Raw genomic sequence first — 72,089 nt, 5'->3', positions numbered from 1 at the left:
CTCCCTCTCTCTCAGAAATAAGTAAAAAATTAAATAAAATAAAGTATTGGTTGCCTACATGCGTTACAGAATTATGCCTCTTTTACTCTAGGACAAAGTTGTCCATTTTTCATTACATATACCTTGTAGATATTGTCTTTCTTTTTTATTTTATAACTATCGCCTTAGCCCTAGTTCCTCTGATGATGCACTTACTGCATCATCATGCCAGTTTCCCTAACAAATTCTCCTTCAAAATCCATTCGCCCATCTGAAAAGCAAGAACTTCAGATTTTCTTTGCAAAACATTGCAATTAATTTATTTCAATTACTCTGAAATAAAATTGAAATACCAAAATTTGAGCAGTCTTTCTAAGTCCTTAATGGTAACCTTAATGATAAAGCTTAATTCTTTATTTAAAAAGTAATGTTCCTATGTCTCCAGTGCCTCCCAATGTCCTCAAATTTGTGAAAAGTCATTTCAGGAAAAGCAGACTATCCCTCAGATTATATGAAGCTTTTTGTATATCCCCCAATGTACCTGCTTCTTTATGCAGACCATTGCTTTTTTTTCTGAAGATCTTTTCCTCCTTGTTTTCACTTTCCTGTGCATCCTTCAAAATTGAATTTATGTCACTTCATGATGGAAATCTTTCCTAACTTCCAGATATCATGCTACATACGTTTTTCTTATTCTCCAGGTAGTGGTAATTAGCAATTTTCCTTCTTCCAGGAACACGAGGGCTGAGTTTTTTTATGGCCATTTTTTCAGAGCCTGGATACCATGGTACAAAACATTTATTTAATATTCAGTAAGTGTTGAAAGAAATGATAATATATGAGATATTCAGAGTAAGCTACAAGTACCTAGCCAATAGTGCTCTCTAAACTTTTTGACTAGTGCTGTATTTTTCCAGATTCCATTTCAACTCATTTCATTTTAACAGTGCTCATTTCATTTAACAGTTTCTCTGAATTCCTTAGCTTCTTTCAATGCTGGTTTTGTTTGCTTCTGTAATCATGTAAACACATCTCCATTCATTAAAATGATTTAATTCTTCCATATCTTAAATAAACCCAACTAAATTGGCCAATAAAATCATGATAACCAAATCTTAGCACTGAGTATAACAAATTTTTCATACTGGTATATTAATTATTTTATTTGTGTTTGATTAAAATCTACATTTTTCTCAGGATGTAGGGTTAGAAAACTATATTATAGAACCTACAGGGAAAACACCTTAAAGGAGCATAGATGTCTGTTTTAATAATATATTCCAAGCCTTCGTTATTTTAGTGTTTTTATTGTTTATAGTACTAAAAGCAGCAAAGGATGCTTTCATTATTATGTTTTTGGGTTAACCCTATTCTGTGTCAAACTAAACCTAGAACCACATGAGAACCAGAAGAGATTCTTGGTATAACTCTTAGCTGTTTGCTCCTATCTCCTAACCTAATATAGATGAGAAGCTTAATCTTCCCTCATTTCTAAGTGTTATACTTACAGCCAAATAGTGAGAGGTCTTTATTTGAGGTAGCAACTGCCAGCATTTTCTGAGGATCACAATAAGAGAAAACATTTTAGTTTAATTTAGTTTAGTTTAGTTTAGTTTAGTTAAGTTTATTTATTTTGAGAAAGAGAGAGTATGAGATGGGGAGGAGCAGTGGGAGAAAGAGAGTGAGAGAGAGAATCCCAGGCAGGTTCCTTAATGTTAACACAGAGCCCTACATGGGGCTCAATCTCACAAACTCTGAGATCATTAATTGAACAAAAATTAAGAGTCAAATGCTCAATCTACTGAGCCACTCAGGAACCCCAAGAAAATATTTATTTTAAACAACAAAAACTAACATCTTTTTACTCTTACTTTGATTACAAGGATTGACCATTCAATAGTATTAGTGTAATTGTGTTATCCAACAAAGTCACAAATAGTCTAATTTGTCAATTAATGATTGTTCTTTTACTGACTTTAGCATTGTCTTATTTGTACAAGGTGAATTAAGTATGAAAACGTGAAGGAGTGGGTGAAAGGATTAAAGGACACAATGTAATGCCACTAATACAAGGTTTAGCACTGAGTTTCAATAATACCAAAGCCATCTATTAAAATTGTTATTTATTTTACTAACAGCTAATAGTAAGTGTTATCACAATGATACAAGAGCATTACAAATGTTTTTCCAAACTTTAATAAAAATATGTTAACCATACTTTTATGGGGAGTTCATATTGTTTCTCATTGATTTCAGTCTTAAAATATGATCACCATAATAGTGAAACATTATAAGTTCAGTATAGCATTTTCCTTAGCAAAATTCTAAGATTCATGACAAGATTCATGATTCACTGGCAAAATGAAATTCATTAAAACTTTTTAAAATTAAAATGTAGTGTTCAATTAAGAAAAGTGATTTAGGAAAACCATCATTGTATAGCCCAGATAAATGATGAGATTACTTTTTTTAAACTGGTAAATATTAAGGCATGAATTTTGACTCATATATAACAACACAAAACTAATCATGAAAATATTCAATCTAGGTTTGGTTATGGTTTTGAGCATCTAACATTCACAACCAGACTCTGCATTGTCAGCACAGAGCTCAATGTGGGGCTTGAACCCATGAACCATGAAATCATGACCTGAGCCAAAATCAAGAATTAACTGCTTAAATGACTGAGGTGCCCAGGTCCCCCATATTTTACTTTTTTATCATGATTTCAGGCATGCTTCCTTATTTGACTAGAATATATGGAAATCTTATTCTTTTTCAAAATAGTGACTGGAATTGAGAGTACAAAAACTAGATTTTTAATGCATTAAGTTGATATAAAAATACACTTTCTACATCAACATACTCATCTAACTATTGAAAAGCATGAACTGAAACTATAATTAAGCTTTAAGACTCTATGTTTTCTCTGATAGCAATTTATAGAAATAATTCAGTCTATCAAGCAATGTATGATTTATGACTAAGAAGTCAGCCATTTAGAAAAGATCTAGTAACTACCAATGAGAATTTTAAAAATATATATTTATGCTAATCCACAAATAATTGAAGCTGAAGGAAATGAATTAAAACGTTATTTTTGGAAACACTAATATGTGGTATGGAAGATGTGTTACACCCTGTTTTCATGGCGCTGGCTTCTTTTGTTAGATATTCACTCATTTACAATTCAGATATCCTTAGGGACAAGTATTCTTTTTTTTTTTCAGCATTAAAAGTTCTAACTATAATTCTTTAAAAAAAATTAGCAATGAAATATCCTGATAGGACTATAGTGCTGCAATGCTGGATTTTCCTACAAAATAATTTTTCTTTATATTAAATCATGTGATTTCTTTCATTATATTGCCAATATATTTTAGGAAATAATGTTACATAGAATAAATCAGTCAAATACTATGTTTGAAACAGTTCAAATAAATTACATCCCATTAAATAGTGTTTATTTCTTAACTAGAAATAGATGAACACATATATTTTTTAATTTTGTCTCCACATATCAATTTTAGAAAAACCTACTTTGTGGAGTAGAGATTACTAAGATAAATAAAAATAATTAATGGAAAAATAAAATTTGGAGATTACAAAAATCATCCCAAATCAAAACTAATATAAGGATTTATTAGCACATATTCATTGACTGTTCTAAATTAATTAAAGAGTAGTTGTTTTTAAGTGACACTATCTACTTGAATCCTTTCAATAACCCATACAGATGGCCATAAATGTTGACATTTTGCATTCATGGAAAGCTAAGATTCAGAGTATTGGTATCTTGACCAATACTTACCAATACTTAACACAAAACTAGTAAGCAGTAAATCAAAGATTTGAGATTGAATCACATGACTCCAATTTTGGTGTACATTTTTGTTAGATTCTGTCACCCGCTGGACCTCAAGACTTGACCTTTACTGCCCACGTGCTTGTACTCATAACCCTTGTCTTACATTTTTCCTTAAGCTCTTCTTTCCAGCATTATCTCTTGACTCAGGCAAATAAAACCCCAAATCACCCCTCAGGTGATGGCGACTGCCCCGACTAGAACCTTTTGCTAGCCCAGGGCACTCAGACCATTTGAGCTAAACCCCTGAGTTGAGCCTATGCAGGTGGACTGTGGAGCGATGCCCGGAATGACCGCCATTACATTTACCTTATTATAATACTAAAATCTCTGCTGAAGAAAGAGCCTCAACCTCATTTACATAACATACAGCATATGCATAGGCATATTTCATTAAGGAGCAGGTGTGACCTCATGCTGTCTCTACATACGATAACAGGACTTCCCTAAGTATTCATCCTAACCCTAAACAAAAGGTACCCATTCCCATTCTACTGGGAAGTCATGGCTGTGGAATCCAGCCCAAGTTCTCTCCTTATTTGCTACAAATAAAGTTTTCTCTGTGCAGCAACTCACCTGGTGCAGTTCTTGAGTCACCAAGGAGGGAGCTAATGCTGGTTCAGTTACATTTCTAGCTCTATATTTCTCATCTATTTGTTTCTGTTGATATTTTGACTGTGATGCTCTTTCTGGGATGGTGTTATACACGATGCAATCAAACAGGAAAGTGCACCATTTAACACAGGTACAGTCGAGAAGAAACTAGGATAAGATAATCACAAATGAACCACCAAGGAAGAAAGCCAATGTGAATGGTTTTAAAAGCATTTTGCCATTTCATTTACTTGAAATTGTAAATTTAAGCAAACAGTGTTCTCCTATCTGAAGGCTAAAACATGTGAGAAACATACTGTTCATGTATATTTGGATAAAAACCTCATATTCTACCATTCCTCCAGAAATCTACAAGATATGTTTATACAAATAGTTGTGAAAGGTCTTGCTTTAGTGGACTAAAGTTGTCCCACAAAGCTTGCTTTTCTTGGGCCCAGAACCAGAAAATCTGATTGCACTTGAGTTCTTTATCTTCAAACAGATTCGAAGGTTCACAGATATAAGAAAGGCATCTCAGGGGTTTGAGAGCATGCTGAAATAATTTGCATGCATATGAGTTCTTCATATTTTTCTTACACTGAATTAGAAACCATCCCTGGTGGAGATACCACAAAGCAGTATAGTAAGTCCTATTGAGCAGCTCATATTTGCACTGCTCTACTCTTTTCAATCTCTCACCCACCCTGTGAACAATGAAATGAGAGAACTAGAACCTCAGACACAAAACAAAATGCCATTTACTGAAGTAAGAACAGAACTTTCCCTACCAAGATCTTGTTCAGAAGTGCACTAATGGAGTCTAGAAAATGCCACAAATATGAAGTAGAAAAGGGGTAAGGCATCCCGAGCCAGATAGCATGGCTTCATGTCTGACATTTCTTCAGACTCTGTCCTCCATTTTTTTAATGTTTACCTATTTTTGAGAGAGAGACACACAGAGCACGAGCAGGGGAGGAAAAGAGAGAGGGAGACACAGAAGACACAGACTCCAGGCTCTGAGCTGTCAGCCTGGATCTTGACACGGGGCTCGAAATCATGAACCGTGAGATCATGACTTGAGCCAAAGTCTGATGCTTAACCGGCTGAGCCACCCAAAGGCCCCTCTGTCCTCCATTTCTATTAATACCCACTGGAGCCTTGTAATTCTGCTTCCTTATCTCTGACCTCACTGGAAATTTGCTATTTCTCCCTAGATTGTTGGTCATGAGCCTTACCTTGGCTTCACTTCAGCTTTCACCAATGTACCATTAGTAAGGCATCACCATTAGTATTTCTTCTTCCTTTACCAGGGAGATTTCCATGAAGTGCTTCTAGATAATCCAACAATTCTTATTGCTGAAGTCCATCTGCCATGTTATCCAACTTTTATACTAAATCACATATTTTTCATTGTGTTTGAATAACACATTTCTCTGTGCATTATCAATGACCCATTTCGACTGATTTATGTTCAATAATCAAACATGATTTTCCATTTACTTCTGAAAATACATTCTGGGGCGGACAAACTCATCTCCAGAAAGTAGATTCCTTTCAAATTCACAGAGTGAGGTCCTATTTTGCCATTGGTCTAAGAAACTTATAGTATTCTACTTTTCGCAATCATAAATGCCATAGTTGTCTCATTAACAACCTTATAGAGTGAAGTCATTTCAACCTCAAAGTTGTATGCCTGAAAATACAATGTGGTTGAAGATAAACCCTGGTAGAAGAAAAGAAGAAAATGGTGTTTAGAAAACAAAATAACCATTCACTATAACATAAGGACTTATTTTAAATGATATTGATGGTCCACACATGTGTTTACAACCAGTCTTCCAAAACCCAACTAAAATGATTGTTAAAGCATGCATGCATCATCAACCAATGAGGCCAAAGAGAACAGGGAGAATAAAACATCTCTAATATTTTGGAAGGTAAAAGCGGGTGCAGTTGATATAAACCAACAGAAAGCACTGATATAATGCTGACAGTGTGGGAAGTCAAGAAGCAAGCTGGTTGGTAAAGAGATCACCCACAGTGTCAGTTCGAATCCCCAAGACACAGTATTTCCCCCCCAAAAATGGCAGGTGGAACTCCAGAAAAAGCAGCGAGTCCTGTCTTTCTCCAAGATCTTCTTTCTCTTCCAATGTGCCTGGCTAATTCCCCCTCCTATAATCCCAGCAGAGAATTAAAAGTTTCACTTCTGGGAGAAGTTGAAACCCACTCCCTCTAAACTCTGCAACAGCATGCTCATTGCCAGTGGTGGCATCGGAGCTGGTAGAAGATTAAGTAAAGAGTCTATATCCTAAGCAGTGAGATTCCCATTCTCAAATTTTCACTTGGCTCTATTAAATTTTGGCGACTAGTTTTATAACCTTCATCCAGGAAATCGGAGAATTTCTCTCCACTAAAATTAGCAAACCCAAGAGAAGAAGCTCAGAAGCTCTAAAAGTTGGGATTTCCCACACACAAAAAAAGTGCAATCCAACCTGATCAGACTGCAGCACAGCTCAACAGACGTTTAGCACCTATATAACTCATACAAGATAATGTAAAGAGAGGAGGAAAATGAAATAATCATACATTTTAATTTTCCATGCATATTTAAAGCATGTATTTGAAAATTACATTTGGTGAAATTGATGAGTTTACTATTTTGAATGAGTATGTGTGGTTTTTATTTCCATGAGCTTATATCATTTTCTTACCACTTTCATTTTTCCGTGGTCATTGTTATTTCAAACTGGTATTAAATCTTTTTGGGTCCAGATGGCTATTAGTATCATCAAAAAAGTTCACTGTAATTAGAGTAGTATAATATGGCATATATTTTAACAAGTCACACAAAAGTAATATTCTCAAAACTGCAAGATAACTATTAGTAAATTCAATAATTAGGTTCTTTTGATAAAGGTCAAGAATTTAATATAACAGCTTATTACTAAATACAAATCTTCTATTAATTTTTACTTTTCCTTTAAGAAATTTGTTACTTTCATGCTCTATTCAACATCATGTCCCCTTCCCTAAAAGAAGAAAAAGACAAAGGAAATATAATATAAACCCAAAGGAGTAAAGATATTGACTTTTGTTATTCTTTGACTGACATCCTTGACTGGATATTTCTAGAGGTATCACTGTCTTTGTTGGGTTCCTATTCCAAATATTTACATATAAAATTTTATTCCAAATAATGAATCTTTTGTTCTTTCCTTCTCTTGTTGTGTATGAACAAAATACATCTTTTTGCATGTTGTTTTGGAAGATCTCTAAAGTGTTTGGTAGTACATTTGTGACTTGATTCTCAGTCTTATTTCCTTTGTAAGTGGTATGCAACTGAGAACATTTAATATTCTCTCATAGATGAGTTTTTTATAAAGGAGAAAAAATATCTCCACTTTTGAAGTGTATACTCCAATGAACACATAAATGACAATTAAGTACTTTTCAGTGAAAGGGTATTCTACACAAAGTAGAGAAGCTAAATTTCTTCCTCTTTGGTGACAATTTTTTTTTTCTCAGACAGAAAGCTTACATTTCCAAATTGTTATCCAACCACCATTATACTTTCCTATTCACCTACCACAATTTCCCCACACCTCACCAGACTTTGCTCATCCCAGCAATCAAAATTTGTCTTTACTTTTCACATGGTCACTAATTTAAATATTCAGTGATGAACACTCAGAAAATAATTATAGACTCTTGCCATAAAAAATAATTATCATTGGGGCAACTGGGAGTTGCAACAGGAGTCATAAAGCATCGGACTCCTGGTGTCAGCAGGTCATGATCTCCCAAGTTCACAAGTTCCAGCCCTGAAGAGGGCTCTGTGCTGACAGTGTGGAGACTGTTTGGTATTCTCTTTCTCCATCTCTCTGTCAGTCCCCTGCTCATGCTGGCTCTCTCTCTCAAAATAAATAATAAAATAAAACTTAAAAAAATTATCACCAATAAATCTCACAACATATTTTTATAAATATTTAATGTAGCATTTTCTATTTAATTTAAACAACATATCTTTGATTCTAGAAATACAGTTCTTTCAAATTTAATAGATAATTGCCCACTGTTTTATTCCATAGAAGAATTCCCCAGGATCAAGCTTGGCCCAACAAAGAGATTTTTCTAGGAAAAAAGAATACCAGCACATAGTTTAGCAGTTATATTTAACAGGACTCACATGATGATTTGAAAACTTCAGGAGTCACAAATATGGAACTGACTTTTCCCTCATGAAATATTTACTGAATTCTAGGTGGTAGATGAAGCTGGGTACTGAACAGAAGCTGAACGGAAGTGTGAAACTCCCACAGTTTCATGGCACTTACAAGAAAATATCCCATTACAGGAAATGAGCCTAACACAACACAAGCCAGCCTCTTCCTCAGAGCATTTCCAGGATTATGATGCAATTCAGGTTAAAAGTAAAAAAGCCATGGGGCGCCTAGATAGCTAAGTCAGTTGGGCATCTGACTTCAGCTCAGGTCATGATCTCATAGTTTGAACCTTGTGTTGGGCTCTGTGCTGACAGCTCAGGGCCTGGAGCCTGCTTTGGACTCTGTGTCTCCCACCCTCTCTGTCCCTCACCCACTCTGTCTCTCTCTATCAAAAATAAATAAAACATTTTTAAAAAGGCGAGGTTCCGATTCTGTGTTTCCTCCCGCTCTCTCTGTCCCTCCCCTGCTCATGGCCTCTCTGTCACTCAGAACAGAATAAACGTTAAAACAAATTTAAAATAAATAAATAAATAAACAAACAAACAAACAAATAAATACACACATCAACAAAAATTTTAATAAGTGAAAAACTAAAAGCCAAACTCAACCCCTCTGAAGGGTACGTGTGAATCCTCTAAACTGTAGCCTTTCAGGGCAGGAAGCATGGAAGCTCAACTGGTCTCAAACCAAGCCCAGGAGATACAGAGCTTTTTCTCCCCATGCATCCCTGATTGAATGTCACCTATGACTAGAACAAGTTGGGTTCTTCATATATTTTATGTTTATTTATTTATTTATTTATTTCATAAGAGGTGACTGCTGAGGTACATTGTCCATATAGATAAGTGAATTGGAATTTAAAATTATTTTATGATAATGCCACACAATTCTTTGATCCCCTTGACTTGAAAATTTTGAACAGGAATCTGATAATAAATATTTTTTATGACCAGCTATCACTTTTTTTACATTCTTCTTCCATCTATTGAAAGATAAAAAAAAGAATTGGAAGCCACTAAGTTGCTAAGTGTGCAGTACCTGGTCATTCGAGTCATTCATTCTGAACACATATAACAATAGTTTGAATTGTGGTTCGGTAGGTATGCCAGAGGCTTATCGACCCAGGCAATGCATTAACAGTAAGATCCAGACTATATGATAGGTATGTCATTCTTTTCTAAAGGATGGGGGGAATAAGCTTGTGAAAGTTTACACTATCTCAGAGGGAAGTTCTCAAGAATAAAAATTTTAGGTAATAGTGCAGTGGAATTTTTTTTTAATTTTTTAAATGTTTTATTTATTTCTAGGAGAGAGAGAGAGAGCGTGAGCAGGGGAGGGTCAGAGAGAGAGGGAGTCACAGACTGAAACAGGCTCCAGGCTCTGAGCTGGCCGTCAGCACAGAGCCCGACGCGGGGCTCGAACCCACGAAACGCAAGATCATGACCTAAGCGAAAGTCAGACGCTTAACCGACTAAGCCACCCAGGCACCTCTGCAGTGGAATTTTAAAATCTGCAAATTGGGTCCTTAAAACTATACATGTCCCAATGATCTTGTAAAATCTCTCTGAATTCCTAGATGGAATCTGTATAGCATTTTGACATCACTGATGAAGGGTACAAACATTTGCAAGATGAGCAGACAAAGAACCTGAGAAAGAAGAGAAAGATAGAAGGGCAATTAACAAAGCACAGTCACAATGTAAAAGTGACAAAGAAGTAAAGTAAGACAGGATGCAAAAAGTCTCTTCCAGTGCCTCTACCTGATATGGCTCCACTGGCCCCTTGGTGCCTATTTCGGACCCCCATTCTATTCTCACCTTTGCTCACTCTGTTCCAGCCCTTGTTCCAAGAAAATAATCAGGTTCATTTCATATGTTCTTTGCACATGTTCAGGGTCTTTGCATATGTCCATCTCCCTGCCAGGAGTGAGATTCTTGTCCTATTCACCTCATTCATCCATTCTGTGGCCAATTTGTGATCATATTTTAGCCTTAATATCACACCCTTAAGATAATTCTCCAAATTCATATATGTCCTCTTTTATCTTCACTCAAGCGCCTATGTTCTCCTTCCATTTTGGAACTTATCAGAAATCATAATTCATGTTTTTATTAGTCTAACTGTCTCTATTCATTGCTAAATTTTAAAAGCTCATTGAAATAGATATGCATGTGAACCCTGTGCACTGATATATTGCTAACAATCACTGATAAATATATATAAAGTATCTTATATATAAAATCATACATATGTATAATATATATATTCATATAAGAGGAATTTTAACTAGTAGTAATTTTTAAAAGGAATATGTGTATGCTCACTGTCCAGCCTTTAAGCCTAAGTAATAGAACATTAATAAATTCTTTAAACTGCATAAGTAGGAAATCAAAAATGTGTTTGTAAAATGGATGACAGTTGAGTCCAATTCAAATCCTGATGGGGCAACAATGAATGAGAGAAAAGGAATCATCCTGGTGATGTTTGTTATACTTGCTACCAGTGCTAGTTAACAAAGAATAAAGTGGCAAAGACATGAAATTATTTATTGAGAATAGGCAGCCATTAGATGTTAATTCAACTCAGCAGATTCCTTCTATTCTGGACAGTCAGCAACTTGTCTTTATTAGATTCAATACATTCTCTTGATATGGGTTGGTCTTTCCAGCACCACTGTCCAAGTGCTTATAGAATGCTTGACCTACTGACATGGGTCCCACATAATATCATCACTTCAGTTCAAGGGACCCATTTAATTTAAAAGGTAATGTGACAATGGTATATGATCATGAGAATTCTCCTACTTATCAGGTACCTCAGTCACCAGAAGTAGCTGAACTAACAGAATGCTGTAACGACTTTTATATCTGCTATAGACTCATCTAAGGCATCATTTTAAGGACAGCACCCTTTGGGATCATGGAATGTCCTTCAGAATAAAACATATGCAATGGTATGCATATGAGTGGTCTATAATGCTCACTCTATAATAGTCTAGAATAATCTTGTCACATCTATGATAATGATGACTGACTGCTCCCATCAACACTTCTTTTGACCTACTTGTAAAATTGGAACTTCCTGATTCTGCAAACTTAAACCACTAAATTACAGTACTTGATTCTCAGGGGGAAATCTTTATGCCAGGAAATCATTGTAAAATTTCCACTGGACTTCAAGTTTCAACCACAAGACACTTGAGCTCCTCAAGTCAGTAGACTATAAGACAAATGAAGGAGCCACTGTATAGGCTGAAATAATCATTCCTAATAAGCATGAGAAGCTAGGGTTGCTGCTTCATTATTAGGAAAGAGAAGTGTTTTTTGGAAACGAAAGAGATTCATTGAGTCATCTTTGGAGTTCTTAGTCTAATAATAATAAATGTATTGTCTTACTAATTCTGAGACATCTTGCTTTCCAATATGAGAATCTAGAGCAGTGCTTTGGGCCTGAAAGACTACCTGTCTGCATGATTTTATTTCCTGTGGAGACTATCTTCCTCCAGGGCAAGGAACTAGAGTTACTTTTTATTTATTTATTTTTCTGATCAATGTCATAAGCCTCCAAGAAAAGAAACTGGATGCAATGCAATTAAATTCTGGCAGGTGCCCTAAGTATGAAGAATTCTATGGTAAGTATTATTTTTGAGGAATTTAATGCCTAATACCTGTTATATTTCTGAAAAATGGCCTTAGGAAAAAAAAATCCAGGACAAGAAAATATTCACTCACAAAAGTTTTGGCTACAAAACTTTTTAAAAATTTTTTTAAATATTTATTTATTTATTTTGAGAGAGAGAGAAAGAGAGAGACTCCCAAGTAGGCTCCCCTATCAGTGCAGATTCCCACACAAGGCTCCATCTCACCAACTGTCAGGTGATGACCTGAGCCAAAATCAAGAGTTGGATGCTTAATCAACTGAACAACCCAGGTGCCTTAGAACTCTATTCTCTTGTACATCAAAATATATATTCATCCATCCATCCATCCGTACATATATCTGTATGCCTAGGTGATGATACATTTAAAATATTTATCAACCTGTTGACTTTCCATTCCTTCTATCTTCTTGGTTGCTAGATTATAGGAAGTTCTAAATGTACTGAGGGATGGGTCAAATGATAAGATTAGCAAGAAATAACTAAGAGGATGAAAGATAGTTTGATTTCAATATTTTGACAATTATAATGGCTGCATCAGTGCAAAAAAACTGAATGGTGATCCTTCATCTATTCAGTCAGTAAACACTTTTTCTACTACTTCTGTGTGCTAGGTTCCTGACCACTCTTAGCATTCTTGCTTTGTGGTGTTGACAATAGAATAAATAATCCCATTACAGAGTCAGAAGTTTTAATAAACTTGAATAAATAAAGTATCCAAAGAAAATAGAGAAAATTTACCAATTGAAAGATATTGGAATTTTTCAATGATTAAAAATAAATCCATATAGTCATTTTCTGAAACTTTTTAAAAAGATTTATAAATCTCCCATCACTAAGGCATTAACATTTCAAACTTAGGGGCACCTTTTCCTAGAAGACAATACCCAACATGAGCACCTCCTTTCTGATTTCACTTCCTTCTCAAGTCAGCCTAAATGTCAGAAATGTAACTTCCATTACTCCTTCACCATTAAAAAATTTTCCTGGTGCTCTGTTGGCTCATTATTTCTGCCTTATTAAACTCAGACCACTTGACTTCTAACTGTCACATGGATGTTGAGTGCAGTGGGACTATTAAAACTGTGTGAATCAGTAGCATTAAAACCCTTTTCTCCATGTTCAACACAGGAATTATTTTCTGTGATAATTTAGCTCTCTCTCCCATATCACTTCAAAGGTCACCTAAACTGCCATTTGTTTTCTCATACCTCTTACAAACTTCCTAATTCATTCCAACCTCATGAAGAAAGATAATCTATCTATTGGGTTAGAACAGTAGTCATTGCCTTTCTATATCACATGCCCTGATATTGTCATCTATTTTAGTCTTGTTAGTTATTATGGTTAATTTTATGTGTTGAATTAGCTGAGCCACAGTACCCAAATATTTGGTCAAACATTATTCAAGATACTTCTATGAAGGTGTTTTTTAAATGGCATTAACATTTAAATTGGTGGACTTTACAGTAGACTTGTCTCCATAATGTTAGAGGGCCTCAAGCAATCAATTTAAGGTTGAATAGAACAAATGACTGACCTATTATAAGCACTAAGGATTCTACCAGCAGATTACCTTCAGACTTGAAGCACATGGCCTCTTCCTTGGGTGGAAATTAACATTTAAATGTGTAAACTTTGAGTAAAGCTGATTACCCTCTGTAATGAAGATGGGTTTAATTCAATCATTTAAGGCCTTAGTAAAACAAAGATTTTTCTCAAAGAAGGAATTCTGCCATCAGAGTGCATTTGGATTCAGACTTCAACTCTTCGCTGGGTCTACAGACTTCTGGCCTTCTCTAAACATTTTAAACTTAAACCTTCACAATTATATGAGCCATTTCCTTATAATAAATCTTTCTCCCTCTCAACAGATGATAGATAGATAGATAGATAGATAGATAGATAGATAGATAGATAGATGATAGATAGATAGATAAACAGATAGATATAGGGAGATAGAGATATAGAAACAGAAATATATTTATATATCATACACGCATCCTTTTGCTTCTATTTCTCTGGAGAACCCTTATTAATACCTTGGTCTTACTTTCCTGTCTAGGGTCTTAGATCCTTTCCTCTTCCACTACAATAAAGAATTCACTTTTTCCTTTCTATTATCTTTCCAACTATCTCATCTCTTGCTCTACATTTTCTTTTCAGCAAATATGTATGTTCTATACTCCCTTTAAAACAAACAAAATATTCCCTCCCATCCATATACCCTCTCTCTTGTGCATCCAAGTTTATTTCTATTGTCTTCACTATTGACCCCTGCTGTTTCACAAACCCAGTTCTCAATCCACTGCAGTCTTGCATCTACTCATTTAATCAAAGCCACTGATATTTATATGTGTCTTTTGTAAAGTGAAACATCCCAGCCTTACCTCAAAATAAGTTTCATAATAAAAGAAGGTGCTTTGCTGATGTCAGCTGTAAAGTAGTGGTAATCAATATACAGTCTTGGTACCATCTTTATTAGGGCACAACTTGTACAACTTTATGCAGCAGTACAGCCTCCACAGAAATGTGTTCTGTAAGGTTGAACAGCATCTCTTCAGCTTTTGCCTTTTAATTTTTGTTTATTCCTCTTTGATGGGGTGATCTTCCCACCCCTAGCTTCTTTGACATCATGGCTTTCTTTTCCTTATTTTTCTTTTAAAAGATATCTCATATCTCAGAGCTCTGCTCTCACCATCCTCCACAAAAAGAAAAAAAAATCAATGTTCTTTTTAGTCTATATTTTCTCTCTGGGTGGCCTGACACACAAATATTGGCTTAGCTGAATCCATGACTCATACTCTGAGAAGCACTAAATCTCTATCACCAGCCTTGACCTCTGGGCTGAATGCCAAATATGTTATCTCACATCGATTTCTCCATTTATTTAATAAATATTTATAGAGTGTCTACTAGATTCCAGGCAAAGTGCAGTGGCTAAACATATAATGGTGAGCAAAAAATAGACACGGAGAATCTAACTTCGTGCAGAACATCTGTACCTGAATGTCCAGTATGCTGCAGGATCAACATGTTCAATATAAATCTCACAATCTTGTTTCCCTCAAACTGCTTCCTCATATAACTCTTAATCTTAGTAAGGGATAACAGAGTTCCCCGATTTACTCAAACTAGAGACACAACTGTTATTGTTGTTGTTCTATAATTTTTAATTCAGTTCTCTGAATCTTATGCTCCATTATTGCATCTTTGCAGCAGGAGCCAGTTTGTACTCTACACTGTATCATTGGTGACTTGTATGTAATAGAATTCTTTATAAAATGATTTAATGAATATAACTGAATGAAGGAAAAAACAGAAAATGAAGTAGGGAAATACAAACAGAGAGAAGTACAGTGTGAAAGCATTTATGCATTTGCAAAGGCATACAATTATGAAATGGTATATTCAGAAAATGGTAGAATTCTCAATATTTTAAAAGGATGGGGCAAACGGGATTATTGCATGAATTAGCTTGAACATATAAACTGAGGACAGATTTCGAAGGTTTTATAATGCTTGGTAATGTTATTTTTCTAATAGGATTCAAAAGGAAGAGATACTTAAATAATGCTGTTACATAAAGTACACTAAGCCACCTCTGCTATATATCAAAATTTCATAATCATATGTTTCTGGCCTCTCTGTTCTGTCTCATTGGTCTGTTTTCTGTCCCTGCACCATGACCAAGCTGTCTTAACTACTATAATTTTATATCAAATCTTTTAAAAATGTATTTTAATATTTATTTATTTTTGAGAAAGGCAGAATGCAAACAGGGGAGGAGCAGAGAGAGATGGAGACACAGAATCTGAAGCAGGCTCCAGACTCTGAGCTGTCAGCACAGAGCCTGATATGGGGCTCAAACTCATGAACCACAGAGCATGACCTGAGCTGAAGTTGGACACTTAACCAACTGAGCCATCCAGGCATCCTTATTTCAAATCTTTAATACATGATAAGAAAATCTCCAAGTCCTCATTCTTCCTGTAAGTGTCCTTCAAAAAAGAATTTCAAGCTGCTTGTCAGTAAAAAAGAACAATACCTTTCAAAAAAGGAAATTAGAGATAGTATACTGTCTCACATCTGAACAAAAATAATATATAGAGATAGATTGATTATATATATGATATACATGAGCTATATAAACAAGCAGAAAAGTATGACATATTAACCAGGAGATAATTCAGTGAATAAAAATAAACCCGGAAATATTCAAAATGAATTAAGATGAAAGTTTTAAATATTTTCTATAAATATTAATTTAAGAATATAGTGAAGATAAAGTTAGAACGATTTAAAAGAGAACCACATGAGTCTCTAGAGTTGAAACATATATTATCTGAAATAAAAAATTCATTGAATGGCCTAAGGACATATTAGTGCAAAAGAAAAGAATTAGTGAACTTGAAGACAAAGAACCCACGCAAACTGAAACACAAACTATGCAAACAGAAAGAAAAGACAGTGAAAAAGGAAACAGAACCTCAGTGCCTTGAAAAACAATGGCAGGCAATCTAATGTATGTACAATCTGATTCTCAGGAGGACTGAGACACAATAAAAATATAAAAATTATTACAAAAAATCTTTCCAAGTTTGATTAAAATCTATAAACCTATAAATCCAAGTAGCTCAAAGAATTCCAAGCAAGATAAACATCATGAAAAACAAAGTAAAATTGGTAAAAATCCAGCGTAAAAATAATTTTACTAGAAACCAAAGTAAGAGAAAAAAATATATATCACATTAAAATAAAAAGATGAGTAGCTCCTGATTTGTCATAAAAAAATTCAATGCAGAAGGCAATGAATCAACATTTTTAAAATAATGAAGGAAAAAGTTATCTGTCACCTGTATTCTATATCTACTAAAAGATCATTCAAAAATGAAAAAGAAATGAAAACATTTTTAGGCAAACAAAGTTGGAAGACATTTTGTCAGTAGATTTAGAAAAATTGAAATACAAACTAAGTTAATTTTTTTAGAATGGAAAAAAGAAAATGTTACCTGTTAGTAATTTGTATCTACACAAGGAAATAAAAAGGACCAGAAATGGAAAATATGTACCTAAATATTTAAAAAATCAGTTTCATTATTATATAAAATATATCTTTCAAAATCTTAAGGAAAACTTATCTGTGTAATAAAATACAAAAATTATCTCTTTAAGCCTGTTGAAGGCCAAATTAAGCTATTGTTGGAAGAATGTATGCATCTGCAGAGATGATACAAGAATGGACTGGAAATGGACATGACAGAATTCTCTGTGATGATGAGAATGTTTTATATTTTGATGAAGCTAACAGTTACACAGATGTATGCATTTCAACAAATATGCCTTTAATCAGTATGCAATAATTTAAAGTAAATTTACCTTAAAGAAAATACCTGTAAACAAATGTTGAACTATTGAAGTATTAGGAAATGTCCTGGAGTTTGCATCTTAGTTTGAAATACATCAGAAAATAAGATGGATTTTTGAATGGACAGATAAATTAATAGATAAATAACTGTGATAAATCAAATATAGTAAAACATTGATGTTAGAAATTAAGTAGTAGGTACACAGGAATTCACTCTAAAGTTTTTCACTTTTTTAAATGTTTAAATATTTTCATAATTTCATAATACAATGTTTAAATTAGGCAATTGACTCAAAAAAGCAAAAAAAAAGTCACTGATATTATTTTTATTTCTTCATATGCTACATAGAAGTAAACTATATGAAAACACATCCACAAAGGATCGAGATGGAAATACAAGTATACCAATTTAAGTTTCTTATATTAAACAAGAAATTATACCACTTAAAAATATACTGTAAGTTTTTAGAAACATTAGAAAAATTAGAAACATTGGAAAACATTAGAAAAATTTAAAAAGAGATGTAGCTTATATGTTGACAGTGGATGTAATTAATCCAAACAGACAGGAACAAAGAAATAAAGAAGAAAGAATCAATAACAGAGAGGAAGAAGATAGACACTAGTAGAAATCATAAGTGAATTTAGTAGGGTTGTGAAACTTAAGGACAATATAAAAACCAAAACTGTGTTTTCTATACACTAGCAGTGACAAAAAATAATTTTAAAGTAACAATACCATTTAAAATAGTATCACAAATGAAATACTTGTTGGCATAATTAACAAAGTATGTGCATGAACTACAACACTGTAAACCAAAAAACAAGGCTAAGAAAATTAAAACAAAAAAAGAGATATAAAGATGAGTGAAAATTAATAAAATAGGAAATTGACAGAAAAATGTTAATAAAGCCAAAATTGATTTATTGAAAATGTCAATAAAATTAATAGAATTCTAGCCAGATTAAATTAAGGGAAAAATAAAAAAGGAAAGGAGAAAACACATATGGTCAATATCAGGAATGAAAGAAAGAACATCATGATGAATCTTATAAATATTAAAAAGATAATGAGAGAATATTAGGAATAACATTATGGCAGCAAATTGGAAAGCATAAATAATGTAGAAAATTATTTTTAAAGGACACAGATTTTTTAAATGGATTCAAGAAGAAATATAATACACAGATAGTCTTATGTTTCTAAAGAAGTTTGATGTGAAGTTAAAATTCTTCCTAGAAGGAAGCATAGGCCAAATAATGACATTGTCCATTCTTTCAAATAGTTAAGTCATAAGTAACACAAATCTCATAATATTTAATTCAGAAAATGGAAGACAGGAAGTACTTCCTACTCAGTATAGAGGGAAAACGTTATCCTTATCAAAACCCTATAGGATTTTAAAAGTAAGTTAACTATAGGTCAATATTCTTCAATACTTAGAAACAAAAAATCTTAAATGCAATGTTAAGAAGGGAAATCAAGCAATTTACAAACTAACACTATATTATGACCAAGTGAATCACGGGTATAAAAGGTACCACAGAGGGAATATGGGCAATGGTATTAAAATAATATGATATGATGATAGATGGTAACTACAATGGTGATCAGCACAGCATAAGATAGAGACTTGTTGAATCACCATGATGTACACCTGAAACTAATTTTACGTTGTGTGTCAACTATACTTCAATTTAAGAAAATAAAAAATGCAAAACACATGCAAGTTTGATTTAATGTTTGAGAATCAACACATCAAAGTGTTTGAGAATGTTTACTTTGGTTTTCATGCTGTTTTAGAGTGCCTGCCATTGTTTTTCAATTAGTAGCAGAGGACAGAAAAAAATATATATGAACTTGTCACTAGCAAAAGAGAAAATAAAACAATTTATTTGATGGGTTTTATGCAGTAAAAATATTTTTCCAAATAAGGCAGTCTGAATTTCTATGAAAATAATTTTTCTGAAATATTTATCAATTATAGTATCAAAAGATAGAATTGAGATTATCTTCCATTGAGTAGAATTTGTTCTGATATTATCTTGGACTCCTACAGACAGTATATCAATTAAAACTAGTGCTTTGAACAGAAAAGCATCTATTATAGGGGTAAAATTTGAAATGTATCACTTGTAGAAAACAACTTTGAAGTACTTATAGGCAACTTTTTTGAAAAATTAAAATGGTAAGTTGACACTAAAAAGCCTAAAAATTAGAAAAGTAATTAAAGGTATGGTATTTACAGACAGAAACCATTAAGAAATGGTTAGAATATGAGCATTTACCAGTAACAACTTTCTACTTTTGTTATTTTATAATATTAGAATTATCCCTGTAAGTTATTTGCTTGACTTCACAAAATTTCATTAATTTTCAAAAGAAGAAAATTTTTGTTTATTTATTTATTTTGAGAGAGAGAAAGAGAGAGAGAGGGAGTGGGGAAGGGCAAAGAGAGAGGGAGATAGAGAGAATCCCAAGCAGTCTGCGCACTCTCAGTGAAGAGCCTATGCGAGACTCGAACTCACCAACTGCAAGATCATGACCTGAGCCCAAACCAAGAGTCTGGTGCTTAATCGACTTAGCCACCTAGGTGCCCCTCAAAAGAAATTATTTTAAAAATAAATTTGAATAGTAACAATATTAGGGGTCCAATAATAACAAAATCAATTTAAATATTGTGAAAAATTATATTATTTTAGTCCTTTCTTCTCTCAAAATAACTCCAGTTTGGGGGACAAATTATGTGCCCACCCAAGCCATACAAACTATGGATTTTTTTTTTTTTTTGGATTCTTGGGTTTGGGAGTTGAGACTGCTTTTCTAGGCTATTCCTTCTTTTCCTTACGTCTTCATAGAACTTCCATAACATAGTTCACAATATTAGTACTGCAAAGGTCCTTGAGGTTCAAAGTCCTCAATTTACAGAGAACTGGAGATATAGAAAAGCACATGACTTGCCAAGATCGCAGAAGTTTCTAATTTCAGATTTGGTCATAAAGGACAGGACTCCATTATTTATTCCTTGTCCTTTATTTTGAATGATGTATTGCTCCTGTTGTTGTTGCTTTTGTTGGTAAAGTGTAAAACAAATGCATCTGATGTGAAATGCAGAAGGACACCCTGGAAGGGAAAACATCTCTCCTTAAAATTCAGATTGACTTCCCAGATATAAACAAAGCCTGTACCTTCTTTTAATAGACATTGTTTTAAACAAAAGATAAATGAATAGATAATATTTCAGAACATTGTGGAAGAACCATCCCAGTTTACTTTTGTCTAGCCCAAATGAACCGTCTTAGCTGTCAGTGCTTTAGTCTCTAGCAGGGAGGAGCACAGACCCAGAGCAGCTGGCCCAGGAAGAAGGGCCAGAGCTCGGTCCTTCACAGGAATGCCCAGAAGGCCTCTTTTGGGTAGATCCTCAGCAGAGCACTAGGGGAGCGGAGGCTGAGCTAGATTTGGGCCACCCTTGATGGAACATAGCTCCATCTTAAGTACGTCTGAGTAGAGCACAGAATGCACCAGCACAGGGAAGGCCAAAAGGAGCCTCTATTTTTGATGGATGCAGACGGAAGGTTTGTTTGGAAGATGCAACATGGTGCGAGCCAAGTGACACATTGTAAATAAGTGTTAATGGCCCCATAGCTCAAAGGCCTGGCCATGATTCTGTATTACTTTTTTTTTTTCTTCTCTTGCTTTTTCCTCACTCCCTTTGTTCCTCTTTGATTCCTCCTTTCCTCTTTCCATACTTCTTTTTTTTTGAGAAAAGAGAACTAATTTCATCCTTTAGCAAATGTCAAGGATAACAAAACTATCAAATGAAAATCTTAAGTGAGAGAAGTCAAAGTAGGAAAAAATGGGCAAAGATATAGAGAAAAATTGGTTCTAAGTTTGGGGGAAAATAACAGGTTTCTGATTAAGTAAAATCCTAAAATACCAAAAGTCTTATTATGGAAAAGTTTCTAGAGATAGCAAATAATTAGTTTCATCATCAATGAATTATAGAGACAAGGAATACAATCTCAATTTTTTGTATAGTGTCAAAATTGCCTAGAATAGAAAATAAAATTCAGGATATTTATAACACTTTTGTGTATTCTATACCTATTCAACATTTAGCTATTAACATGTTTGAGATGGGGGTAGAAAAAACAAACTGAGTTTTTCCAAATAATTAGTTATGCCTAAGATAAGGTTAACTTGTTTCTACACTCTAGCATCGGTTAGATATGGAATCCAAATTAACTCATAAATATTAAAATTACAGGCTAAAGGAAAGAGTGTTACTTGATGCATAACCTATCCAGAAGTATTAAGCTAATGCAAAATTTGTAGGTAAGATGTCGCTTGTCTGTGGAAACTGTTCTCTGAAAACAGCACCCATGAGGCCTGTAGAAGGTAATGCAAGTATTAGGACATATTTACTGCTGCAAAGCAGGCTTTTCCATCCCACACCTCCCACTGGTGCTATTGATAAATATTTCCTTCATATACGTTAACATTTTCCTCAGATGTTCGTACTGAATTTTCTAAAGCATAAATCAATGAATAACAAAAGAATGAAAACATTTACATTAATTGTAAATGTTTGGTTTTGATTATCTTTTATAAAAATACAGCATATTTACTGTGTTTTCTCTCTATCACAATATCTTTCATATACAGAGTGCTACCCGGTAAGCCCTTTTGCAACAAAATGCATGAGTGAATTATGTACTTACAATCATTTGCGGGCATGTGCTTAAATGTGCATATTTTTGTTAATTCTATATAAGAATAATGAATTAAAAATTTAGTGCAAGCATGCCAAGATACATATTGCCAATAAGTTTTCAAGCTTCTTAGACTCAAGAACTCTATCAGATGGCTATAAAATTAGAAAAATATGTATTGCATTTAGGAAGCTAAAAATTTTGAGTAGTTTGTAACATATGATATGCTTTAAAAATTAAGAAAATTGTGAGAAGTATTTGCTTAACCAGAAGTTTTATTTTAATTATTTTTATTCATCAGAGGAAAAGTATTTTACTGGTTTCTATTTGCAGAAAGATGAACACTTTACTGTCCTGCATTTTGAAGTGCTTTACCACTGGATGCAAGCTTAATAAATAATCAAGAGTTCTTTTTGTCATGCCATTTCAATTTGAGGCCATAAGTCTGTCTTTTAAGAGAGGTTAAAATACAATGCTCTTGGAATTTACTTCACTGCTTAACTTGACTTCTGGTGAAAAATTTTCTGTTGTGTTATATGAGTCCCATCTGTTTTTAAGTATCAGCTCATCAGCTAGTTATTAATTTAAATCCCACTGAAAATTGCTGGAAGCTGACCAGTGTATTCACAGCATGACACTGAAACAGATCAAAATGACACACATTGCAATAATTCTGGGAACTAATGTCCACAGGCAACCACTATAATTGTTCTTCACACTAGCAGACATTTTCCCTTTCTCGGGAGAAAATTCTTAACATATGCATTTTAATTGGCTCTAAGAAATGATATAATGATGTCGAAGATGGCAGTGAATCTTTTGGACTACTACATTGTGCGTGCAGCTATGTGAGCTAATGCTTTGAGTATAAGGTGAACTAATGGTGTTTTATGAATCAGTCTTAATACATTAATGATAAATAGCATACAAATTAGAAATATATCAATTAAAAGTGACCATTAAAATTAAATATCTAAGATCTATCATTAAATAATAACATAATAAAACAATTACAGTAAAATGTACCCCTCAGAAATTATTTCTTCAAACAATATGGTAATTATGTTTTTTAAATGAGAAAACGTCAACAATAAAAAATTGGATTTTACCAATTATCTTTCTTGACTTTTCTATATATATCCTTCAGATGATTCACTGCAATCAAGTCTTCTCCTGATTATCATGCTAAATGAAATTCTAGAAATGAAATAATCACTGTAACTATTTTAACAAGGAATTACACATTTCTAAACTCTTTCATGCATTAGGAAAAATAATTATAAATTGATGAATTGCTAGCTCTTTCTTCACTACCTCTTCCTATCCATTTACATTGTATTTGGCCTGCAATTCCTTATTCAGTTTTTATAATCCTATTGTCTTGTGATTCATCTGTTGGGCTAATTGTAGATCTAGCATAAATAAAGTTTGTTTTGTTTTGTTTACATATTTGTTTGCTTTACTTCTTTTTCCCCAGCTTTATTAAAGTCTAATTGACAGGTTTGGACAATGTATTCTGAGACTGTTTACACATTAATTCATATGAGTCACTATGAAATGAAATAATTTGAACTTTTTAAGTACCTTGTGGGCATTAGCCAATAGGCAGAGATGGCCCATGTTTAGAGAGACAATTTCCAAAACCATTTCATAAACTGCCAAGAATGCTTTATAAGATTGGGATGTCGTTTCAAGCAAGGAACAATTCTTGTTGTTATCTTCCATTTGAGGTTGTCCACAATCTCTAAAATCAAAGCATGAGAAGTGCAGGAAATGAACTCAATTAATTTTTCTGGAGGATCAACTCTGAAATTTACCACAGAAAGAGGAGCAGTTAACTGAGCTTTAAAGTTTTCTTGAGTCAAAAAAAGTTCCAGAACCCAGAATCTAAGCCCTGCCTTCTCCTTTCTGACTTATCTTTTACCAACCTGCCCAAATTCTCCCAGACTCGAGCATCAATTCCATCTTGCACACCAGACAAATAACACCCCACATTTTTATTTTCCCTTCTGAATTTGACCTTCCCCTTGCTTCTAGGATGGATTTTTCACTGTGGCAAGCAGAGAACAACTGATCATAAAGTCTCAAATTCCTCATGTTGCATGAAAGCCCATTTTAGACAGTTCTAGAAAACCCACCAGCTAACGACCTACCCATTGCCATTTTTTATTATTTAAGGAAAAGAGGAAATGCTTTCAGTGCTTTGAATCCATGATGTTTTATACTTCTATTTCTTTGCATACACTATGGCTTTTAGATAGCATTTTTATCATAGTCCTGCCTTTTGTAATATGACATGCTCTGCGGATAAGTAAAGGTGCTTCTGGAGAAAATATCAACAGTGATAGATAGTATAGTGTTCTAGTTGCAATTAAATGCCAAGATATATTTGTGAAACCTAGGAGAAATCATGTTGACTTAAAATATTATTCTCCCTTTTCTTCAAGGATATGGATTTGGTTCATTTTATTGGAATTGTAATGGAAGGGAGTAATACTCTCAATGAGAATGAATTTACTAGAAGTAGAGAGAAGTGTAATCATTTTCCTCTTTAAGTATGGTACTTTATACCAGAAACAAAGGCTCACAAGTGAGGAGTGAGATATAGGAAAACTTTAATACTGTTTTTTATCCTTTATAAACCAACTGGGGAAGAGAGAGGAGGTTCTCCAAGTAAAGGTGAGGAAAGTGTATAGGATTACATCTTTCTATATGTAATATATATGTTATAATCTATAGGATTATAGTCTTGCATCACTCCAGATAGTTGGGATTGCACATTGAACATGAAAGGAAAATGTGTCTTTTGGGGATGGGAAGGTGCTTTGGTGATAACAATTCTTACAGCCAGTAGGTACTTTCTTGTTCAGAAAATAGAAATAGTATTTTCATCATTAGTTTCATTAGATGGTACAGTAGGTGCAAATATCACTTACATAGAACACAGGCATCTCACCCTCTCTATTATTGGACCAACTGGGTACAATCTTAACCTTTGACCAGAGGGATGAGGCATTCTAGCCCATGAAAGCAGGCACATATAATTCATCAGTCTTTTCCAAACAAATAATTTAAATACAGTGTTGGTATCTCTATCAGTCAGTTTTATATATGAAGTTTGAAGTTTTTAACAACTTTAGAGGACAGATGGGTGACAAAAGAAAGAAAACTTTGTTTAAGAGATGCATTTGCTCGAGAGTTCCAGGCTTTGAAAGGAATTTTTCTCCTGAAGAGCCCTCATCAAAATAGTGGCAAACTTATTTTTCTGATGTGGATGGAACTATTCAATGGGCCGTTAAATCAAAGATACTATTCTTAAAGGGTCAACTTTGAGGAAACCATACAAACATTACAAGCTCCCTCTTTTCGATAGAAAATCTAAAATCGCTCTCTTTTTATGAAGGAATCAGTGTTAATTAAAAGAAAACTGCAGTAAATCATTTTCAGCTAAAATTGTTGTGGACCAAATGACACACAGGACAAGACACACACAAAAGACAGACACAACTCCGGCCAGAGGAACAATTCTACGCAAGCCCCTCTTGCGGTTTATTTTATACCCCGGTAACTGGATACAAACTGAAACCTACAAGATGCATTCCTTTACCAATTAAGGGCAAGTAGCCAAACACATTTCAAGGATGGGGGGAGCAAAGGGAGGAAGCGACCACAACATGTTTACTAAGAGGCCTGCCCACAATTCCAACCTTCTCCTTACTTCTAAGGAGGGAGGGCATGTTCCCTCGTTTGCGAGCGGACTATTAAACTTGGATATTGTGTGCAGGCCTCCTGGCAGAGCATCCTGTTTGCAGGCATGCTTTGCCCAGGCAGGGAGCCCCGTGTGCAGACACATCCCCGCGTCCCTAAGCACGCTTTCCTGTGGTCACTTTCGGGCTCCCACAAAAATATTTTCAATTATTTAGCTAATACCATATAATTGCTTCTTTGAGTTGATAAAGATTAGTTGCTTGATCGGCTTTAGGCAAGTCTTCTGAATCTGTTCCTAGTTCCCCCTATGAGCATTCTTGTAAAATCCAGTTTTGGCAACAATACTGATTGTCAGTTTAGCAAGAGTCCCCCAACCTCCACATCTGATGCCCTCATTATCTAAGAGTTCCTCACCCTGCACCATCTCCCACATGAAGTCTGATCACATTGACCTGTTTTCAGCAAGTTCTTATTAGGTTGGTTTAGCCGGAATGCCTCCTTACACCCTATGTTTCCTCTTAATAATTTCTCATCCTCTGACCTCCACCATGCCCCTTGTCTATAAATTCCCATTTCCTCATGCTGTGGTCGAAGATGAGCCCAGCTCTATCCTGAGGTTTCTTTCCACCTATTGCAGAGGTCCTGAATAACACTTGCTTTTAGAGGTTTCACTACTGTCCAACTCTGGTTTTTCTTTGACCCTAGAGAATACAGAAGAAATGGTGACAAGATAGAAGAAATGGACTATTCTTAATCAGATTTCATTAAAAAGATGGTGTGGAGAGGAGATAAGAACATATTTGCTAAATAATTAGGTTTCAACGGAGTCCTGAGTAAGTTTTCAAATTTGACTCTGCTCCATTGTAAACAACTGACTCCCTTTGCGGCATAAGACTTTCATTGTAAACAAAACAGGTTTTTTTCCTATGAAATTGATCTAGTCCCAATAACAAGGACTTGCTAAACATTGTTTGAGGAATCTTTAAAAAATGATTGCTTTAGCAAACTAGTTATGGTTCATGAATTACAATAGACCCTTGAACAACATGGGTTTGAACTGTGTAAGACCACCTATATGCAGTTTTTTTTACAGTACACTACTGTGAATATATTTATTTTTCCTTATAATTTTCTTAATAACATTTTTTCTCTAGCTTACTTTATTATGAGAAAACAATATGTAATATATATAACATACAAAATAGGCGTTAATCGACTGCTTATGGTATGCTAAGGCTTCTGGTCAACAGTAGGCTATTAGTAGTTAAATTTTAGTCAAAAGCTATAGATAGATTTTTGACTATGCAGGGGTTTGTGCCTCTAACCTCACATTGTCTTCAGCAAAGGCAACAAAGGCAGCTTCAGTCTCAGGAGCCTCTGAGACTTCCCATTTAAAATCTCAGTCTATTTTATCCAAAACTATAGAAAACATTAAAGTGGTTTGGGTTCTGTGATAGCTATCCCAGTATACTGTCACTGCTCTACCAAAGTTAACAAAAGCAAGTTTTAATAACTAAAACAAAAGGTTTTTAACATTCTCTATGCTAGGCATAAAACTTAAGAAGTTTAAGTGTACTGTAAGTCTATGAAGAGCTGAATTGCCTTCCATAATGACATCCAATGTTGTCTTTATAATAGAGGAAAATGCAGTTCTACAGAGTATATTTTTTGGGAGGGACTTTCTTTCTTTTCAGAGCCTTGAGGAGTGAGGGAAGTGAAATGCTTAAGGGAGATTTGTTGGGGAAAGCAACATGATAGAAACGGGAGTATCTCTGGGCTCTGTGGAAGGGTTTTGTTCTATGGAACCTTCTAGCAACCACATTTTCTTTGGAGCTTTCCACAATTAAAATTTTCTTCAGTTATTTCTAAGCCTTTAATTAAGTTTACTTAAATGTCATAGCATGTCTTTGCCTCTCTGGAAGATTTGTGTCCACGGTTGGGTCCAAGCAACAGAGCAAGAAAAGCAGCAGTCTGAGAAAATGTGGATTTAAAATTAAAGTGTTACCTCTAAGAGGCCAGAACAGCAGCCCGGTGCCAGAAGGCTGACTTGTGAATAGTAACAACCAAGAGAGATTTGAAGAATATACGCCTTTAAGGAGCAAAGCACTCATAAGTACTCGGGGTTTAGAATTCAGTGAAATCAATTAAGTAGGATGGGACCTAGGAAATTATGACTTGGATATAAAAAATATTTTTCCTTACCTTTAGTATAGAGGATAGGAAAATCTGACATATTTGAATCATAGTCACCTACAGATATGATAAGCCCAAAAATATCACAGAAAAAATAGTTGATCTTTGAAAAAATAACGTTATTATCACTAAGTGAATGACTTACTTTTTATACGTAAGCAATACATATGTTAAATGTATAATAGAGTCAATTCAGTTCCAGTGTGTGTCTCTCCTTCTAGGTGTCTATTGAGAAATTTCATTTTCTTTTGTCTCAATTTAATAAGAAAACAAGTGAAATAGAGACTTTTTTTCCTCCCAAGGAAAGAAGAGCTCTGTAAAAAAAAAAAAAAAACTGTATGGAAAAGGAGATGAGCAAATAAATATGGCCTCTCCAAAAATTGGAGGGCAGCCGGAAGTGGACCAGGATTAGAACGGACACAGATACTTGGAGAAAGACAAGGATGACAAGAGAGCAGGGTTCAGTCAGCAGACTAAGATCACTCAAACCTTTTACATTCCTAAAAAGAACAGACTTCAAGATTGGCCTTTGGCTGGTTTCTGGGACACAACCTGTAAGCCTTTAGAATATTCTGCCTAATAAGGTTGCTTTCATATACCTGAAACCTTGTGCCATGATGTACTGGTTTGGACAGAAAAGTTTGTCTACCTGATGTGATTTATAGTGAACATCTATTTGACTAAAGATGGAAGGATTGGAGTCTGAGTCTCTAAGGTTAGTCATGTGGGCTATGCATGCTTAGTACTGACCCCCAATGAAAACCCTGTAAATGAAGGCTCAGGTGAGCTTCCTCAGTAGCAGCACATCACACATGTTGTCACAGATTGCTGTTGGGAGAATTAAATGCATTCCTGTATGACTCCATTGGGGTGAAACACCTGGCCCTTTGTTCCTGATTTCTCCTAGATTTCACCCTCTGTACTGGTCGATTTGTTGACTTTAAGTGTATCCTTTTACTGCAATAAACCATAAATTTAAGTATAACAACTTTTCTGAGTTCTGTGACTCCTTCTAGCAAATCTTTGAGCCTAAAGATGGTCTTGGGATCCTGACATAGTAAGATACCTTTAAATATGTCCTCTCTATACTCTACAAGTAACTTCAATTCACTACCCAAAGCACACCTGGTAACTTCTCAAATAGTCAATGAATGTGAATTGCATCAAGGGGTGAAGGAAGTGAATTAGTCATTTTCAAACTTATTTTAGCTATCCGGCCATATATTCAAGTGATATCAGAATTGCTCTCATCGCAGATGGTTGGAATCAGCAAGTAAAGACTTTCTTGCAGACGTGGACCTCTGAGGCATCTGCACAGAACTTTTGGAACTCCACGGATATTACTTTGAAAGTCAATAAAAGATGTAAAAATGACTTTAACACATCAAACCAACATATCTGAAGTTTATACAACCTATAAAAATATAACCAAAAACACATTCCAGTTTATCCTTAACTGGATGCAATTGTATCACACACTGTATACAAGTAATGCAGAAATCCAGAGGGTTGTAAAGTTTAAAAGATCTCCTAAATGTAAAAAGAATGATCTTCTATTAAATCTCTTTATCACCAATAACTTCCAACATTGAAAGAAAAGATCATAAAACTATACATATTTTCCTATATAAAAGAGAAAACCTCCAAAATCTTTTGAATTCATAAAGACTTCAGATATCCATCAGCAAAATTTCTTGATCTGGCATGAAGCAGTGTTGAATTACCCATGAATATGATGATATTTTAGAGGCACTAGAAAGAGAAGAGTCACTGCTCGATATAAACGTTGCAACTAAAATCCTCATGTACCATAAAAATAATGACACATGACTCTGACAACAGCCCCTTTGGCTAAAATACAGTCATGTTTTCTAGGAAACAAAACTGAAAACCAAAGATATGCTATAATAGATTAAATTTGTTATGTGTGCCCTAGGACAAAAAGGCTTTGAGAGTATGTTCATACATAGGCAATATATTTTAAAAGAAAAAAAACTCATCTTTCTCTCCCATGACCAGCGCTGAAATAATTTTATATATGACGTCATTGTTCAAAAATAGACTAGAATTAAATTTTCTTGTCATACGGTTTAATTATAATGAAGCAGATTAAGTTAAAACATGATTACCTGGGGGCATTTGGGTGGCTCAGTCAGGTTAGCGCCTGACTTCAGCTCAGGTCATGATCTCACAGACTGTGGGTTCGAACCTCGCATCAGGCTCTGTACTGACAGCAAGCTCAGAGCCTAGAGCCTGCTTTGGATTCTGTGTCTCCCTCTCTCTCTGACCCTCCCCTGCTCATACTGCCTCCCTCTCTCTCTCAGAAAGAAGTAAAACATTTAAAAATTTTAAAAATAAATAAATAAATAAAATATGATTACCTGGTTATGAATAGTGAATTCCAACTTAGACTTAGAAAAATATTTTTAGATAGTTACTACCATTCATACCCTTCCCTGTGTCTCTTAGTTTTTATATATACCAAAGAAAAGGAGAGTAATTTCTTGAACAGACTACTCACTTAGAAAAGTTTCTAAGTGTAAATGGTTATTGAACTGTTTACATAAAAAATTTTTCCTTACATTTTATAAACCTACTACAAAGGGAAAAAAAAAACCACCACATGAAGAAATTTGGAGAGTGTTTTTTCTCATAATTTAGGTGTATTTTTGTTAAGGGATCTTTTGTCTGTAAGTTTCTGGAGATCAATAAACAAATATCTCCTGCTTTCATGAAATTCATATTCATCTAATTTTACTTTAAGATAATTAATCATTTTATAAATTGTATATAAACTCTTCATATAGTTAGATGGCTCTCATAAGTAGAAAACAATAAATGTCACCATAAAAGGGAGAAACTGTTTAATGATAAAAATTATTAGATTACAAGTGAATATTACTGTACAATTCAGACAAATAAGACATCCTTTCATGGTAAAATAGAGATACATAATATTTGTTCATATTTTTAACAATTGTCTCTAGGGTACCTGGTGGCTCAGTCAGTTATGCAATCAACTCTTTTTTTAAATATAAATGTCAAATTGGTTTCCATACTACACCCAGTTCTCATCCCAACAAGTATGGTCCTCAATGCCCATCCCCCACTTTCCCCTACCCCACCCCGTCCCCATCAACCCTCAGTGGGGAGTCTCTTATGGTTTGCCTCCCTCCTCTGTAACTTTTTTTCCCCCCTTCTCCTCCCCCATGGTCTTCTGTTAAATTTCTCCTGTTTCACATATAAGTGAAAGCATATGGTAGCTGTCTTTCTCTGACTGAATAATTTCACTTAGCATAATACCCTCCAGTTCCATCCACATTGCTACAAATGGCCAGATTTCATTCTTTCTCATTGCCATGTGGTATTCCATTGTATAGACAAACCACATCTTCTTGATCCGTTCATCAGCTGTTGGACATTTAGGCTCTTTCCATGATTTGGCTATTGTTGAGAGTGCTGCTATGAACATTGGGATACATGTGCCCCTATGCATTAGCACTCCTGTATCCCTTGGGTAAATTCCTAACAGTGCTATTGCTGGGTCACAGGGGATTTCTACTGTTAATTTTTTGAGGAACCTCCACACTGTTTTCCAGATCAACTGCACCAGTTTGCATTCCCACCAACAGTGTAAGAGGGTGCCCATTTCTCCACATTTTCTCCAGCATCTATATTCTACCAATTTGTTCATTTTAGCCACTCTGACTGGCGTGAGGTGACATCTCAGTGTGATTTTGATTTGTATATCCCTGATGATGAGTGACATTGAACATCGTTTCATGTGTCTGTTGGCCATCTGGATGTCTTCTTTGGAAAAGTGTCTATTCGTGTCTTCTGCCCATTTCTTCACTGGATTATTTGTTTTTTGAATATGGAGTTTGGTGAGTCCCTTATAGATTTTGGATACTAGCCCTTTATCCAATATGTCATTTGTAACTATCTATTCCCATTACAGCAGTTGCCTTTTAGTTTTGTTGTTTGCTTCCTTTGCTGTGCAGAAACTTTTTATCTTGATGAGGTCCCAATAGTTTATTTTTGCTTTTGATTTCCTTGCCTTTGGAGATGTGTTGAGTAAGAAATTACTGCAGTTGAGATCAAAGAGGTTGTTTTCTGCTTCCTCCTCTAGGGTTTTGATGGTTTCCCATCTCACATTCAGATCCTTCTATTTTGAGTTTATTCTTGTGTATGATGTAAGAAAGTAGTCTAGTTTCATTCTTCTGCATGTTGCTGTCCAGTTCTTCCAACACCATTTGTTAAAGAAGCTGTCTTTTTTTCCATTGGATACTCTTTCTTGCTTTGTCAAAGATTAGTTGGTCAACTCTGGCTTTTCTATTCTAGTTCATTGGAAGCCAGAAAAGGAAGGGGAATATCATCAATGTTCTAAGATAATATCTTGGGGACAAATGCATAATTAAAAGTGCTTTTTTGTCATCTAGTTTGCCATCCTTTTATTTACAAATAATATTAATATTATATTAATGTGATCAAGTATATAATGCATTTTCTAACATAAATTTGCTTGATCTATAAGTTATTACTTGGTCATGGAGTATTTATTTTAATACCATTGCTGAATATGATTCAATAAGATCTAGTTTAGAATTGTTATTTTATTCTTCATAAAAATAGTCTATAGAGGTTTTACTATGTCAACTTTTATTACAAAAGTTATAGTTAATGCTAAATTAATACATTTAGCTTTTTCAGAAAACAAACACAACAACAAAGGATTTTATGATTCATTATCTGGTCATTTATTCTCCTGGGAGAACTATAAACTCAGTATTGAAAAATTAAAATAAGGAAGATCATATAGATTTCACAGGATGACATGAAACTATTTAAAAGTATTCAGTGATTATTTACCTCCCTTTACTGAAATTAAAATCTGCTTATTCAAATAATTGTATATTCTATGACCTTAAAAATTAAATTGTACATCACGTGATTCAGCTAATTATCATTCCAGTCATGTGAAGAGATTTGCATATGTTTCTGATTTAGTGTCAGTTATAGGTCATTTCCTAAATCACTAACTGGATTTATATACTTAAAAAAACAATCCCTGCCTTAAACAATATTTTATTGTATTTGAAGTTTATAAATATACTACTCTTGAAAAAAAACTTTATAGTTTCTTTAACTTCATCAAACTAATATAGAATGTGAATTGAGGGGAATCCATATTTGACTGAATATACATGTTTATCCTCTCCCCCTTCCTAAATCCTTGCTGAAGTGACTAAATCAATATGAAAAGAAATTTCTAAGTCCTATAACCTGCAAACCCATCCCAAAGATGTATCCTGAACTTCAAGTTAACAAAGATGGTACTGGTAGAATAACTTGGATCAAAGACTCAAACCTCTGACATCATAGCAGTAATGACGAAGAGAAGACCACCTGTTGTTAACTTCTAGAATATGGCCAAACCCCATCCTCACCAGCTCTGGAAGCACACCTTCAGAAAGCCCTTCTATCTGTTGCATATGAGGAGGAACTTGACAACAGAAGACCTAAGCTACTTGTTGCACTTCAGACAGACATGGGAAATTGCTCCACGCCCGGTGCTTACATTAAGAGATGTGACTGTGGGGGTCACCACAGTCATGTCTATGCATGGTAATCCTGGACAGAATCTTACTTTCCAAACAAAGGAGAAACCTCCTTGCTGGCCCTTGCAGCCTACCAGTGTGCCTTGTGGAGGATGGTGCCTGCTGATCCACTTATGACCGACCAGTCACTGTGTAGGCGGGCTAACCACTGACTCCACTCATTCCATAGCTTGGGGACTCTTAATAAGCAGAATAAGAAATGAGAATTAGGTGGGGAGCCTGGGTGGCTCAGTCTGTTAAGCATCCAACTTGGGCTCAGGTCATGATCTCATGGTTTGTGGGTTCGAGCCCCACGTCGGACTCCGTGTTGACAGCTAGCTCAGGGCCTGGAGCCTATTTTAGATTCTGTGTCTCCCTCTCTCTCTGACCCTTCCCTGCTCATGCTGTCTCTCTCAGAAATAAATTTTTAAAAAATAAAGAAATGAGAATTACATAAATGATCATATCCCGTGTTCACGTAAATGTTCTATGATCTGTATCTTCATTTATAAGGCTTATTTTAACAAATTCAACAGTATAAGATATATGAGGAGAACAAATATCTCAAAAGAATGAAGCCAAGCTGAGCAACAATACTAATGATTGACAATAATTGAGTGCTTATAATTTGCCAGCCACTTTATTAAATGCAATTACAGCTATTAGTTCATTTACTCTTTCCAAGAAGGCTAGTTTATAGATTAGTTTAGGGACGCCTGGGTTGGTTAAGTGTCCGACTTCAGCTCAGGTCATGATCTCATGGTTCATAAGTTCGAGCCCCATGTTGGGCTTTGTGCTGACAGCTCACAGCCCGGAACCTGCTTCAGATTCTGTGTCTCCCTCTCTGTGTTCCTTCCCCACTCATGCTCTCTCTCAAAAAATAAACATATATTAAAAAATGTCTAGTAAATAAATAAATTAGTTTAAATAACTTGCCCAATGTCACAAGCAGCAAGATATTTAGCTGAAATTTCAATCCATACAGTCTGACTCCAAAACCTAAACTCTTAACGACAAAGCTGTATTAGTCTCCACCTAACTGCACATTATAATTACCAGGGGTAGTAGTTAAAAAATTTTTTTTAAACATTTTCATGTAAAAATACCCCCCAAACTCCAACCTCAGACACTCTGTGGACAGGACTTTGAATCAGAAATTTCTTAAGCTTGCAAGATGTTTCTAATGAGAGGCCAATGTTGAGAATCCACTGAATTCATGTCTGTATTGTGCAGATTAAATGGATTTTATTGAAAAAGAAAAACAAGAGAAACAAAGGGAATTAAAGTTGTATCATATCCATATTTTCATCAAGGGTTGAGAATACATTAAGGCAGTGGAAGTTTGTTGTTTTCTTTCTTGGAGTTTATTCTCCTTTCTTAGTATTGTGATTGTTTAAAGAAACACTTCTCCTCTAATCAGTCTATAATGGTTTAATTATAGGGGATGCTATTCCTTCTCCTAGCCAAGGGGTAGACACCCATTAAGAAAGAGTCCAATCAGGCCCTATTTCTCTTTCAGAATTTTTAATCTTGACTGAATGACATGAAAAGAGAATTAAGTTGGAGCTAATTTAATGTAACAATAGTGCCCTATAGAACTTGTGCATGAACCTGTTCTGTGGAGACCCTTGCTTTCCATGTCTTGTTCAGAGAATGTTGATTATCTTTCCTTACATGCGCGCACATGTATATGTCTATATTTATGCATATGTATATATGCATTTTTGTCACTTGTGTATTATTCTGAGTCACTTTCTCTTTCTTGGAAACAATACATTTTAGTTCTAACAGATTTTCAGATCATAGAATTAATTGTTGGTCATAAAGTTACAGAGAAACTAAAAATTTAATTAGTTATATTGCAATGGATTATCAGGGGTAGAAAGTGATATTAATTTATAAACATTAAGTATGAACAAACACTCACAGCTAGTTGCCTCATGTCAGCCATATACTCACTTAAAATGATTATTTTAAGTAAGATTTAAAAATGATAAGAAATCTTGACCGTGTCTTATGCCAGCTATATTTATAGCATCATATAAATTATAAGAAAAAAAGGAGCTCAACTCTTTTTTGAGCAGGTAATAGGAATGACATATTAACCTTGTATTACTTTACCCTTAGGGTTGAGATCACCAAAATTAATGTTGTCATTGCATCTAAGAATTGCTAAATTTCAGAGCCCATGAAACTACAGTATGACTAAGTCTGTTATATAAAGGTTCATACTTAATATCCTACTTTAAAAATGAGATGCTAACAGGGAGGACATGAAAATAATTAATAAATATCATGGAGTTGATATTTTAAGTAATGCTTATTGAACTTCCATGAAAGATCACTGAATATTAAAAATATAATATACAAAAGAGATGGTTATAAAATAGCAGAAGTTATAAAATGAGATCTGAAAGACAGAGGAGCAAATGAAAGAGAAATACAGAAACAATTTCAAGTGCAATGTTGCAAAGATTAATGGAAGAATAAAATAAGTGGAAATCATCAAGAAAGGTCTAGAAAATAAAATAATAAAAAGATTGAAATAGCTATGAGAAAAGAGTTAAAATAAGTTAAAGACAAAATAAGAATATGGAAGTTAGATGGAAGGGATCCAATATGCATCTAGTTAATTTCCCAGGAGAAGATAGAGTAGAGCAGAGCAACTACTTAAAGATGTAATAAAAGAAAAATTTTCTAAAATAAAAAGGATATGTAACTTCATACTAACGGGGGGAAAAAACTAAGGGAAAATAACCCAGAACATTAAACACCAAGATATACTATCATAAAATCACTGGTACTGAAGATAAATAGAAACACTTTAATAGCTATTTTTTTAATTAACCATATTCATAATAAGTATACAGTATTGATATCAAAATTGACCAAAGATTACCAAAATTTTAAAATCAAGTTTATAAAATTTAGCAAATTATATAAGCTGTGCAAACCTATATTTAAAACATTTTTTAAAATTCCTTAAATAATACACTTAAATTTTGAGAAAACTAAGACATTCCATGTTTCTGAAAAAAAATTATAAAAATGCCAATTCTCTATAAACTGATTTATAAATTTAAACCCTGAAGTTAATATACATTTTAGTATCAGAACAAAGCATCCTACAAAGCATCATTTAGAAAAGATAAACAAGAAAACTTTTTAGAAAGTAAATCACTGATACAATATTCATGTTATTAGGTGTTAAAATATGATAGAAAGCTTTAGGAATTAAAATATTAGAGGAAGAGGGGCAAAAAAGCTAGAACTTGAAGCTGTTTCTCCAAGAAAATGAAAAATTTCCCCTGAATAGAAAGAACAAAAAGTCTTTTCACTTAAGAATATTACTATTATTTTGACTGATTTTGAATTAGATATGCTTATTAGATGTGGGAGATTGAATCGATGCTAAATATATTGTTGCTTCCATCTCATAATGTTTCCCCTTTATTCAAGTCATTTTTAGGTTTTTCATTAAAGTCTTATACATTTCCACATAAAGTTCTTGAGCACATTTTATAATGTTTATTCCTAATTATTTTATAAGCTCTCCTGTTTCAATTGTTTTTTTTCTATTACATTTTCTAATGGTTTATTGGAGAGATAAAGAAACACTATTAGTACATACGTATCTTATATCTAGTCAACCTAAGGAAAAAAATGTATGCTTTTTAATACCATTTCAGTCACATCAAACTAAAGTCTGAACTAGTTGGAAACCATTCAGGTATCAACTCTACCTGAATCTACAGAACAATGAATTCAACATGTACTACCAAATAATTTTCTATCCCATTGATCTGAAAGATTTACCTGGAGCAGTGTCACAACCTCAAAGTGATGTGAGGGTGGGTGGGGAAGAGATCATTAAATTTTGTCTTGTCTAAATTCTACATCCTAGACTCTCATGCAATCAACAGATCTGCAATCCTTGTAAGGAGAGTATTTGCTTTGATCAGGTTCTGTACTTCAAATATGGCACAGAAAATTTCAAAATCGGTTAAAGTCTTTCATAGAAGAGTGTTTTTTCTTGAAGAATCCTTTCCACTTAACCAAGCATGAACCTGTAGAAAATCATTTGGTCAGTAGTTATGGTTTTCAATTCACCTGTTAGTACTGATATTGAGAAGTGGTCCAGGAGACAATGAATTGCATTTGCTCACAAACTAAGATATTGTGTCTCAGCAGATGCTAAAATAGGAAATAATTTTCTCATAGGAATTATAAAAATTATATATAAGAAGTAAGCTTGAGATCAAAGACTCCTTGGCATCTGATTGGGAAAAAACATTGTTCCTTTTTCATATAAGAATATTAATTTGGAGAAAAGTTTCAGGATATGCTCTAAGTAGTCCTAAACTATACATTTTGCCTCCAAATATTATAGTCTTGCACAAAAAAATTACTTTGGAGATGTATATCTGTACATTAGTATATATTATATATACAATAAATAAATATTAACCATCCCAAAGTAAAAATAAAGTTTGAAATTTGTTTCACCCCAGCTAAATTTAGCATTCATAATAGAGAAACATCTTAATACATAACTGTAAGTGAATAAGGGAAAATCTATCAACATGTTTATTATTTTCAAAGAAACAAATAAATCAACAAAAATCAAATTAGTTTAAAACCAATCAGTTAAAAATTAGTCAAAAAATGATCCCCTTCTTAAATTTGCCTCATTCATCAAATTTCATTGTTCTGTTACAAAATATAGTTTGTTTGTCCTTGTCATGCTTAAGGTGTCATTATATATTCTCCAAGTAGGTCAAAGTAGAATGTATCTAGAAGGCCAAAATACATTACTTTGAAGAAACTTAGCAATCATCTGTAAAAATGAGCTCATATAGACATAAAACATTAAAAACACATATGATAGTTATCAAAATAGAAGCTTAAGTTAAGACACAACTATAATACATATAAAATGGACCAGGAAAGATCTTCAAATGATGAATTTACCATGGAAATGATTTTTGAAGCAGATCAAAGATATATAAACGGTCAGACTGTGTTCAAAGAAGAGAATCTCAGTAAAAGGTTGTGGGTTTGTTGTTGTTGTTGTTATCATTTTAGACAGCATTTGTCAAACAATGAGCTGTCCTCATCACTATAGGGTAGCAGAGAACATTCAATAATACAAGACATGAGAATGCAATCTAAAAAAATAGTATAAAATAAATGTTTGAAATGATCCAGGAAAAATTTAAGAGAATATAGAAATCATGAAAAAAAGATAGTGTGAAAAATAGAGTGTATTGTAAATGCTAATGACAGAATAATATATGTTATATTCTAATTAAGCATTCAATAATCCACAATTAGCTTTTTCTTATTGGATTTAATGGCAAATGGGAAAATGAAGGAAATAAAAGGTATTTTATGCTAAGGTGCTGTGTTACAAGCATTTAAAAGAAACATCTTAAAAAAATAAAAAATAAATAAAAGAAACATCTTTTTTTTTAACGTTTTATTTACTTCTGAGAGAGAGAGACAGTGTGAGCAGGGGAGGATCAGAGAGAGAGGGAGACAGAGCATCTGAAATGGGCTCCAGGCTCTGAGCTGGCTGTCAGCACAGAGCCTGACAAGGGGCTCGAACCCACGAGCTGTGATTACGTGACCTGAGCCGAAGCTGGACGTGCAACTGACTGAGCCACCCAGGTGCCCCAAGAAACATCTTTTAAAATACATTATACTTTTGACCAGGAGATTATTTTTTCCACATTTTGTTAGTTATGCAAATAAGAGCCATTTAGATTGAAGGTAGACATGTAGTTTCTAATTTAAGTAGAATCTCTAAATGTGTACCAATTCCAATCATTCTTAGTTCCAACTTTAGTATCTACCAAAATTCACTGTCAATAATGTTAGCTCTCATCCCAGAAGACAACAAAAATTAAATTGTGTGAAACTTATATTCTCATTGTTTCCTCAACTTGACAATTTCCAAATACCCAGTGAAAGCAATAGCCTTCGGGAGATGATTTTGACTATTAGCTTTATATACTGTCTTTGGTATATGTTGGCTTGAAAGCAGTTTTATATCAGTTGCATAAATCATAGCCATTCTCATAAACTAGAAGGGAAGAAAATACACCACCTGACTGCACTACAAAAGCAACTGTAAGCCTTCAGAAATACGATCAAATGTTTCACAAATTTAACCAAATAATACATGCATAAATCTAAGCTTTCTGAGTTTCCTCAGGGTGTATGTAAAAAGATAAGGCTCGGAATTGTGCATAAGCAGCTTTATTTCATTTTAAAGAGTTCTTTTTAAAATCAACTATTTTATGCCCTGTCAGGAAAATAATTATAATAAATTTGAAAAGCAGTTTGAAAGTCATTTAAAAGAAGTGCGATTCTTATTAACATGCTTTAGTATTTGCTAATAAAATAATTAGAGCACAAAATAAACTGATAGAACTTATGTGCATTTTAAATAAATATTGTAAAAAATAGGGGAAAACTACTATAAAAACCATGAATCCCACTATATTTTACCAGATGCTAAGGTCAAGTTTTCATGCTTTTACTCCAACTATTAATTTGAAAAATGTTTACTTCCATTTTCCTAAGTGTCCAAATACAGTTAAGTGATAACAGTGATCTGTAACTAGAACATGTTTTCCCGTAGTGGATTTTGTGGACACACGTACCACAAGAAAGCTTGTTGAAAAAGGGTTTTGTGGTCATTTATGGTTTTAAATAGAAATTGGGAGGCAGGAGTGCCTGAGTGGCTCAGTGTGTTAAACTGACTCTTGTTTTTGGCTCAGGTCACGATCTCACGGTTTCGTAGTTTCGAGCCCTGCACTGGGCTCTGCACTAGCAGTGTGGAGCCTTCTTGGGTTTCTTTCTCCCTCCCTCTCTCTCCCGCTTCCCCAGTCATGCTGTCTCTCTGTCAAAATAAATAAATAAGCTTAAAAATTTGAGAGAAAAATTAGTGGTTACAAGGACACGTTCCGGAGCCCAACTGCCTGAAATGGAATTGCCACTTTCTAGCTCCTGTCCTTTGTGTAAGTTTTTAAATATCATGAATCTCAGCTTCCTGAGTAAAATAGAGATAATTGTAGAATCCTTAGGGAAGTGTTCGTAGGATTAAATGAATGAATATGTGAACAACTATAACAGATACCTGGTACAATGGCTAATAATGGCTACCTCGGTGATTCTGTCATGTAATGCCTGAAATGTACTTAAAAATTTCTCAGAGAAAAATATCACCCTGTGTTCAGATGAGGAATATAAACCAGAGTTCTGCCAAGTATATTCCTTCTAAAATAAAAACAGAGACAATGGAGATACATGTATCTCCTCTGATTCTTTCTTAAGTGTTTTAGAATCCCCTATTCCAGAGTTTGTGTTAATACCAATCCTTGAAGGAGACTTTCTATAAGCAAATGTATTATTCATTTCTTGACTATTAATTTTAACAGCCTCTCATATCTTGTTTTCTCTCTCTATTTCTGGAATTGTCATTACCTTATTTTGAAAGTTAATGATAATTTTAATAACATAGTTAAAATCAAAAGACTTAGTATTTAATAGATTTGTCACTTTGAATTATAATAATGCAAAATATAGAAAGATATCCAAAATATATTATATGGTCTTACAGTAAGTTACTATGCCATAATACATTTTTCTAATTTATCCCATTTATTGGCCTTAATGCCTAAACATAAATTTCAAAGTAATCTATAGTCAATGTCCTTTATGGAGATAAACGCTGGAAGAAGTGACTCAAAAAAATCTGATAATTGACAGCAACAACCTATTGCGGGTAAGAGGCTGCTATTTGTCTAAGAATGAATTCACTTTTGTAACCAATTGATTTCAAAATATAATGTATATAATACAAAATATAAGGTCCATTTATGCTTAGTTTCCTTCAGATAGGTAGTATAGAACAACTAAGAGACAACTTTCCTTTTGACTCTCTCTTCAGGCCCTAAGACAAAAAACTGCACTGGCCCGAAATCTCAGAACCTAGTCCAAAACTACAAATCATTCAGGGTGTGCAAGCAAGAGAACAAAAGTGAAGGATCCTTGTCATCTGTTCTCCCCCAAAGGTGTGTTTCTTCTACTCATATAGCCCATTGAGACAACAGAATGGATTTATTTCAACAGATGTGGATCAGGTATATTATTACAAAAAGAAAAAATGATGCTAGAATGGTCTGCTAGCATACTTGAATTTATAAAAACTCATATCGTGGTGCCTAGGTGGCCCAATCAGTTAAGAGTCAACTTCAGCTCCAGTCATGATCTCCCAGTTCATGAGTTCGAGCCCCACATTGGGTTCTGTGCTGACAGCTCAGAGCCTTGAGCCTGCTTCGGATTCTGTGTCTCCCTTCCTCTCTGTCTCTCCCCTGCTCATGCTCTGTCTCTCTTTGTCTCTCAAAAATAAATAAACATTAAAAAATAAAATTTAAAACCTCTTATCAAGAAATCCAATAAGGTAAAATTGTAGAAAAAAATTATCTTTACTCAAGGTAATTAGAATTTTTGGAAATCGGTGGAAAAGATAAAAATCAAGGCACCAGAAACAGGAAGACAACTTGACATAGCTCAAAAGTCTTAATATTGTCCATGTGGCAAACATTTTATTTCAATTAGGATTCTTAACTTATAATCTCTTATTCTTCTCTGGTATGTGAAAATGAACGACATATGACTTTTTTTAAAGGAAAATACAGGAAAGAGAGCTGATTTATTTACCTTATTACTTCCTCCCTTCTGTGCTTGAGTTTTGATCTGGAAAAATGTAATCATCTTCAATCTGACATAAAATTTAGAAGTAAAATACAATGCAAGAGACTGTAGCTATTAATGATAGAATTTTAAGCTATTATGTGTTATATATTCCTAAATTATGGAGTGATTTTAGATTTGCATAGAATATGTGTAACTATTTATACTTTTTTTTTCTCTCATATTTCAAAAATTAGATGTTTAATTATGAAATGGTTTGAAATTCTCAGTGTTGAAAATGAGTGATGAAAAATTAGAAAATTACCTTATCACTTGATTATTGTTCCATACGTAGATTTATTTTTCATTTACAAAAGCAATACTTAGATATCCAGTTGGAGATTTTGGGGACCATCATTTTCAGTCAAAAACAAGCAAACAAAACAAACCCTCCAAAAGTTTTGTTTTACTTTAAGCAGAAATCAGTGACACATTTTAAATAAATAATTTTAGCTTTGCAAAAGAATTTTATCATTTTTTAAATTTTCCAGTAGTTAATTTCCTTAAGTACATTATAATATAATTATGTCTATAGAAAAATTACGTATAACATTTCACACAAGGGTAAAAACTGTAGGCTCATAGCATATGAAAGCATAAAGGGTATAACAAAGCATACAGTTCAACTTTTTTATCTGTCTTATCCATGGTCATGTAGCATATAAGTATTAAATTGAATCTCCATCCTACATCTTTCTGCTAAACTGCATAACAGATCTTTTGATGATGATTTACGAAATTAAAGAAATTATACATATCAAAATTTATGTAAAATTAATCTAGGAAGTTTCAAAAAAAACCTTATTTGAGCACAAGACAAAATTCCTTGAAATCAAAGCTTGTACTTTGTCTGTTTTCTTAAATAAATATCCCTTTATAGTGTCTAAGATAAAACAATTACCCCAGGAAATGACCATACAGTTTCCAAACCTCCTAATGTAAAATAAGTAAGTATTCAGTCAACCAAGACATATAGTTAGAATAAGGAATGTTTGTATTTCAGATATAACCAATTGGATTTTCTTTAAATTGTTCTTAAGATCTTTAACTATTATCTTTTGGTACTATGGAATTTATTCTCACCACTTGCATATTTAAATACATTCTTTTGCCACAATCAAATTTAAAATTCATTGGATTCAATACAATTACTACCTATGTCTTCCACAATACTGAACTACTTATTTGAACAAGAACATTTTAAAGGAGTTCAATTTTGTTCATTGGATCTTGAGGTATAATTATGCAAGTCACTGAATTTTATAGTTTGTCTGTTTTACAATAAGACTCAATGGTCTGGCAAAAACACTGATAAAAAAGGGCCATCAATTATCTCCTTTATTACAAACTACATTTTTAGTGTTCTGAGAGTTAACTATGAAATGTCAGAATTCACTGAGTTTTGCTTTTTTATGCTGAATAATGATGATCATCAAAGAATCTGATTTATCTTAAGAATTAGATTTTCCAAAGGGAAGCAAGAGAGAAAAGATGACCTTTGATAAGACCACTGATGGATGGAGGAATCAAATAAAATACTGGGTATGGCACTTATACTTTCTATAAAAACAAAACCTAGGGGCTTTAAATACACTCAGAACTGATCTCACTTTATTTAACGGTCACTTTCCTAAATAATAATATTCTTAGTGTTTCCCATATTTATAAATTAAATAGAGAATATCAGTGCTTTGATCTGAAACACTTCAAATCACAAAATTGGTGTAAACATTGTTAAAAAGATAATATGGACATTAATTTCAGTCCTGGTCAAATTTCTCTCAAAAAAGCCATTAGTCTGTGAAATAAACAAAATATATTTCAGAGTTAGCAAATATTCTAAACACCTTAATTTCAACAATTATAATCATCTCAAAGCAAAATGATTTACTTAATATTTAAATTATGTCAAGTTCTATATCAAAGACAAATATTGAAGATCATAGTTTAACAATCAAAAAATAAGTGTCACATAAAAGGGATTAAGATCGACATAAAAACCATTGTGATTATGATTATGGTTGGAGATTGAAAATTTATATTGAAGCCCCTCTATTATCCTTTTTCTACCATTATGGTAGAACAACCTCCATTCAGCTGACTTTTTCAGATGACCTGGAAATTAATTACCAGCACTTCTCTTCTCCATTTTAACTATTTCAACAGATTAATACATTTTAATAGGATTTATTCTCTCAGGCACTTGTGAAGAATCCAAAGGCTGGTTTAGGCTTCTCATGATTTTCAACTGGAGTTTTCTAATTCAATAACATCTTTAATTCATAATCTCTGTATCATTTGTTCTTTTACTCCCCATGCTTTTCCTTCATCTATTCACTATTTTTCACTATTTCAATATTTTTTTGATTTTTTTCTCCCTATCTTCTCAGCCTATTAAACAAGTATATTGAGTTGCCCTTCCAAACATAGTTGCTAACCTATTTTTTAGCTAGTGGTTAAGAGTAAAAGGCTATTTGACTTTGGATATGTATTTCAATAACTGTAACCTGAGTCTATTTCTTCCTAAACTGATTTACAATTTTTGTGAATATTAGCAAAATATGTAAATTTTGCACCAAAGAGATGGCAGATTATAAATGCTCAAAAAAAAGAGAGACATTATTACTTGTGGAAATAGTGATGGGCAGGAACAATAATACAGTGAAATACTATTTCACTACTTCCTGATGATTCTTATTCTAAGTGTTTTACATATATTAACTCATTTAGTCCAATAATAACTATATGACATAGATGCTACTTTTCTTTTTAATATTTATTTATTTGGAGAGAGAATATGAGCAAGTGGGAGAAAGTCAGAAAGAAAGGAAGAGAGAGAATCCCAAGCAGGCTTCATGCTATCAATGCAGAGCCCAAAGCAGGGCTCAATCCCACAAACCATGAAAGCCTGACCTGAGCCAAAATTAAGAGTTGGATGCCTAACTAGCTGAGCCACCTAGACACCCTCATAGCTGCTATTCTTATAATCCATTTTATATATGATAAAAACTGAGGCTCAGAAATGTTATATAAGTTATCACAGCAGCTGGGAGGATTTTTGAACCCAGGTATTTTTGTTAAGGGTATGTGACCTTAACTACCACACTATATTAACAATAGCAAATGACATTTTATCCAATGTGATGTAACCTATTTTGTTTTTTGTTTTGAGTATTGTTTTCTCTTTGAATTTTCTTGAGTGATATTGTTATTTGTAATGGCTAAAATACAGTATTTTTATTTGATATATATATTTCATTTAATCATTTGCATATAAAAAATGTGTCTTGAAATACACACCACTGATTTAAAAAAAGAACTTTAGTATATGTAGTGTGAAATTCTGGATTTCTCTCTCATATTTTAGAAGAATGTGAAATTTCTCTTTCATATTTTAGAAGATGTAGAACAAAACTCAAAGCTTTTCTCTTGGACTTATGGAGATACTTGATCTAAGCCAACACAGTCTCCACCTAGCTATGGCTAAAAGCCTACAGCCTCTCTGGAAGGGGCCAAGATGGCAGAACAGTATGGAATTCTTGTTGTTGTTGCATCCCTTATCCTTGAAATGAAGGCAGATCAACACTAAACCATCCTGCACACCTAGAAACTGATTTGAGGATTAACACAACAATCTGCACAACCTGAACCACAGAACTCATTAGGTACCTGGTGCAGAGAGGTGAACTGGGGGAGAGAGAAGCTGCAGAGGGCAGGGAGCTGTTTTTTCTTGTGGAAAGAGAATGGATATGGGGAAATAATACAAAAATGGCACCCCTTTTCAAAAGCAGCTGGAGAGAAAGTGGAAGAGTGGAAACAGCCACAAGGGACTGAACAAAAAAGGGAGAAAGGAGAAAGGAGAGGGTTTAAATTCCATTAAGACTATAAACAGGGAAAGCACAGAGTCTGAAACTCCATAGCTTGATACCTGGTGGTGCTCTGGTGGGTAGGGTGAATCCCCAGGAACAGAGAGTGTCTCACAGGGTATGGTGATTCCCTTGATGGGAGGACATTTGGTAGAGGCTATGTGGCTTCTCCATAGCCACAGGTCTCAGTGGATCCCAGAGAACAGCCATATTCCCTGGTGTTGGAACAAGGACATTAAGGGTGAAGTCTAGTGCCAGATGTGTGTTGTGATTCAACATAATCCCTGACATGCTACTGCTACTCTATTGCACAAATTTTTCTGGGTTGGGTTGGCACCCAGATGCAATCTCTGGGCATCAGCAGCAGCATGGTCTCCTGAACATTCCTCAGGGCAGGTTGGCACCCAGCCATTGCTCAGTGAGGCTCACCCCCAGAGGGTCTCAGTGGGTCAAAGCTGCAGTCATTTATAAGTGAGGTTAGGAAAGACAGCCCCATCTGAGATAAAATTCAGGAAGGAGGTACCGCCTGGCAACCTGAGGACTTAGTCATGGACAATGTAGAAGCGAGGAGTGGACGGAAGCCAGAGATGGATGGGTGCTTGATTGTCTTTGAGAAGAGTACAGAATTCTGATACTTGACACTGGGTAGCTGGGTGAAGCCATTTTCACTCCTTCTGCACATGCACATACAAGCCTACACAAGCCAGGGCAATCCTCCCAGGAAGCTAAGCAGTGCCATCTAGTAGAGAACAGAGCTATCGGAGCTATTATACTAAGCCCCACCCAACTGGGCCAAAAAGCAGCAGAATTCACATGGAACATTATTCAGAATAGATCACATACTGGAAAATAGACCGACCCTCACTAAGTACAAAAAGATCACGATCATACCATGCACATTTTCAGACTACAGTGCTATGATACTCAACATCAACCACAAGAAAAAAATTGGAAAGATAACAAATAATGGAGACTAAAGAACATCCTACTAACGAATGAATGGGCTAACCAAGAAGTTAAAAAGGAAATTATAAAGTACATGGAAGCCAATAAAACTGATAACACCACAGCCCAAAACTTCTGGGACATAGCAAAGGTGGTCACAAGAAGGAAGTATATAGCCCCAGGCCTTCCTAAAGAAGAAAGAAAGGTCTCAGATACGCAACCTAAGCTTACACCTCAAAGAGCAGGCAAAACAGCAGCAAATAAAACCCAAAACCAGCAGAAGACAGGAAATAATAAAGATTAGATCAGAAATCAATGCTATTGAAACCAAAAAAATAAACAAAAACAAACAAACAAACAAACAAAAACAGTAAAAACAGATCAATGAAACCACGAGCTGGTTCTTTGAAAGAATTGACAAAATTGATAAACCCCTAGCCAGTCTGATTGAAAAGAAAAAGGAAAGGACACAAATAAATAAAATCAAGAATGAAAGAGATAACAACCAACACTGCCAAAATACAAACAATAATAAGAGAATATTATGAGCAATTATATGCCAATAAATTGGGCAATCTGGAAGAAATGGACAAATTCTTAACAACATATAAACTACCAAAACTAAAACAGGAAGAAATAGAAAAATTTTAACGGACCCATAACCAGCGAAGAAATTGAATTAGTAATCAAAAATCTCTCCAAAACCAAGAGTCCAGGGCTGAATGGCTTTCCAGGGGTATTTTTACCAAACATTTAAAGAGTTAACACCTATTCTCTTGAAGTTGTTCCAAAAAAAAAAAAAAAAAAAAGGAAGGAAAACTTCCAAACTCATTCTGTGAAGTCAGCATTACCTTGATTCTAAAACCAGACAAAGACCTCACTTAAAAGGAGAACTACAGACCAATTTCCCTGATGGACATGGAACATGGATGCAAAATCCTCAACAAGATACTAGCCACCCGGATCCAATAATATTCACCACAACCAAATGGAATTTATACCTTGGATGCAAGACTAGTTTAATATCCACAAAACAATCAATGTGATACATCACATCAATAAAAGAAAGGACAAGAACCATATGACTTCTCAATAGTTGCAGAGAAATCATTTAACAAAATACAGTATCCTTTCTTGATAGAAACCCTCAAAAAAGTAGGATAGAAGCATCATACTTCAGAATCATAAAGGCCATATACGAAAGACCCACCGCTAATATCTTCAATGGTGAAAAACTGAGAGCTTTCCCCTTAAGGTCAGGAACACGATAGGGATGTCACTCTCACCATTATTCAACATAGTATTTGAATTCTTAGCCTCAGCAATAAGACAACACAAAGGAATAAAAGGCATCCAAGGCAGCAAGTGGGAAGTCAAACTTTCACTCTTTGCAGATGACATGATACTTTATATGGAAAATCCAAAATATTCCACCAAAACACTTCTAGAACTGATCCGGCAAATTCAGCAAAGTTGCAGGATATAAAATCAATGCACAGACATTGGGTGCATTCCTATTCACCAATAATGAAGCAACAGAGAGAGAAAAGGAATCAATCCCATTTACAATTGCACCAAAAACCATAAAATATCTAGGAATAAACCTAACCAAAGAGGTGAAAAATCTATACACTGAAAAATATAGAAAGCATATGAAAGAAATTGAAGAAGACGCACACAAAAAAAAGAAAAATATTCCATGCTCATGGATTGGAAGAATAAATATTGTTAAAATGTCATTACTACCCAAAGCAATCTACATATTCAATGCAATCCCTATCAAAATAACACGAGCATTCTTCACAGAGCTAAAACAAACAATCCTAAAATTTGTGTGGAACCAGAAAAGACTCTGAATAGCTACAGCAATCTTGCAAAAGAAAACCAAAGCTAGAGGAATCACATTTCCGGACTTCAAGCTGTATTACAAATCTGTAATCATCAAGACAATATGGTACTAGTGCAAAAACAGACACTCAGATCAATGTAACAGAATAGAAAACCCAGAAATGGACCCACAAACGTATGGCCAACTAATCTTTGACAAAGCAGGAAAGAATATCCAGTGGAATAAAGGCAGTCTCTTCAGCAAATGGTGCTGGGAATACTGGACAAGGACATGTAGGAAAATGAACCTGAACCACTTTCTTACACCATACACATAAATAAACTTAAAATGGATGAAAGACTGAAACATAAGATGGGAAGCCATCAAAATCCTAGAAGAGAAAACATGCAAAAACCTCTTTGACTTCAGCCACAGCAGCTTCTTACTCAACATATCTCTGGAGACAAGGGGAAAAAAAAAGAAACAAAAATGAACTATTGGGACCTCATCAAAATAAAAAGCTTCACTGAAGGAAACAGTCAGCAAAACTAAAAGGCAATCAATGGAATGGGAGAAGATATTTACAAATGACATATCAGATAAAAGGTTAGTATCCAAAATCAATAAAGAACTTATCAAACTCAACACCCAAAAAACAAATAATCCAGTGAAGAATTGGGCAAAAGGCATGAGTAGACACTTCTCCAAAAGGCATGAGTAGACATCCAGATGGCCAACTGACACATGAAAAAATACTCAAGATCGGGGCACCTGGGTGGCTTAGTCGGTTAAGCATCCGACTTTCGCTTAGGTCATGATCTCGCGGTTCGTGGGTTCGAGCCCCGCGTCGGGCTCTGTGCTGACTGCCAGCTCAGAGCCTGGAGACTATTTCAGTCTGTGACTCCCTCTCTCTCTGACCCTCCCCTGCTCACGCTGTCTCTCTCTCTCTCTCTCCTAGAAATAAATAAAACATTAAAAAAAAAATTAAAAAAAAAAGAAAAAATACTGAAGATCATTCATCATCAGGGAAATACAAATCAAAACCACAATGAGATACCACTTCACACCTATAAGAATGGCAAAGATTAACTCAGGCAACAATAGATGTTGGCAAGGGTGCAGAGAAAGAGGATCTCTTTTGCACTGCTGGTGGGAATGCAAACTGGTGTAGGCACTTTGGAAAACAGTATGGAGGTTCCTCAAAAATTTAAAAATAGAATCACCCTATGACTCAGCAGTTGCACTACTAGGTATTTATCCAAGGGATACAGGTGTGCTGTTTCAAAGGCACATGCATCCCAATGTTTATAGCAGTGCTATTAACAATAGCTAAAGTATGGAAGAGCCCAAATGTGCATCAATGGATGAATGGATAAAGAAGACGTGGTATATATATACAATGGAGTATTACTTGGCAAGCAAAAAGAATGAAATCTTGCCATTTACAAACTACTTGGATAGAACTAGAGGGTATTATGCTAAGTGAAATTAGTCAGTCAGAGAAAAACATATATCATATGACTTTACTCTTGTGAGGAATTTAAGATACAAAAGAGATGAACATAAAGGAGAGGAAGCAAAAATATAAAAACAGGGTGGGAGACAAAACATAAGAGACTCTTAAATATAGAGAACAAACGGAGGGTTTCAGGGGGTTGGGGTGGGGGGATGGACTAAATAGGTAAGGGCATCAAGGGATCTACTTCTGAAATCATTGTTGCACTATATGCTAACTAACTTGGATGTAAATGAAAAATTAGTTAATTTTAAAAATATAAAAATATTAAACAAAATACTGTGTTAAAAAAGACTATGCATAAGTCAGTAGTCTGTTTTATAATGTACATTGATATGTAGATGGTGCAACAGATTCCCTCCAGCTTTGATATACATCTATAATTATTTAGAAAATTATTGTGTGTGTGCGTGTGTTCCTGTGTATGTGTGTAATAAATATGGAAGGCAATCAAAACTATGACTAGAAATAAACTTTACATTAAAGTAAAATAGATTTGTGACCAAATTTGTGTTTAATATTTGCAAAATAGTAAATGTTTTAAGATATTTGAAACAAGTAAAAAGCTGGCTAAATCACTTGTTGGAAATTAAATCATGAAATTCAAACATATTGATATCTAAAAAATGTAAGTACAGACATGCATTATTTCTCAGGCATGAGGGACAGGTACAGAATGAAAAATATCACATAGAGACAAAAACGAGGACAGTGAGAAAGATTATACATGTTAACTAAAATAATGGTCAAAATAATGTTTTTCCATATTCAGTATAAAAGTACGAGTAAAGGAATTTTAGGGTTTTGTCACTATTTTTTCCTTTTTAATAATCTAGCTTAATATGTTAAAACCACTTTGGCTGGAAAAATTTTAAAGACATATTATGAAAAATGTTAAAACTTAGAAACTGACATTTGTTAAGCAATTATGTGCTAGATATTGTACCAGGTATTTTACATATTTGATACATTTTCATGAAAAACTCTGCATTTTATTTCAATGACACTCTTAAAGCATATTTGACACCCAGAATAAACATTTTAACATCTGTTCCTCAATATGAAATTAATTTCCACCTTGCTAACCTATATAGCTAAATATATCGGCATGTTAATGCTGGGGGATTTTTTTACCTCAGTACTCATGATTGGTGGTCTCACTGCTTCAAAGAATGAAGAGGTGGACACAAAATGTGTAGCAGTCAAAAGTTCATTAAAGTATAAGATTGTAAGGCCACAAGTCTCAATGCCTAAACCAAACTGACTCCATGACAGGCTTTAAGTTTCCCCTCTAAATTAGAAGGCCTAAGTTTCAGCTTCCCCGAAACTATCAGGCAGTTACACATTGTCCTGAAATGCCCAGAGTTCGAGAGACCCCAAAAACAGACCACCAGAGACCAGAGTCAAAGCCAATCGGCAAGGGTTGTTTATTTGCAAGTTCGAACCCGGACCTCCGCGCACTCGTTGCCGGTGACGCCGAGAGGCCCGGAACAAAGTCTTTGCAGCCTTTTTATAGACAGGAGTACAAGTCGTGGGGAGGGACAGGGGATCTCTATGGTTACAGGTTTGTCATTGGTTGATATTTAAATGTGAACATATACCACATTTGATTGGTTCCCGCCATCAGGTTTTTGGCGGGATCCAATTACAACATTTAGGATACCTTTGAATTCAACCAATCACAGAGCGAGCCTAGGGTCTTGTTCGGCGACTAACAGGTTAACTTTAACATTAGGTAACAGGGTCCTATCTATAGTTTCTATCTCCAGGCCTCTCCCTCAGTAATGTGGAGGGTGGTCGCTGGCCTTTCCTGATTGGGTGTTGCAAGGGTGGTTTCTCCTGCCTTGGGCAATGTGTAACTGCCTGATAGTTTCGGGAAAGCTGAAACTCAGCCTTAAGCAATGGTACAGAAGCGGAAGGAGCTAGTTAGGTTTTAGTTTCCCGTAGTGCAAGCACTTGTACAGAAGCAGAAAAGCTGGTTGAGTTTTTGGTTTAGTTTGTCTAGGCCCCTCACTCCAAGGAGCCGGCACCGATGCAAGTACAAAAGGGTCTTTATTACAAGCTTGAGCAGGGGCTCACCCAGCCTGCTGGTGTCATGGCAGCAAGGTGAAGCCAAGAACAATAGCGAACAGGGTTTTTAAGGAGTAAGGGATGGGGGTGTTACAGTACATGTAGCATCATCACATAAGCACCAATTACAATTACAGCTTCGACCATTCAGTGTCTGTGAGGTGTTCATTACTTTTGGTGGGACCCAATCATGACCTTTGAGAATCCTTTGAAAATGACCAATTGTGAGGTGAGTTCAAAGGGCCCACATGGGGTTCAGACAAGCAGTGAGAAATTGGCTAGTTTGTATCTGCAGTTTCCAGCCTTGACTCAGACCATAGGAATGTTCCTATTTTTTTTCTTTTTCTTTTTTTTTTTTTAAATGTTTTCTTTATTTCTAGGAGAGAGAGAGACAGCGTGAGCAGGGGAGGGTCAGAGAGAGAGGGAGTCACAGACTGAAACAGGCTCCAGGCTCCGAGCTGGCAGTCAGCACAGAGCCTGACGCGGGGCTCGAACCCACGAACCGCGAGATCATGACCCAAGCGAAAGTCGGACGCTCAACCGACTAAGCCACCCAGGCGCCCCTATTTTTTTTCTTTTTGATTAGCTGAACTGAGGGCGGTCTGAGGATGGCTTTAGCCTTGAACAGTCTGAGGCTTTTCCTGGGACTGGGACTGGGGCTACGTGCAGCCCGAGGTTTCTCTTAATGGAGGACTTAATTTTTGGCTCTTCAAAAGTAGTTGTAATCTTATCATAGTGGTGCTTCCTTGCATGCCTCCTCTGGGCACTCCAGCTTCTTGTAGGGCAAACAAGTACATTACAGGGAGGGCCTGGATAAGGTGGCCAGCAATGAGCAAAAGTGCATCTTCTTAAGTCTGGATACAGAGAGAGAGGACCTGAGAAGGAGGAGGTGGAGGTGGAAGATTTCCCTTCTTCCTTCTCTAGGTCTGTTTTGTCTCCTGTACAGGCAGGGGACCTTAATTGTTTCCCCTCCTGATGGCAGGACTTTCGAAAAGGTTGCCATTAAATCAGGGTTGACCTTACATTGCTTACACATATCTTTATTTTTTCATAAGGGCCAAAAACACTGACCATAAGAGACTTCTCCCCATTTCTCTCATGTTTACAAAACAAGCCCAATTGTAGGGTAGTATCATAATTGATATTTTGTCGGAGACTGGCTCTGGCCGGGGTCCAGGGGGTCCCTGAAGGATGGATGATGTCAGTGAGGGAGGGATGAGAGAGGCCCGAGATCACCAGACAGGCATCTCCGCCCTGATTGGAACTCAACTTTATTTTATAATTAAGTTTTTATAATTAAGTGTTTGGGGGACGGCACAGAAGTGGCATTTGCCTTAAACAAGGATTTCTGATGATAAACTTCTTTGATATGTAAGAATTTCCCAGAACATTGATTTGCAGAGGACTCCTGCATAACCTTTATCAATAGTGATTTAGGTAGGTGATTTAGATTCTTATCCTATGGGGAAGGAAGGCATCTTTAGCATACCAGACAAAGTTTTTAGCATGAAAAGGGTGAAGTTACTTCTTTGTGGGCAGGGGTCAAACAGGTCTTTCAGGAAACACCTTTGCTCCCATAATCACAAAAGAAGTTCCTCAATAGGTTCCTCCACAGGAAGCAATCAGCTTATTCAAGGCCAGAATAAATCACTCCAAATACTGATAACAAATGCCTTGGGGGCGGGAGGGGGGGGACAGTTTCCAAGCAGAAACATTGGGTGGTGTGGATATCTGCCCTTAACTCTAAATTAGGCTCTTTGTCTCAGGGCTAGACTCAAGCTCCCTTTATTCTGTAGGTCTTGGATATGCAAGACCCATAGGAAGAGCTTTTTGACAATCCATAATTCTTTCATCTGAAGTCTCTTTGGAAAAGGCAGGGATATCCTTTTCCTTATGAACAACCTGTGTGGGGAATATCGGTCTGATCTGGAATATTGTGAGACCTGGTCAATACCAGCAGCCTCACTTCCAACATGAGCCAGTAGTAGCAGAAGGAGATACCAGTTTTCATTTCTCATGGCAGGAGCTGTGCAAGCACTGCCATTTCCTCACTGTGACTGTCATCCAGCGAGGCCAGTGTGGCTCCCAGCAATATTTCCCTCTGGTGGCCAGGTTTTCTCGTCCAATTTGTATCGGGGCCAAGCCTCTTTAAGGTTTGTGGATCAAAATCATCCCAATTTTTTAGAATGCATCCCAAAGGAGCCTTGGTTGGGGAATTGCTCATCTATAGAATAAAAAGGAAAAGGCGTCTCTTATCTCAATTTCCTATAGCTGTCCAGGAGAAATCTCATCTCCTGATCCCAATTGTTGGCCAGGAGAAGCCTCATCTTGTCTGGGTATGCTGCTGGCAGCCAAAAGCTCTGTAATCTCAGGAGGTGCTAGGAGTAGTTGCTATTACCCAGGCTTGACTCCACCTCCAAGAGCTGACCTTGTCTTCTCCGATTTCTCCTACCCTTTCTGGTTCCTGCCTGTGGGACTTTGGGAGTATCTACTGGGACCAAGCAAGATACCCCTGGTTGTCAAGGAATGTACTAGGTTTATTTTGGCTTGATAATAATTTTACATATTGATCATTGGCCACATTGAGGAGGGCTAAAAGGGCCAAATTCAAGGTCTATTTCCCTGCCTTTTTCAGCAATGCCCACATAAATATATTCCAGCTATGTGGGTGTCCATTTTGAGATTTCTAGATTGGTACAAGTCAGCATACATTGGGTTATGTGTAGCAAAATGGACCCCACGTATTCTGATAAAAGCCCTTCAGCTATCATAGTCATACATCCCTCATGGGCACAGGCATGCATTCCTCTGCCTTACAGAAACAACACAAATGTGGAGCATCTGGAGCCTGGCAGCAAAAGATATTGCCATTGTTTTCCCAGCCTTTGGATCAAAGGAAGGGCAATTTTAATCATAGCTTGAGCAAAACAACTCAAAAGGGCATGCTGTCCTCTCCTTTTGGTTAAAATCATACTTCTTTCCATCTTTCTTTCCCAAGACCATTAAGTACAAGAAGGGGTACTGTATATTCTCTCCTATACATCCATTAAACATACAGTAAACCAGCATCCTAAAGTTGATACTAAAACACAAATTAAGAGACAGAAAGAGGGGAATTCTGGTGAGTACCCAAAGGGGAGGTCAAGCATCAGGTACTGTCAATAGCCTTCAAGTGTCCACCAAAGAGTAGCCATGGTCAGGACCTTTCAATAGCTGTTTGGTCTGTCTGAGTCCCGGATACCTGGGAGTTCTTCAAAGGAAATTGGGACTCCATCACACCAAATTCCCAACTACCATGGAGGATCAGATGGGAAGAAACACAAGGAGCCTGTCACCTGAGACTTGATAATGGCAGCCACACTATTCACTCTTAATTGGCTGATGAGTTCCCATTGTTTGGTCTGGGAGTTTTATTTAGGATAGAAAGAAAAGAGGGGATGTTGGTTGTTCTTTAGAAGATGTTGATATCCTCGGACCAGCACCCAAAGAAATGCTGCAGGATATTTTACCCCAGTACTTGGGGTCCCTTGTCTCACTGCTTTGAAAAATGAAGAGATGGACACAAAATAAGCAGCAGGCAAAAGTTTAGTAGAGTATAAGAAAGGGGGAGTAGGATGAAAGCTCTCTTTGCAGAGAGGAGGGATTTGAAGGTGAAAGCCTGCAAACAAAGGCAAAGGCCTTTGTTTTATAAGGTTTGTTTGCCGAACCCCCCCCCCCTTCCCTTCTCCTTGTTCCTTGATAACTCTAGGTGCTGGGTTGTCCATTTCTGATTGGCTCAATTCCATTGTGTGAGGAGTTGACTATTGGTCATATTGTCCTTTGTATAACCTAAGTTTTATGGTTTACTTCTTTTAGTTAGGTATTCTGATTGTTGAATTCCTGAGGGCAGCCCGAGGATGAGTAGATGGTGCTTGTTACATTCTTACACCCTAGGGGGTTTGCTGTGGTCAACTGCTCCCAGCATTGTTCCAAAATATGAATTTTTTCCCCACCCCAGGACCTCAGGTCCTAACTTTTTCCCCTCTGCCTATTTTATTCTATCTTTTCCCTATCATATTAATAGGATAACCTTGCATCCAGTATTTGTTATTTCAAGAACCACCTATGGCAGACCCTTTTGGTAGTTACTCACAGTTTTCCCTACCCTACTTTTTTCTTATTTCTCTCTCTTTAGAGAGGCTAAACATGTCTGATACTTTATTTCTCAAATGCCTTTGCAGCTAAAGGCACCCATGTGATTCAGTTCTGGACAATGAGACATGCCAGAAAGTCTCCTGGAATAGTAAGAAAAAAAAGAAACATTTTCTTCTTTGATGAATTAAAGGAAGGAAGAGGGGAGGAAGGAAAAGAGAGAAAAGAGAGAAAACCCTGCCCACATTCTTTAATTTTTACATGGTTGTGAGAGAATATGATGCAGATTGCTCAAGTGGTCAAATTGTGACCATTAGAGCAAAAGTCAGTAGATTTGAGCAGACCCCAATACTACCAGAACCCTCTGAAGCAACCCAGGAACTGTCCACTTCTAGTTACGTTACACAAAACACTTTCTATAGTGATGCTTGTGGCTAGTTGTACCTGAGGCACTCACCTGGGCCCATATTGACCCATAGCAACCTGCATGGACACCCACCACCACCACCACCACCACCTATCACCATTAATGTAGTAGGATTCTCACACAGAGAATCAGGACACCAAGACTTTTCTTTCCAGAAAGCAACTTTACCTGTGCCAGCACAGGTTCAGTTAGGTTCATACCTGTAAAACTGAAACTCAAAGGTCACATAGTGCAGGCTTTTATGCATTTCCTACTTTGGTTTCCATATATGAGTAACATAAAGACATACAGGGGCGCCTGGGTGGCTTAGTCGGTTAAGCGTCCAACTTTCGCTTAAGTCATGATCTCGCGGTTCGTGGGTTCGAGCCCCGTGTCGGGCTCTGTGCTGACTGCCAGCTCAGAGCCTGGAACCTGTTTCGGTCTGTGACTCCCTCTCTCTCTGACCCTCCCCTGCTCACGCTGTCTCTCTCTCTCCTAGAAATAAATAAAACATTAAAAAAAACCCAAAACATATAGACATACAGTCAGACTAGGTGGTCTCTTGTTACACGGTCGTGATGGATGTCACGTACAGACACACAGAGTAATAAGGGATGTTGCATAGCATATAGCTAGGTTGCCTTCACTTACCTTGAGGTCTTTTTCTCCCACATTCCTTAGGGAAGGGACCCCTAACACATTAGGGACAATGTTATGGCCAGATAGGCCCCTGTGGTTCTCATGATTGCAGGACACACCTCAACAAAAGCATCATAGATCTTTGAAGAATAAGATTTATTACTCACAAGCCCTAGAGGGTGCACAGCATAACTGAGGGCCACACAGCAGGGTCCCACATGGGTAAAGAGAGAGAGAAAGAAAGTATGGACCTGGAGCTCTGCCCTTCATTAGGTCCAATGATGATGTGCTTAGGTTTCACAGATTCCTTGTGCTTTGGCAAATTTAATGTGTGAGACAGGGAATTAGTGGGAAAGGAGAAACAGAGTCACTAAAATAGTCAGTTATCCATGTTACCCTAGGTTTTCTAAAAGAAGAACTTCATGGGTGGGGCTGGCCTAGTTGATTATCTAATTGTTTTCCTAGTAGGTGTGTCATACAGCTGGCAATTTGTTTATTCCAGATGGATGTCTTTGAGATGAATGTGTCAGCAATCAACAACTTAATGCCTGTCAATGACATTATAATCAAAAAGCTTAATGTCAGGCTCTTATATAACACTGGGCAACAGCTGTGGTATCCATCACTAGGACATGTGACTTTCTCCTCAAATTGGGTCAAGGTCTTCCTGGAATATTCCACTGTCTAAAACCCACATTGTAAAGTTAATAACCAATAACAGTATGTACATTAATCAGGGGAAGGAGGAGAGAGGAAATAATAAATTAATTGAGATATATGTATGATGCGAATATGTGATAATTCAGAAATAAAATGCACAAAGCCATCATAGTCTTTGTTCATGTAATTAGCCATGAGGCCTTGGTTGATATTTATAACTTATTTTTTGTTCCTAAACTTCACACATTTCCTTTTGCCATAACCCGTTTACACATAAATATTTCTGCAGAAATGCAAGTCACCCATTTCTGGTTCATTATAAGATTTTTTCCTTCAAATTCTTTTGTTATTCCTGTGCATTACTTTACCGTTCAAAAAATTTTCATATTTTTATAGACATAACAAGAATGTTTCTATAGATAACCAAAATAAATTTTTGATGCATAAGTACACTAATATTAACATTGTATTTCATTGTGTTCTGTTAAGAATCAAGAATGCAGGGGCGCCTGGGTGACTTAGTCAGTTAGGCAGCTGACTTTGGCTCAGGTCATGATCTCACAGTTCGTGGGTTCAAGCCCAGTGTCAGGCTCTGTGCTGATGGTTAGCTCAGAGCCTGGAGCCTGTTTCAGATTCTGTATCTCCCTCTCTCTCTGACCCTCCCCTGCTCCCACTGTCTCTCTCTTTCTTTCAGAAATAAAGCATTAAAAAAATATAAAAAAAGAATCAAGAATGCAAAATATTTTTTCCAAAGCCATATTTAAGAGATGATTCTGGGAATTTTTGTTTAATAATTATAGTTAACAGTATAATAACTATTGTATTTTAAGTATGATAATATATCAGGCCATATGTAAAACTATTAAACTTGATGGTTCTGGCTACAAAAATGAGTTAAGAAAAAATTAAATACATACACTGGATAGAAAGAAATAAAACTATCTCTTTCACAGATGACATCTTAGAAAAACCTAAGCAATCCACTAAAAATTATTAGAGCAAAAAACTAGCTCAGCAAATTACAGGATCCAATATGACTATACAAAAATCAATTGTATTTCTATACACTAGCAATAAACAATCCAAATTCAAGAAACAATTCTTTTAACACAGCATAAAGAAGAATAAAATATTCAGTAATAAATTAAAAAGAAGTAAAAGTCTGAACACTAAAAAGTATAAAATATTTGAAAATAACTAAAGACCTAAATGAATGGTAAGTCAGTTCTGAAGAAGCAATATCGTTAAAATTTTCTATATAGATCTATGGATTTAATACAACATTTATTAAAATTCCAGCTGACTTCTTTGCAGAAACTGACAAGCTGATCCTAAAATTCATATGGACATCTGAAGGATCTGAAATAGCCAAAAATATACTGAAAAACAACAAAACAAAACAAAAGAAATTAGAAGATCACAATTTCCTATTTCAAAACATACTACAATTATCAAGACTGCATGGTATTGACATAAGGTAGTTATATAGATCAGTAGAATTGAACTGAAAGTCCAGAAATAGGCCTTTACTGTATTTTTGACAAGATTGCGAAGATATTTAATAGTGAAAGAACACTCTTTAAAAAATGGTGCAGGGACTACTGAATATCTACATGTAAAGGAATAAAGTCAGACCCCTTCTTCACACTACAATTTGCTCACAATGGAACACAGAGTTAAATGTAAATGCTAAAACTAGGTGCTTTTGTGTGGCTCAGACATTTGAGAATTTAATGGCTCAGGGATCATGATTCCAGAGTCCTGGGATTGAGCCCTGGTTGAGGGTCCATGCTGAGTGTGGAGCATGCTTAAGATTCTCTCTCTCTCTTCCTCTGACCCTCTGTCCAGCTCTCTCTCTCTCTTTCTCTCTCTCTCAAAAAAGAAAAAAAGAACCACTGAGAACTATAAAACTTGGAAGAAAGATAGTAGTAAACATATATAATCTTTGTCTCTTAGAAATGACACTGAAGTACAAGGAAGAAAAGAAAAAAATATGAACTGGACTTCACCCAAAGTAAGATCTATGGGGGTTCAAAGACTAGTGTCAAAAAAAATGAAAAGAAAATATTCAGAATGGAAGAAAACATTTGAAAATCTTATGTATGATAAGGGATTATATTAGAATATCCAAAGAAGTCTTACAACTCAGCAATTAAAGAAAAATAACCTTATTAAAGATTGACAAAAGACTTGAATATATATTTCTCCAAAGAAGATACATACATGTCCAATAAATGCATGTAAAGATGTTCAACATTTTAGTCATTAGGAAAATGCAAATCAAAATCACAATGAAATACCTCTTCACATTTACTAGGGTTGCTAAAATAAAATGTCAGACAATAACAAAAGTTAAAAAGGATACGGAGAGGGGCACCTGGGTGGCTCAGTTGGTTAAGCTTCTGACTTTGGCTTAGGTCATGATTTTGTAGTTCCTGGGCTTGAGCCCCACATCAGGCTTTATGCTGACAGCTCAGAGCCTGGAACCTGCTTCAGATTTTGTGTCTCCCTCTCTCTCTGCCCCTTCCCTGCCCATGCTCTGTCTCTGTCTCTCAAAAATGAATAAAGGGTTAAAAAATTTTTAAAAACAGAAAAGGATATGGAGAAATTGAAAGTATCCTACATTGTTGATGAGCCTGCAATATGGTGCCACCATTTTGGAAAACAATCTGTTAGTTCTTCAAAATGTTAAACATACACTTTACTATATGACCCAGAAAGCCCACTGTTAGTTAGTTATGCAAAAAGTGAAAACACATACCCCACAAAAGATAATACATGAATATCAGCATTATTAATAGTAACCAATAAGTAGAAATAATCCAAACATCTATTGATTCATGAGTGATAAACAAAATGTGATATATCCATACAGTGAACTAGTTGTTTGGCAATAAAAAAGAATAATGTCCTGACAGTAGTTTTAATATGGATGAACCTTAAAATATTAAGTGAATGATGCCAGTCAAAAAAGTTGACATACTGTATGATTCCATTTATATTAATTAACTAGAATAGACAAAAGCCTAGAGGCAGAAAGGAGATTCATATTTGCCATGGATTTGGGTTGGGATGGCAAGAAAAACATAAAGAGTCTAAAAGAGTATGTAGTTTTTATTTGGGGTGATGAAAATATTTTCAAATTTGGGTTGATGTTTACACAACTCTAGGAATATACTAAAAACCACTGAATTTCACATTCTAAAATAAGTATGGGGCACCTGGGTGGTCCAGTCAGTTAAGAATCTGACTTTTGACTTCTCCCTAGGTCATGATCTCAGGGTTCATGAGATCTGTGCTGACAGCACAGAGCCAGCTTAGAATTTTCTCTCTCCCTCTCTCCTCTCTGCCTCTATCCTGCTCGCACATGTACATTCTCTCTGTCTTTCAAAATAAATAAATGAATAAATTTTTAAAAGTTTTAAATGTTATGTTGTAAATGTCAATTATATCCCAACAAATATGCTTTAAAGTTTAAAAAATAATTATTATTCCATCTAATGGAGGCAGATCTTAATGAATTCCAGGGCAGTAAGTAAAAGGAAATTTTAACAACTTTCACCCTTCTAGCTATGGAGCTTGTTAGAAAGGAAGCATGATAATTCCCTTCATCTCTGTGATGACTTGCTTTGCCAGAATGATACACTGAGCTTATACTACATGAAATTGGAGAGAATGAACCTTGAGTTTAAGTTTGAAATCACATATATTTTTTAATCTATTCAATTGGTTAGATCTTTAATTCCTATTTACCTTGTCAGGTAGCAAAACCAAACCATGTTTTCCCACCAAGTATTAATGGAAGCAAGTAATGGTTTTATTACATTTTATTATCTGTGCCGTTTTACTGATGTGTAAAATAGAATTAATGGTAGTTTTAAACATAGGATTTTTAATGGCTTTGCGGAATGAAGACAGTTTGCAACATTAAGTTTTTTACATTAGGATTTGCTATATGATTTCATTATGATTAGATTCAATGCTTTCTAAGGAAGCATTTGTATCTGTAAAACACCCTTAGAGGTAAAAACAGTGTTTTCTAAATGTATTAAAACTCAGAGAGTTAGCTCTGTTTAAATGAAAAAAAAGCAAATATAAAGTAGTGACAGGTTTGCAATAGATTCAGTTAATATATATTCCACAAAACTATCCACAACTCATGTTGTATTGTTAGTTTTTGGTTCATCTGTTGTTACAGAATTATCTGAATAGTGAACCCATTTCTCTTCTTTGTATATCAGAAAAAAGACAGGGTAAGTGTAATAGTAACCAGCTTTTATTTTGAAAATCTTGTCCAACTTTATTTTTTCAAGGTAATATAAGTATGATAATATAATGTTTTTTAGAAAAGATTTAATATGTATTCAATATCTAATTCATTATTTTAAGCCAATTCATATATTAAATCCCCTTAAAATTTTAGTATTCTTAACAGCTTTAATAGACTAATAGACTGTATGGTTTTTTCCCCCTTTTTCTTCAAAGATCACAGTTTCAAAAAGGCAAATAAACTACAAAAAGTTGATTTTATGAAATATATAGTAATAAGTAGATAGTGAATCACATACCAATTTTTCAATATCCCTTGGTATTTAGAATATCTACTAACTTTTTTATTCTCCCTCCCATCAGTGTCCCTAAGTCACTCAAGTTTATTTTGCAACAGAAGCCACAAGGACCAGTTTTGTATGAGGTTATATTCTATGAACAATATTTTATGCACATATACACAGTCTTTTAAAAATATTCAATGGTGGAAAACGTACACACAGTTCTAATTCTTTACTTTTTCTAATTCTTTACCTTTTTCATCTAATAGTATCTTCTAATGTATCCATACACACAAAAATCTCAATTTTATGAGCATTATTATTTTATGTATGATGTGTAACAATTTATTTTTAAGTACATCCTACCAATGAACACTTTGTTTCCTATATTTTGGTATTACAAAACAATTGTATTTCACAAATATGTGTGTGAAACTGAAGAAAAAACTCTTAGAAGGGAAATTTCCAGGTCAAAGTATATTTGACTCAAATGTTTTTAACATCTTTTAAGTGAAATTTTTTTCAAATTTGAAACGTTCATGAATAACTCCAAGTTTACCAATTTACTTTCCATTCTAATAAAAAATGAACAAATGCTATTTTCCATTAACTTTGTGACTATAATGTGTTCTCAAATTTTTTTATTTTATCAAATTAATAAAAAATAGCATTGTCATACTTTTCATTTGTATTTTTCTCCTAATATGAGATATTAAAAGCCATAATATTACTCTTCACATAATACACTTTGCTTATTTCTTGTGCTTACTGATATATGTTTTATTAATTTTTTATTATTTAATGTATTGATGGATTAGCATTCTGTCCATGACAAGTTGAAAATATATATTGGTCACTCCATTTCCTCTTTGTTTATGGTATTTTCTGCCAAAGAGAAAATTTGATTTTCGTGAAGTAAAATCCATCATACTTTTATGGCAGTTGAGTGTGGTTTCAAACTTAGAAAGTTTTTCCCATACTGAAATATTGTGAAACGATGAACATTTTGTCCACATTTTCACATTCATATCATTTATTGATCAGAATTTAGTTCCGTTGGATATGGGGTAGGTATCCAACTTTTTTCATGTGCTTGCTGAAATCTGTATTTAAAATTAGTTTGAAAAGCCATACTTTGCATTTATAAATTCTTATATACATCTGATTTTATAACTGGACTTTTTAGTTTGTCCCAATTGGTTCTTCAGGGAATGAGTGCTATAAAGTACCACTGAGCTACTTATATTGCGTGGAATTTTCACCAATAAAGGAGAGGAGGCCTAAGGAAGAAGAAAAGCAGGAAGGAGCCAGCATAGAGGAGGAAATAAAGGTAGCACTAGACCATGTCCCTACCGGGTGGCTCAGAGGCAGTAAGGCACAGCCATACCATAGATTCCTCGACACACACACATGCTACTAATCACTAGAAAATGTTATATAAGTTTCACCAGATCAGCAGAAATCAAAGGAGACATTTCTAAGGAGAATTTTCCATTATGAATATTGGATATATTATGTCAGAATGAAAAGAAAATAAACAAAGATTATTTTCTTTATACCTACTGTGTTGTTGACTTATAAAATATAGTCTTTGGATTTTGAAGTATAAGCCAAGTAAAAAGAAAAAGAAAGGGAAAGACAGAAAGATAAATGTTTAGGGGATGGGAATCTAGGGAATGGTAAATAAGCAAGAGAGAAAACAACTTTGGAAAATGCCAGACCAGCATAAAAATACAAAATAACAAGAAGACATAAACCTGTTGTTCCTTCAGACAAAAAAATGAATGCAACAAATCAGAAGAAATGGAATGTAAAAATAAAAATAAATATATGTACAGCTACTTGCTGTCAATTGAGACTCTGGAAAAGGTCACCAGAATAAGGTAACAGTGACATCCTGATGCTTATTGTCTGAGATGGCTCACCCTGTGATCACATCACTCCTTACACTGCTCTGGGACTCACTGGGCAATGACCCATGCATGTAATAATAATTCAGAGGATGGAATTTTCTTCCAAGAGACAATTTGTGAACTAGACTCAGAGTTGTGCTGCAAATATCCCTATATTATTGAGATATTCAGTGTAACATCTTCTGGGAATTGGTAGTAATGGCTAAGAATTTGAATGACCTATACTTAAATGAGTGATGACTAAGGCAATATACATATAGATGCCTTAGTCTTCTATCACCCTCTTCTTTATGTTGATCAAGAACTTTGACAACTTGCCTCCATCTTCTTTTGTGGTCCAGTCCATCTGACATCTATCAGAATTCACATAGACAGACCTACCAGGAAGCTAATCTCTGATTTCTTGAACACTTTCGCTATACTGAATTTAACCTTCACTTCACTAAATTTTTACATGCCCAGGCAACCGGAGACCTTGTATCAGCTAGAACTGTTCTACTTGGTCTATCTCAAACTCTGAACTCCAATTGTATGAATAAAACTTCTTAGTTATGCATTGCTCTCATTCAGTAATTCCCAAAACACATATTTAACCATGGTCAAGTCCCCCTTTAACCTTCACTATATATGTATCCATAATTCTACTTTGATTTTCACTTTTACAGCTTTGACTCCAGATTTCTTTACTTCAGCCCTTTGCTTGTCAATACCCTTGTTCAGCTCCTTCCTATCCCTATTCTCCTTGTCAAACAAGCTAAAAATAAAAAATAAAAATAAATAAATAAAAAACACCAAAGCCAAACAAACAACAACAACAACAGAAGCAAAAACAAAAGTTCAATGCTGGAAGAATTCAATTCCCATGCCGTCTCCTTTTGTACTCAGGTGACTTTCATAGTATATTCATTAACTTCAGTCTGTCTCTGAAAGTCCCTAAAATTTGTCTGCATGTCTCTAATTATTTTCATTCCATTATCCATAATAACTATATTAATTTCATTTGAATAATCAGAGAATTTCAACTACATCCCTTCCCTGGATTATCAAATTTCCTACTTATGAGAGAAAATAGAGGCTTTCTGATGAAATATTATAAGCTTCCTGTCTTTTCCCAAACTCATGGGCTACTCTACTATCATGTTTCATATCCTATTTTGATTAGGGTAAAGGTATATTTATATTTCTCCCATTTGGAGAGAAAAGGCAATCTGCATGTAAAATATATCACTTCATTCATCACCAGGATTTTGATTTGACCAATTATTCAGGTATCATTTTCCTCTTTCTTTAGAGTCAATGCTCGCCTAGTGGTATTCAAACTTGGCTGCAGATTAGAATTATCTGAAAGCTTAATTTTTTAAAAATTTTTAATGTTTATTTATTTTTGAGAGAAAGAGAGCATGAAGACGGGGAGGGCCAGAAAGGGGGGTACAGAGGACCCAAAGCAGGCTCTGCACTGTCAGCACAGGGCCCAGCATGGGGCTTGAACTCATGAACCATGTGGTAATGACTTGAGTTGAAGTCAGACACTTAACCGACTGAGCCACCCAGGTCCCCCTTACCTGAAAGTTATAAAAAATTTCAGGAGAAGCCCAGACCACACTGCTAGAAATTCTGATTCAATTGGCCTGGGATGACCGACGCCTTGGTATATTTTTATAGCTCCCAGTGATTCTAAAGTGCAGGCAGAATTGAGAACACATGCATACTAATCTTGATCAGATTATGTGTAATCTGTGTTCTTGCAAAATTCTCTTCTCCTCATCTTTTAATGCAACCTACACATCTTTACAGTATAAATCTTCTTGAAGTTTTCAGAATATAAGTCTCATTTAAGATCTTTTCATTTTTCTTCATTTTAGTAGATACAATTATCAGATTCTCATCAGTCAAGATCTAGTCCCACCATATGTCAAGAATCTTCTCAGAAAAATTTTTTGTTCATGTAACATCTTCATCTGTTGAGGTTGCTATAACAAAATACCACAGGAAGTAGATTATAAGAAACAGAGACAGTTATTTATCCCAGTTCTAGAGGCTGGAAATCAGTGGTCAGGGTGTCAGCTTGGCTGGGTTGAAAGACGTTTCCCTGGCCTATCCTTTAGTGGAGGTGAAGACAAGGGAGCCCTCTAGGGCCCCTTAGATAGGGCCTTAACCTCACTCATGAGTACTCCATCCTCACAACCTAATCACCTTTTACAGGCTCTACTTCCTAATGCCATCACATTGGGCTTTGGGATTTCAGTATATGAATTTTGGGAAGATGTGAACTTGAAGACCATAGCAAGTGCCTATAAGCTGTATCTCAGCTTAGTTTCCTGTAAATACTTTCTTATTTTTATAACTTGTCTTATATCCTTTCTCATGAGGGCATATGTTCAAATCAAGGATAGAGGCTTCTGGAGTAAGAGAGAGACAGAGAATTGCAGTCTTTCCTAGATATATAAGGCAAAGGGCCAGCCAATGATGTACAGATTCACTGGAGGAAAACAAAGACTCCTTACAAGAAAGAAAGAAAGAAAGAAAGAAAGAAAGAAAGAAAGAAAGAAAGAAAGAAAGAAAGAAAGAAAGAAAAGAAAAGAAAAGAAAAGAAAAGGTTCAAGACTTTCTGCAAAAAGTGATAAGGTATTTTTTGCAAGCAAGTGAGGAAAAATATGAGACATGCTGAATAGGATCAACAGATTACACTGAGCGTTAAGATATATGTTTTTAAAGAAATATGTAATTTAGATGAGGAAAAATAATTTTGTGACCATATCCAGCTACCATCTTTTTAAAATAATTATCTAGTAATCCTTGTGAAGGATGAGGTAGGTGGAAAAGGGGTATACTGGACATAAATATCAGCACACCAGTGTAAAGTACTTATAGTCTGCTGAACATGAATTGTATTTAAATTACTCATAAAGTAAAATGCACATACTTCTCAATGCAGATGTTAGGGTTATCCATTCTCTACAACTCCTTTTCTTTTATTCATAAAATCCCAACTAAAGGATCCCTGGATATTTTTTTATTTGAAAAGCATGAATCAATCCCTTGTACTAAAGTCAAGAGTTTAGTTTCCAGAGTACTAAAATTCATATGACTTTTCCAGTAGAATGCTGCAATAAGATATATTTCTGCCTATGTGTTATTTATTACATATATATTTAGTGGTTAATAATCCAAACTATGAAAATATGTGTAACCTATGTAACATATTTATATGTTGCATGTAATTAACTAATCCAATAAGGTATTTCTTTTTTTCTTTTGAATATTCCAATTGCTTTATAATTTTAGTTGAAAAGTGTTTTTGCTTATTTTAAAAATACAGATGTTTTAATTTTAAGAATCATCTGTGCTTTTCAAAATGCAAAGTTACAAAGTTTAACAGAGAGTACAGGGCATAAGTGTGGTATATGAAGGAAAGTTTGAAACAAAATATGATTCAAGAGGAATTTAGAAATAGAAACTAAAATGGCTAATTTTAATACACAAGAAAAGTTGACAGTTTTATGTATCTTAAAATATATTATCACCAGAAAACTCCTATATCCCAAGAGCAAATTTAGTTTCTTGTGCAAGGCTTGCGTTTCCAAACCTCACATAGCTTATTTTCATAGTCTGTTACCCTACACATAAATTATTACAAAATGACAATATAAAAAAGGAAAGTTGGTATATAATAAATTGGCAATTGTCATCCTAAAAAGCTCACAATCTCAGGCTTCATACGTTTATATGCTTCTCCAGTAAAATCTAACTGAAATGTATGTATGTATTTTTTTCTCCTCCTCCCTCTTAAGTGGCACTTATTCTTCTGCCTGATATAGTCTGCTTTGTCTGATTGACAAAAAAGTTAGCTACTCCAGTGATATAAGGCAAGATCTAATTTCCAGATATTTTTAATAAATGAGAGCTTCTAGGCATTAAGAAGGGGCTAACACAGACATCCTGTCCAATATTATTGTGTTAATAACATTTCTCAATCACAATTTTCAAACTCTCTCTCTCTGTATATAAGAGCTTTCTAAGATCCTTATCATATTCCATCTGTTTTAAATACTAGCACAAATTCTGCTTCCTTCTAAAAAACTTTTTATCAAATATATGCATTCTTTAAGCTTCCAACAAATTCTAGAATCATCCTTTGCCCTCTCTGAGCATTTATATTTTAGTTGGTTTCAACTATGAAAGCATGTTTCTTTGCAGCATGGGAAAACTTTAACATTATGTTTTCTTTAGTGCCACATAAATATCTTTGAAGATAAATTTTCTTTATAGTTAGAGCTTATCTTTAAGTAGCCATGCATGTACAGTTGACCCTCAAACTAGGAGGGGGTTAGAGATGCCAACCTTTGAAAGCCAAAAATCTATGTATAATTTTTGACTGCCCAAAGATTTAACTATTAATAGCCTACTGTTGACCAAAAGCCTTACCTGTAACATAAACAGTCAGTTAACACATATTTTGTATGATGTATGTATTATATACTGTGTTCTTACAAAAAAAAAAGTCAGCTAGAGAAAAGAAAATGTTATTAAGAAAGTCATAAGGAAGAGAAAATACATTTACAGTACTGCACTATAAAAATTCCTTGTTTAGACAGTGCACCCAGAAGCCCTGTGGGCTCTTCAAGGGTGTTTGGACAAAACAGACCCAGGGATACCTCTTTTTCCCACCTCCCACCATCCAATTTCCTTTCCAGTAGAAACCTTGGGATCCATCGTCTCAGCCATGCCTGCCCTGCGTCAGGCACCAACTGCACCATGTTTTTGAGCTTAGCTCCATATTATGGATCAACCATAATGCCCCAGATTCTTCAGAATTATTCCACTGAGGTGGAAGCTGCAAAACTTTTCACAGGAAAGAAAAACATCCACATTTGACTGGACCTGTGCAGTTCAAACCCATGCTGTTCCAGGGTCAACTGCATATACATATACATATACATATATAATATATAATATAGGCACATTATATACATATATGTCATTACATTTAATATATAATATATATAAAGGTCATTATATACATCTAAAAGACTTTACATATTCTAAGCATTTGCTACGGTAAAGATGGCACAAGATACACACGTTCAGAAACATTATCTTAAAATTGCTTCATCATGAGCTGTGATATATTTAATTTTTGTCCTCAAAAGCATATTCTGGCAATTTCTCCCATCTTCATTTTTCTACTTTAAATGTGGCTGAGAATGCCAATTGGGTGGGAGTTGACTCATGTAAACACCATCTGGCTCCTGAGTTAGAGGAAGTTTTATAAAGCAGAGATTTCCCAGATTCATTGTCCTTTCTACCAATCCTGCTGACTTCTTTCAGAATTCTCTGGGAGAGAAGGAGAGTACCTTTCTGAGTACTACACTAAATTATAAGATCAAACTGTCTCCCGTTTTGGATTTTTCTTTGGGATGAAAATAGTCAAACAGTGTGAAGTTCCACAAACAGAAGGATCTTGTTCTTCAGAAATGTGTCACCACATGGCATCTTTGATTTTAAGCAGAAGCAGCTCAGACAAGCGGTTTCCAACTGTCCTTAGAAATGGGTTTCCTCTGTTCATAAGATTCTCATTTCATGGATATTAGAACCTGCTGTGTTGTTTCAAACTATGCAACCTGAAGAGAAAGAGTAAACTTGAACATTTTGGGATGAACTTCCCTTAGTTTATTTGACCCTAGTTTTACAAATCATCATTATTGTGTTTTTAAGCTAACTACAAAGGATGAATCACAAAGCAAAAACCTAGCAGACAGAAACAGAAATAAGAAATCTTATGATCTTCAGCTCTTGTTTATGTCCTCCATGAGATAAGAAATAGTTCAACTGCCTGAAATAAGGTATTTTTCTGATACTGCTAACCTGCAGCTGAGTGCCAGTAGAAAAGGAGGAAAAAGAATTTAATTTGCTGAAGCTAGTTATTGTTTAAAATAATTGCTACAGTAAAATAATACCTTTCAGCGGTTTCTATGTGTGCAGAGGGCAAGATAGCTGTTGGCTTCTCACCAGAAATATGATTTCCTAGCTTATCCATTTCAGTGTAAGAAGGAAAATAGCCTATCTCATAAGTCTGCATCAGGAAAGTCACAGCAAAAAAGAAGTATTCCAAACCAAAGAAACGGCCACATGATATGAAGAGAATTGAAGTTAAATGTCACATCAAAATATTCCGTAGAAGGATTTTTGCTTCTTTTAAACATATGAATGTTTATTTTTCACACATTCATATAGTCCTAGAATTCCATTTTATGCCTGATAGAAAAAATAATGGCCTTCCCCGTACACAAATATCATTATAACTTCCTACATTACATATTAACCGTATGTATAGCCCCAAGATGTTGTTGTCAGCCACGCTAATAAATTTTCTTCACTGGATATGTTCAGCCAGATTCAGGGTTATTCTAATACAAATCATCTTCTTCACACAAGGGCACATTGGCTACATGGTTCACCCTCACCTCAGGGAAGAGCATAAAGCTCGCCAACCAACTGGACCTCCTCTCCATGTGCTGAGGTACTACAATTAGTGATGGGCAAGCCTGAGGAAGCCACCTTGTGAGTAAATGGCAACCAACTTTTATGGATACATGGGAGTTAATTTGAGAATGACTGGTAATAATATAAGAAACACATAACAATAGAAATGATTGAAAAAAAACCCACAATCCCAGAACCGTTGGTTGCCATTGACCAATACATTATTAGCAGCAATAGAAGCTATAAGTCAGAGGCAATCAGCACAGAAAAGTAGGAGAAAAAAAATCATTCTAACATAATTCTGAAGGGCAATCAGTGACAAGTAGCAGAGACTTAAAGCAACAAGTTTAAATCCATCTCTGAGGATCAGTAGAGATTATCCAATAGACACAATTGGGTATTCTTTCAGTTCTTTTCTTTG

The sequence above is a fragment of the Hyaena hyaena genome, unplaced genomic scaffold, assembly GCF_003009895.1.
Source record: "Hyaena hyaena isolate Hyena2069 unplaced genomic scaffold, ASM300989v1 scaffold_356, whole genome shotgun sequence".
NCBI lineage: Eukaryota > Metazoa > Chordata > Mammalia > Carnivora > Hyaenidae > Hyaena > Hyaena hyaena.
Note: the sequence above shows the minus strand (reverse complement) of the source record.